At 38.5% G+C, this 72,089-nt stretch overlaps 1 protein-coding gene across 4 annotated transcripts; it reads left to right on the forward strand.

Annotated features, from left to right (window-relative positions):
- Positions 1-32,420: 32,420 nt before the first annotated feature.
- On the forward strand, positions 32,421-34,885 carry LOC136209570 (uncharacterized). Of its 4 annotated transcripts, XM_066001068.1 has the most exons (3): positions 32,441-32,553; positions 33,285-33,334; positions 33,433-34,885. In XM_066001068.1, exon 3 carries the CDS (start codon positions 33,443-33,445, stop codon positions 34,607-34,609), a length of 1,167 nt encoding a protein of 388 aa, XP_065857140.1. In that variant the 5' UTR covers positions 32,441-32,553; positions 33,285-33,334; positions 33,433-33,442; the 3' UTR covers positions 34,610-34,885. The 4 variants fall into 4 exon arrangements, with proteins under 4 accessions (XP_065857139.1, XP_065857141.1, XP_065857140.1 ...); XM_066001067.1 differs by lacking the exon at positions 33,285-33,334 and having other exon boundaries at positions 32,421-32,553; XM_066001069.1 differs by lacking the exon at positions 33,285-33,334 and having other exon boundaries at positions 32,435-32,553; positions 33,436-34,885.
- The last annotated feature ends 37,204 nt before the right edge of the window (positions 34,886-72,089 follow it).

Consider the following 72,089-nt stretch of genomic DNA (forward strand, 5'->3'; position numbering starts at 1 on the left):
TCTGAATCTTGGGTACTTGATACCGGATGTGGATCTCATATTTGTACAAATATGCAGGAGCTAAAACAGACTAAGGAACTAAAGAAAGGAAGCATAAACTTGCGAGTGGGAAATGGAGCAAGAGTTGCCGCCCTCGCAATTGGAGATTATGTTTTGAATTTGCCCTCTGGGCTTGTAATAGAATTAAGGAATTGTTTATACGTTCCGCAAATGTCTCGTAACATTATTTCTATTAGCCGTCTTGTTGACGACGGTTTTCATATTTCAATAAAAGATAAGAGTTGCAATTTTTATAAAGATTCGATCTTTTATTTTTCAGGAATATCACAAAATGGGATTTATGTGTTAGATGACAAAATTCCTGTTTTTGCAATTGATACCAAAAGACATAAGCTAGATAATTCAACTTACTTGTGGCATTGTCGTTTAGGCCATATAAACAAGAGACGCATGCTAAAGCTACATTCAGATGGGCTTATAGATCCAATCGATCCCGAATCATTGGAAACATGTGAAACATGTTTAAAAGGTAAAATGACAAAGACACCCTTTAGCAATAAAGGTGAGCGTGTATCAGACACTCTAGGACTCATTCATCCAGATGTATACGGTCCTATGTCAGTTCAAGCAATAGGAGGATTCAGATTCTTCATAAGCTTCATAGATGACCATACCCAATATGGTTACATCTACTTGATGAAGCACAAATCAGAAGCTTTTGAGAAATTCAAATGCTTTAAGAATGAAGTAGAAAATCAATTAGGAAAGAAAATAAAGACGCTTCGATCTGATCGAGGTGGCGAATATCTTTCAGATGATTTTCTGAATTATCTAACTGAATGTGGGATATGCTCACAATGGACACCTCCCTATACACCATAACACAATGGTGTATCTGAGAGGAGAAACCGTACCCTACTAGATATGGTACGATTCATGATGAGCATGGCCTTGCTTCCAAAGACGTTCTGGGGCTATGCCTTAGAAACTGCCCTCTTCACCCTAAATCGAGTACCAACTAAATCCGCTAGTTCCACACCATATGAATTGTTCATTGGTAGGAAACCCGTGTTTTCATTTATGAGAGTATGGGGTTGTTCAGCATTTGTCAAACGCATTGCGTCCGACAAACTAGATTCTAAATCTGATAAATGTTTCTTCATTGGATACCCTAAGGAAACTGTGGGATATTACTTCTATCATCCAGATGATCAGAAAGTGATAGTATCCAAACACGCAACCTTCTTAGAGAAAGAGTTTCTCGAAGAAACACAAAAGGGAAGCGTGATTGAACTTGACGAAGTTCAAGAAGAAGAAACACCAACTGAAACAACAGAGGCGATTGAGGTACCCAAAGTAGTCCCATTAGATGAGACTCCAGTGCCACCTATTCGTAGATCATGAAGAGTTCGTGAACTCCCAGTTAGATATGGTTTTCTAGTGGGAGATGATAATGAGGTTCCCGTGTTAGACGACGAACCCGAAAACTACAAAGAGGCTCTTACTAGTCCAGATTCTAAAGCATGGCTTGAGGCCATGGATTCTGAAATGGATTCCATGTATACTAACCAAGTGTGGACTTTGGTTGATCCACCCGAAGGGATAATACCCATTGGGTGCAGGTGGATCTTCAAAAAGAAGACAGACATGGATGGAAAGGTTAGCACCTACAAAGCTAGGTTAGTAGCGAAAGGATATCGTCAGAAGCAAGGAATTGATTATGACGAAACTTTCTCTCCTGTGGCTATGTCCAAATCAATCAGAATCATGCTTGCAATTGCCGCTCACTGCGATTATGAGATTTGGCAAATGGATGTGAAAACAGCTTTTCTAAACGGAAACCTGCTTGAGGATGTATATATGATGCAGCCTGAAGGTTTCATATCGAATGATGCAAATAAAGTTTGCAAACTTCAGAGATCCATTTATGGACTCAAGCAAGCATCGAGAAGCTGGAATAAGCGTTTTGACGAAACCATAAAACAATTTGGTTTCAAACAAAATTGCGAAGAAGCTTGCATTTACAAGAAAGCAAGTGGGAGCTCTATAGCATTTCTCATACTATATGTGGACGATATATTATTAATGAGAAATGACATTGCTCTACTACAGTCGGTAAAGGTATGGTTATCTGGTAACTTCTCAATGAAAGACCTTGGTGAAGCAGCTTAGATACTTGGTATAAAGATCTACAGAGATATATCGAGAAGACTGCTTGGTCTTTCACAGGCTACATACATTGAAAAGGTGCTAAATCGGTTTAGCATGCTTGAATCGAAACGAGGTAACTTGCCCATGCTATATGGAGTAAAGTTAAACAATCATCAATGTCCTAAAACCGATGATGACAAAAGATGCATGGTTGTAGTCCCGTACGCCAGCGCAATCGGTTCGATTATGTATGCTATGCTATGCACTAGACCTGACGTAGCGTTCACGTTATCTGTAACGAGTCGTTACCAAGGAAATCTGGGAGACGAGTATTGGATTGCCGTCAAGAACATTCTTAAGTACTTGAGAAGAACTAAAGATATGTTCCTAGTGTACGGAGGAGGTGATCTGAAAATAGAAGGATTTTCAGACGCAAGTCATCTCACAGATGAGAATGATTTTAAATCCCAATCAGGATACCTGTTTATCTTGAATGGGGGCGCAGTCAGTTGGAAGAGTTCCAAGCAGGGAAGCGTAGCTTTCTCTACGACTGAGTCAAAGTATATCGCAGCTGCGGAAGCAGTAAAGGAAGCGGTTTGGATAAGAAAGTTCATTACAGAACTTGGTGTGGTGCCTGACATTGTAAATCTCATCACACTGTATTGTGATAACAATGGAGCCATTGCGCAAGCAAAGGAACCACGGTCTCATAATGCGTCCAAGCATTACCTTAAGCGATACCACATCATAAGAGAGATTGTGGCTAGAGGAGATGTGAGAATAGAAAGAGTACCTACAGAGGACAACGTTGCAGATCCGTTGACAAAGCCCTTAACCTAGAGAGTACATGATCGTCATCTAACTTCTACTGGGATAAGTTTTAGAAACAATTGGCTTTAGTCCAAGTGGGAGCATGTTGGGGTTTAGTGTCCTATAGACAATTGTTCTAGGATACGAACTTAATATAAATGAATTGTTCTTTATATCATTTGTTTTAATGAGATATATGTTTTATAACTATATAAAGGCAAACCCTTTTAAGCACTAAATAAAGTCTTTTTTTTTAATAAAAGAATCAATTGAATTAATGAGCCAAGTCGGCTAAAAGAACATCAAATAGAAAAGGAGGTGGACATGCCCACGAACAGACTCAGACACAACCGCCCGTGCTAGGCTATGGGCTGCTATGTTTGCTGAACGTTTGACAAAAGAGACTGATACTGAATCTAACTCTTGTAGTAAATCAAAACAAATTGAAAGAATGTCTGAAAGATAAGAATTATGTGCCGGTTGACTCTGTAGTGCTTGAACAATAGAGAGACAATCCGTTCGAATGTCAATGTTTCTGATGTTTTGAGCCTTAATCTATGATAGAACTTCCTTCAGGGCTATGGCTTCCGCCACAATCGGTTCGTAAAGTCCTTCCAATGCTCCATAAAATGCGTATTTACAGTTTCCAGTTGAATCACGGACAATAAAGCCCATAGAGCTGTATCCCGCCTCCTCAAAAGTCCCTGCGTCTACATTGCAGGCCTGTACACCCTCGGTTGGACGAATCTAATGTCCTGGTGCTGTTGCTGTAAATTCTGCACTTCCTTCGCCAGCTTCCATTCCCTTACTTCATTTCGTATCTGTATTACTACACTCCTGGCGTTGCTTCTATTCTGATTCCATACTACCGCATTTCTATGTTTCCATATCACCCAAACACTCACTGCAATTTCTTGAATTTCCTCACTGCTATTGTTCGACAGAAAAGCTTTGAACCAGCTCAAGAAATCATCAATTTGTGTCATTCTTCCGTCTCCATAGAGCTGTGACCACACTTGTCTCGCGAACTCGCATTCCACAAAAAGGTGTTGCTCCGTTTCATCCTCCGAATCGCAAATTGGGCATATATTCGGTAAGCTACTGTTCTCGTTGCTAAATTGTGCATCGTTGGTAAAACTTGAGAAAACAGCCTCCAAATACAATTCTTTATTTTAGGAGCTACATCCATCGACCAAAGGTGGATCCAGACGCCTTCTTTCGCCTGACTCTCATTTCCGATTCCATTGATACTTACCCTATATCTGCTTCGCACCGAGTAAACTCCTCGCGTTTCAGGGCCCCATAGCCATCCATCATCTTGAGTTTGTCGACTTCGTGGAATTGCTAAGATTAACCTTTGATCACGATGATTGAACGTTCGTTGAATCAAATTCTTGTTCCACTTACCGTCGCTTCCAATTAAGTCCTTCACCGTGCCTGTGGGGAGACTAAAATCAATGGGGCTGGTTGGCTTTGGATTAGATTGATCCGGTAGCCATGAACTATCCCATATAGGAATTGTCGCACCATCTCCCACCTTATTTCTCAGCCCCTTTAACAACAAATCCCTGCCTGCAAGCAAGCTTCTCCATACATATGACGGGTTATGACCCAGAACCGCATCCTGAAAGGGGAGGTGTGGAAAGTACCTAGCCTTTAATATTTTAGCCATTAGAGATTCTGGCTCTTGTACAATCCTCCAACCCTGCTTAGCCAATAGAGCTAGATTGAAGTCTTTAATGTTTCTGAATCCCATACCTCCCTGACATTTTGGTCTACATAATCTCTTCCATTGTTGCCAATGAATTCCATAATTGGATCCACCAGTTGTTCGCCACCAAAAACGATTTAACATTCTATTAACATCTTCATAGAACTGCTCCGTCATTTGAAATACGCTCATGATAAAGGTTGGGATAGACTGTAGCACCGCTTTGATTAAGATCTCCTTACCTGCCCGTGATAGAAATCTTTCTTTCCAATTATTAATTCGGTTCCATATCCTTTCCTTTATGTGTCCAAAGGCATGTGTTTTGCTTCTTCCAACCGAAATTGGTGCCCCTAGGTACATTCCCAGTTCTGATACCTCTTCAACTCCCAGCCTTGATACAATTGCTTGCTTAGTACCCGCCTCTACCCCTTTACTGAACACCATAGAGGACTTCTGATAATTAATTTGCTGTCCTGATGCAATCTCGTAGTTCTTTAGGCATTGTAGGATTGTGTCAGCTTCCTGTGTTTTGGCTTTGAAAAATAGGAAGCTGTCGTCAGCGAAGAACAAGTGAGAGACCCGAGGCACTGATCTAGCTACAGAACATCCATGAAGCAAACCCGCGTTCTCTTTAGCTTGGAGAAGGGCCGAGAGTCCTTCCGCACATATCAAAAAAAGAAAGGGAGAGAGCGGATCTCCCTGTCTTAGACCTCTGTTCGGATTAATAGTGTTGCTAGTTCGTCCACCATGTAGAATTCTATATGATACTGAACTGACATACATCATCATCCAAGCAATCCATTTATCCTGAAAACCCAATTTCCTAAGCATACTTCTCAGAAAGTCCCACTCAACTCGATCATACGCTTTGCTCATATCTAGCTTCAGAGTCGCCATACTCGACCCTTTGGCTATTTTCAGTTTGTGGAGACATTCAAAGGTAACAATGATATTGTCAGAGATTGCTCTTCCCGCTAAAAAAGCGCTCTAGTTAGCTGATATTACTTTCGGTAGAATCTTCTTGAACCGATTGGCTAGCATCTTTGAGAGTATTTTGAACAGGACGTTGCAGAGGGCAATCGGACGAAGGTCAGTAACCTTAGTCGCCTCCTTCTTCTTTGGGATAAGGACTATGAAAGTTTCATTTAAACTAGCCGGTACACTTGATGAATTTAGACATGATAAGCAAGTAGATACTACGTCATTACCGATGATGTTCCAAAATCTCTGAAAAAACGCCGGATTCATCCCGTCAGGCCCAGGGCTCTTATCCGGATGCATAGAAAAACAAGCAATTCGCACTTCTTCTGCCGTGAAGTTCCGTGTTAAGAACTCATTATCGTTGGCTGATATTCTAGGACTGATTGTGTCAAGAATCCTGGCTGCTGAACTTCCATTACTTGAAAAAATGTTCCTGAAATAACTTTCTAGCAGCTCCTCTAAACCTCCTCCCTATTTGCATTTCACTCCGTTCCCATCCTCGAGTTCAGTGATCATATTATTTCATTTTCTGGCCGACGCGTACTCATGGAAGTACCGTGTGTTACAATCTCCTTCTCGTAACCAAAAGATTTTGGCTATTTGCTTGCAAAAATCTTCTTGTTGAGCCAGCACTTTATTGAAATCTGTTGTAACTTGTCTGAACATTGCAACTCCTGCATGATCCGTGCGATGTCTTAGTTCGCCCATGAGCTTTCTTAGATCACCAATCTGTTTGCTGAAATTCCCTTGACAAGTTTTACTCCAAAGCTGCAGCGCTGTTGCACACTTGGTGATCTTCTCTTCAACTGACGCCCCTACTTTCCGATTCCACGCCCTGTTGATAACTTCGCTGCACTGTTCATCGCGGAGCCATATATTTTCAAATCTGAATCTTCGCGGATAGACCGTTCTGATCCAAATCTTGATTTCGAGACAAATTGCTGAGTGGTTGGAGCAAGAGGTGTTGATATTGGAAAGTTTGGTGTTAGGGAATTCCTGTTTACAATTTGCATTGATTAAACCCCTATCAAGCCTTTCTCTGATCCATCTCTGAGTTCCTCGTCCCATCTCCCAAGTGAAGGGATAGTCTGACATGTTTATACTTGTTAACCCACATTCCTCTAAAGTCGCGCGAAAGCCTTCTAGTAGACTTTCAGGGTGCCTGTTTCCTCCAACCTTCTCTGTTTGACTTAGTAGATCATTAAAATCCCCGATAAAACACCAAGGGATGTTGGTATTGCGTGCTAGTCCTTTCAGTATGTTCCAGGATTATTGTCTTCTGTTTCTCTCTGGACAGCCGTAAAATCCGATGAGTCTCCATTTAACCACATTACTTACTGCTACCGTAGCATCAATATAATTATCTATTGAACCGTTGACCATAACCTTACTGTCTTTCTTCCACATCAATGCTAGACCTCCTCCTTGCCCTCTACTATCGACTGCATACCATTCTTCGAACCCCAACTGATTGCTTACATTCCTTATTCGCTCTTTAGCCACCTTTGTTTCCATAAGGAAAAGAAACAACGGTTTGTGGACACGTACCAAGTCCCATAGGACGTTAACTGTCCGTGAATTGCCCAGTCCAGGACAGTTCCAGCTGATGACACTCATGACCCCTGACGGGCTTGATTCTCAGGTCCCGTCTCCATAACTCCCCCTTCTATATAACCACCCATATTCAAGAGTGGTTTCGATGCTCCTTCTGCTGAACCATGAGTTTTACGACCGCTGCCATAGCCTCCCTCCGACCCTCCTGAGTCTGCGTCAAAGTCACTGTAAACGTCTTCAAATTCTTCCAACGGTTTCCGTATCCATGTCCGATTATACCGCAGTAAAAACAGACTTGGGGCAGCCTTTCATACATGTACGTCACCCAGAACTTTGGTCCTCCCCTTCGCTGTAAGAACTGGCCTAATTTTAGGCTTCTGCGCACATCCATAGAGGCTTTGATCTGGAGAAAGCTTCGTCTTAGGCCAGTAAAGTTCTTGTGATCTGTTTCGATGAAGCTTCCAAGGTCGTTCCCCAGGGCTTTGCACGATGCTTCAGTTTGGAAATCGATAGGAAGATCGTAAACTTGTACCCATATGATTAGGTTGTGTAGTTCTACTTGAGATGTCTGTTCAGAAGTTTTCAGCTCTTTGACCACCATAACGTTTTGATTAAACGTCCATGGACTGTCATTCAGGACTCTAGCCATGTCGAGTTCATGGTAAAATTGAAATAGGTACCTTCACCCAATCTCTGTTTCTATAACCGTAACTCCTTTTACAGGGCGCCATATTGCTGCTAACGTTGTCTGCATGGAATCGAAGTGTATTGTTCGTGCTGCGAGGAATTGCCCGATTATAAAGAACGATTGGTGCGTGTTACCTGGAGAGAGATGATCTTCTTCAATGGTTATTCCGCCTTTGTCGTTGTCTGTGATGTTCATATTCGCATAACCTGTAGTTATGTTCATGATGCTGGTTTTCGATGATCAGGGATTGTGATTTGGTCTTGATTGTTTGCGGAAGGTTGATCTGGGTTGAATGGGCGAGCTAGGGTTTTGGGTTATCGATGGAGTGATGAACAAGGAAGTAAGGGATTTAGGGTTTAAAACTTCTCATACGAGAAGACCGAAAAAACTCCAGAGGGAGAGACTTTAATAAAAGAAGATTCGCACTAAATAAAGTCTAATAAAAGGAAATCCGTAAGTTTGTTTAAAGTGATTATAAAGTGTTCATACAAGCATGAAGTGAGACAAAACTTTATAATAAACTAATAAACTTAAAACCACCCCAAGTCAAGTGATATGTTTAGGATTGATATATCACTATTGAGACTTGCTTGTAACAATGTCTTCTGTCCGACAGAAAGCTGATCTCACAAGCTTCATATATACAGATATCTGGACAGTTACATGGATCCGATGAAAAGTAGTTCATTAGGATTGGGGATCCGATTTGAGATCACAGGATGGATAGATTCATCCTTGTCACATGTTCATCTCATTGGTATTAATAGGTATAACTAATCCTCAGACTCAAAGGAACATTAATTGGTATTCTGGATTACGGAATGTGACGCTTTGACTCTGGTGTAACACGATCCTTAACAGAGATGACTCTAGGGTGTGAACAGTAGACGTTGGGTATCACAGGAAGTGATTGCAGGATCGTTATATATTGGATTGAGCATTTATCACTCCCGATAAATGGGAGATACTCCATGGATCGCTTGTGGAAGACTCGACTCTAAATCCTTGCAAGGTGATAGCTTAAGAGTAGAAATACAGATTTCACTTAACCTATCTATTTGAGTTGACTCAGCCTGTACAAGTAAAACAAACGTCTCGCTATATGTGACTTGACATCATCCATAGTCATAAGATTCAGTTCAAGGATGTAGTTGATAAAGGATCGAATTATACTGTAACTAATACGGAAAGGTTAACGACAGAATCAACCTGTCTTCTTATGGCTCTGGGGGAATGATTACAGACTTGCTAATAATATACTATGTACATCATTCCGTTACGCAAAGATTAAATATAATTCTTTGAAAATTAATTTAATAACGTTGCATACGGCTAGAAGCAATAAGAACCTAATGGATCACACATAAGACTTGGAACCTAAAAGAGAGATAGATGTTAATTAATTGATGGAAGCCCAATTGAGCCCAAGAAGGCCCATGGACCAAGGGGGGGTCGAAATTCATGTAAGGAAATACATGAATAATTAATTTGATTTTGTTAATTATGAATTAAATTATTAGGATTATGAATTAAATTAATTAAGAGATAAATAAGTTAGGAGTTTTAATTAGATTATTATACTCCTATTATTATCCAATAAAGTTATTATTATTATCCTTAATATATTAGATATATAGTGAGATAATAATTAGGAATTCTATTCCGAATTGAATTCCTATTCAGTAACCTAATTCTATCTAACTAGGGATTAGATACAAGAGATTATAAATACCCCTCCCCCTTGAGATTTTCGAAATCTACATGCTAATCCCCTACTGAGATTTTCGAAATCCACCCTAGCACAAGAGAGAGAAAAATTCGACACCCCTAGTTCGAGGACGAGATTTCTCTACGGATTCCTTTGATCAATTGATTTCATCTATTTCTCTTATCATTGATCTTGTGTTGATTAGTTAGAGGCAATCTATTTTGGTTGCTATTCAACGGTTGATTCTAAATTAATCTTCCCGTGTTTTATTTCGTGTTTGGGAACTCGGAGAAGAGTTGTGGGCACTTCATTAACAACGATAGATTGATCATCAAGAGGTAATTCTTCTTATCCCTCTTTATATAAAATAACGATTAACGGATCCTATGGTTAAATGGAAATAGGTTAAAATTTTTATATTTCCGCTGCTATACCTTAGCCTAATTTCCAACACTACCTGGAGGAGGTCAGACCTCCCGACCACTGAAACTACCCCTACTATGAATGGTCTCAGTTTTCCGGTTGTTAGAACGCCTATTATGGATGGTTTCAGCTCCCTGCTTTTAACAAGATAAGATTCGGATAATTAATTAACTCATTGAATTTGTATTTAATTACAAAGCTAGTTATATTAATATATGATAGGCGATAAATTTCTCTTAGTTTGTTTAATACAACTTCAATTTACTTTTGTAGTTCAAATAAAGCTTAATTTTGGATAGTTTTATACGGGTACGTTAAAATTGGTTTTGGACCACTCAGATTATAACATGTACATATACGCAAAAAAAAAAATGAGCAGTTCGATTTAGCAAAAATAACTTACGCACGCACGTGTAAAATTGGTCCCAACGGACCAATCATGTATTCCTCACTGATTATATTTGAGTTGATTCGTTAGTTCAAATTTAATTGTATTTGAGCTAATTTGTTTAATATTGTCAATTTCAAAACTGATTTGTTACTTAAATTTCGATTTTGGGCAAAATTAATCATGTATGCCAGCTTCAGGAACCATTTTAACCTTATGGCGTAGTACATTATTTGCTCCATTAACTTGTCTAAAAAGCTTGATTGAACTATTGAATTTTCAAAGTGTCCCAATAGCTCCCTCAATTTGCATAAAATGTTCAGTTAGCCATTTGAACTTGCGTAAAATGTAATCAATTTATCACTTGGTTGCAAAAAAATGTAAGTTAAATGCGGAAAATATATTTCACGTATCTTATAATATTATTACATAATTCAAAAATAGATTAAAAATGAAGTTATTACTTACTCAATTATAAATTTGACTTCACTAATATTAGAACTGCATACCTCGATCTTGATCGTTTTACTTTCTTTTCAGACGCATGCAATATATCTTCCGAATTTAACTTACTTTTTTTTACAATCGGATAATCAATTGATTACATTTTATATACATTTAAAAGACTAATTGAATATTGACAATCGAATATTTTAAAAATTTAGATGGAAAATTAAAATTTTTGGACAAATTCAAGCCGCGAATGACGTTAAGCCTTAAAAATAGGGTGTTGCTATTTACCGTCTCCATTTGGATAATTTTGCCCTTTTGATATTTATTTTTTTGAATTTTTGAAAAAAAACCCAAATTTTAGTGTAGGAGGGTTCAACATCCGCTCAGCCAATGGTTTGGGCGGGTGCTATATCTGCCCAAGCCATTGGCTGGGCGGATGTTGGATCCACCTAGCCACTGGCTGTGCGGGTGTTGGATCTGCCCAGCCACTGGCTGGGCGGGTCCAGCACCCTCCTACAATAAAATTTGTGCTTGGCACAATGTAGGTTTTCTAGTGACGGAAAATATTAAATCCTTCAATTTTTTACGACGAAAAATACAAAATTCTGCAATTTTTTGTGACGAAAAATGTTAATCGTCATAAAAAAATATTTATTATGTTCATGATTTTTTTCATAAAAAAATATAAATTTTAATTTCCGACTCGTAATCATCCATTTTCGGGATTCAGATTGTCACATTTTAATTATTTTCATAATTTCAATTATTATTGTTCGAGTTTGTGATTTTGGAGAAAGAATTTTTAGTTTTTTTATCAAAATTATGATAATGGTAAAAAAAAGTCAAAATGAAAACGGTAACTAGTAATTTGGGAGAGATAAATAAAACCTTAGGAGACCATGGAAGAGTGTTGGACCTATAATGCATTTACTAGTTTTTGGCCCGTGCGATGCACGGATTCATCTTAATATATAAATATTAATAAAAATACAATCTAATAATTACAATTAATGACATAAATGTGTTATATAAATTAAATATTATTATTTGATTTTCACATTTACTTTAAATAATATTTTTATAGATAAATATAATAATAAAATAAGAACTAATATATTATAAATTATATTATATTTTTTATCAGTAAAAAAGGAGGAAGTGATATCTCAGTTCCATCGTTACTGTTTTATATTATATATAGATTATATATAGATATGTAGAGAATTAGAGAGATTTTAGGGATTAATTTAAATTCTGTAGTACTCTTAGATATATGGGATAAAATAATCTTTTTATAGATAAATATACATAATAAAATTAAAATCAATATATTAAATTTTTTATCACTAAAAAAGGAGGAAGTGACACCTCAGTTCCATCGTTACTGTTTTATATTATATATAGATTGGACTTTTCTCACAATTAATATAAAGAAACATATGAATTAAATAAGACAAAATAAGATATAGGTTAGAAATATGGGAATGCTACGGGATAATCAAAGGATTCGTTCGGTCTAATTTAGTCCTCAAAGTTGGATAGTTTAATCAATTTAGTATAATAAAATCAAGTTTGGGTACTAATTTGATCATTTAACTTAGCATTTATAGTCAAATTAGCTCAAAACGACACATGTCTATATATGATTAGTAGTTATTTAGCACTGGTAACTTTTTCATCCCGGCATGTTTTTGGAGTATACCTAGCTCTGAGACGTTATATATAGACAATACGCTTAATTGTAAGATAATAATATATTTATTTCACTTATGTGAACTAACTTGATAGAGTATTGTTGATTAATGATCTGCTCATGTTTGACGGGTTAAGGATTTGGACAAGTGAAACTATGTGACAAGAAGATATTAATCTATATATTCCTAGTTTATTGCTATCGTGGGAAGGATAACGAACTAAAGACTAGTATGTATTTTGGTTGTGATGGTGTTTCACCGGTTACAATGGTTGGATGTCAGACATAGGGAATAAGGACTTATGAAATAAGGGTGTGAAGTGCAATGATTGTTACTCTCTTGCGGGAGAGCAGATATCGCCGACCACTTGATTAGTAAATCTGAGAAGCGTGTGGCCACACCCGAATAAAGTAATTAGACATTGCTTATTCAAAATTATCAGTTCACTAAAAGATCAAGAATTGTCTGAAAATCAGATAAGGGTGACATTACCATGCCTCGCGCTAAACTTAATATCGAATAGCAAAGGATCACTTGAGGATACCATTAGGTTCTCAGATTTCATATATGAAAATTATATCTAAGTTGGGTAGCCATAATGGTTTGCTAGAGTCAATTTATAACTTGTGAGACACACTTCTATTTCGGGATAGGATCGCATGCAAAAGAGACTTATTGGAGTAAAGTTTCTTATGAAAATTTAAGATACATGTAATAGTTATATATATTTAAGCATAGATGAATCAATGTACGTGGACCCGAGTGAACAGAATAACTTAATGGAAATGAAATCATGTTCATCCCAAACTCAATTGATAAATAAACATGGCAAATTTGTCTGATTAGGAATTACATTTTAATATCTAACATATGGATTCCATTCAGATAAATTTTGGATATATATAAAGGATGGTTCGGGTGAGAACACCCCCCCTTATATGAGAACATAAATTTATATGAGAACACTCATTAATGGCATAACTGTAAATATATCTAATGTCATTTTATATAAATAGGTTCTAATTTACATACATACGTGCTCATTCATATTCTTCTAGACTTTCTGTTTTCTCAGACTTTTGCTTTTCCACGAGACTTTTGCTCTTCCACCGTTGTTCATCTTCGTTGTTGTGATGTTGTTGTGCCTTGAGTTATTGTTTGCATCTGATACTTGCGGTAAGTTACATGCCATCTCTATTTTGCTACATTTCTTTGGTTCGTAACTTTTGCTTTTATCTTCCCTGACTTCTTTTTTCTCTTTTATTTTGACGAATTGTTTCTCTTCCACCAGTTAGCAGCGCTGGTCTTCTATTAGCTGTTGTTTTTTAAGGTCGCCGGTATTTCCTTCGTCTCCGATCAATCTCATATTTCCGATCATTTATTTCTCATGACTATCTTGCTGCATTTCTTTAATTTTTATATATGTTGGTGAACTGTAGTGATTTTTTTAGAAACATGCTTTAACAACATAAGATATTAGGTCTAGAAGTTTAGAACATAATGGCATCCATTTTAGAGCATGATACATTAGGTTGGGAACATACGTGGTCGGGAGAGACCCTTGTTGTCTCTCTTGATGTTGGCGATTTAATTGGGCCACTTGGTGCCCCAAATCCCTGCAAAACGCCTCATTATCAGCAAGACAGGAGATATTTCTTTAAGAAAATTGATTACCGCAGGGTCTTGTGCGTTGCTAGGAGGTTAAGAGTTTTGGCCCCCTTGGGCATTTGGGGATTGACCCAACTTGTGCTCCTTGTATTCACTGTTAAATCCGGATGGGGGCTTCAACACGTGTTGGTTGTTGCCATATGACAAATTCGGGTGTTGGTGTTGAGGCCTTCATCTGTTGTTATTATTATTACGGTGGTGATAAGCATTTGAATTATGGTAGGATTTATAGTTAGAATTATACATTGGCTGCCCTCCCACATAACTTACACTTTCGGCATCGCCGGCAAAAGGACTTCCGGCTTGGCAATCTTGACCGTGATGGTTGCCACTACAATGAGAGCACATCAGGACCTGTGCTGAATTTTTGAGGCTCATTTACGCCATCAAGGCGTCTAAATTTTTGTTCATCTCAGCCATGGAAAATTTAGGAGCCTCGTCCTCCACGGTAAAGGTTTGATAGCGCGAGGGTCCGGTAAATCGATCCTCTTACCATTGGACGCTTTTTCTAGCTAACTCGTTGATAAGCTCATAAGTCTCGCTTGCTGACTTCCTAAACAAATCCCCTCCTCCGGCAGAATCCACAGTTGCACGATTAGTAGGAGTTAGACTATGATAGAATGTACTTACAAGATCGTGTTTGGGGATGTCATGGTGGGGGAAATTTCAGAGCAACTTTCGGAACCTAGCCTAAGCTGAGTGAAGGGCCTCATATTCGAGTTGCCGAAAAGATGTGATGTCATTTCTCAACTTAACCGTCTTGGATGGAGGGAAGTAATAGGAAAGGAATTCCTTCTCGAGCTTGTCCCATGATGTGATTGATTCCGCTTCCAATGATCGCAACCACTCCAAAGTTTAGCCTGTCAAAGAAAAAGGAAAAAGCTTTAGACACACGGCCTCAACCAGAACACCATTTTTCCGAAAAGTATCGGCACACATAAGAAATTTATCAAGATGTTTGTTAGGATTCTCATGAATTTCTCCTCCGAATTGTCCGAGTTGCTGGATCAATTGGATCATGCTTGTCTTGATCTTATATATGTTGACCGAAATGGTGGGGGCGACAATTCCATTACGATTTTGTGGTCTATGTGGAGCTAGAATCTCCATCATCATCCTTGTGTCGTTGCCTCCTCCATTTCGGATGTTGTTCACGGGTTTGTTAGGTTGCCTTTGGTTGTTCTCGGGTTGGTTGGTTTCGTTGTTGACATTGGCCATCTTTTCTCTCCGGATCCTACAAAGAGTACGTTCAATTTCAAGATCAATAGGAATAAGAGTACCACTCCAAGATCGGGTGAGCATAAACTAAAGAAAATATAAATGAATAAGAAGATATGAACAAAAAGAATGTTGTTAGTAAAAGAGTATATATAAACAATTTATACAAAAAGAATGCTCAGACTAACAATAAAACGTTTTGGTCTAATATTGCAAGAAAATATAAATCCCCAGCAACGGCGCCAAAAACTTGATGAGCGCCTCTAGTAGAGCGGTAAATATATTGTGTGTGTGTGTGTGTGTGTTATGGTTAAGATCTTTCTACGTGTTTTAATTCTATTAGACGCTACGTAGGGGCAAGTGTATCCCGTCGTATCAAGTAATAAATCTGGTTAAGACCGGGTATCGAATCCACGAGATTTATACCTACAACTATTAAACTACTCGGTTCTACATGTTATCTAAGCGGTGAATACTTTAGACTTGAGTTGGGTGACAACTATAAACTACTCCTAAACTATGGTGAAATAGACTTGTGTAGTTCAAACTCTAATAAAGTGTTACATGTAGTGATAAGTTATAACATATGGCAAACAATTCGGAACATATACGATTAATAATTTACTCTTGCAAATATGATTATCTATAGACCGAACAACTCCGTGAGGTTCTTAGATCGTGATTTCCCCTTAAGGCGACTCTAATTCTTAGGATTAGAAACTAGGGCCTGTAAGTTCTGTGGCTCGTCAATTCCTACGGTTTCCAGATTGTCAACTCTGGTAAGGCAACACCTATGTGAATCCTAATGGATTTCCAAGCTCGTAAGCGACCTACACAATAATCAATTATAAATATCAAAACAAGTAATAAAGAATAACACGTATAGTGAAACAGAAATTGTAAATCATATATTATAAATGTGGAATGCGTAAATATGAAATACAACCAAGTCTAGTACATAGAAAGAGTACAAGCTAATTAACAAGTAAAAAGAGAAGAAGAATCGGCCTTTAGAACTAGCTAACCGGACTCAAAGTCGTCTCTTAGGACTTGGAGGTGGAACTCTCGAGCTTGGTGGATGAGGATGGAACGGAACTTCGACGGCGTGATGGAAGGAATACACAAGCTCTCAAGGTGGTAGAGTTTTATTACACAAAATTTGAATGCCTAAATTAATGCTAAACACTCCTATTTATACACATCAAGCTCGGGAGCACAATCGTAATTACTTAAGTCTTTGGAACAATTCACACTTCTTCCGTTGATTTTTCAGGCCACGCTTCGCGTAAGACTTTTCCCACTTTGTTGCAGATTTCACATTTTCGTAGACTGGACCCGAAGGTGTTGACCCAGCCACGCTCCGTGTGGACTAGGGCAAGCTCTGTGTGATTGAGGTCCTAGAACTCATCATTGAATTATCACTCTTGCACGCTCCATGTACTCTAGGCTACGCTCCGCGTGTTTGCTGCTCTGAAGTTTGTCAACTGATTCACACCATTCCACGCTCCACGTAGACTGAAGTACACTTCGCGTGGACTGCATTGACCTGAGGCACAAGATAAGGTTGACTGTCGTAATTTAGTGGGCACTGTGTGGTGACGTGGCATGCTCCGCGTAGTTCAAAGCATGCTCCGCATGGATCATACTAAATTTGGTTATTTCTTCATTTGTTCCTTATTTCTGGTGTGTTTATCTCGAACCTGCAAAATACGACTACGAACACCGAGATTACTTGCTGCTTTTATTTTTCTAAAATTGATACAAAAGTAACGAAAATTATTAAAAGTACGATTTTTATTATTATTTCGCTATTTATTCAAAACACACTTATTTTTGTAATTAAACTTAATTATTAGCTCAAATTAAACCGTAAATCGTGCTAAAAAGATAGGGACAAAACGTCCCTATTAGTCCACTACCCCACTCACTATTCTAGTTTCAATAAGCAACACTCATGCCATCCCTGTTAACCAAATGAACAATTCTCCTCTCATTCAAGATGCTCGAAAAATGTCGTTAGAGACCTTTGGCGATCAAATTCTGGATCTTGTGGCAAACAATTATGGTGTGGGTACTGCGAACCGTTTGAGGCCATTGCTGGAAAACCCAGTTGTTGGCGGACCAATGATAGGAATTATACCGCCCCTTCGACGACCCCCGAGGGCTAGAGCAAACAACCAAAGCAATTGGGACAACACCATCATAAGATCGACATTCGGGCCCCAATCATCATTCCTTGTGCAGCCAGGAAACACAGTTGATGCAACAATCAAACACACGACGTCTGGGCTCAATCCACCGTTGAATAGGCGATTGTTTGAAGATACGCCAGAAGGAAGTAGAAGGAATGAGCAACTGCCTCCCACAAATGTACGACAAGTTCCAGGAGGCATAGTAGGAGTAAAAGGACAAGGACAACCTCATATCGCAGTGGCTAGAGAGGTACAACCACCTGGTGCAGCGGTTGTACAGGAACGCTAATGTGACGGAGTTGCGGATCACAGACATCGAAGGCGTTCTAGTTCCAGGCATAGATGTTCACATTCTCGAGATAGGCGTTTGCCTCCTCATCCTCGAAGGCGTAAAAGGACTGGTGGACGATCTCCTTATGACCCGTCGTCTAGTTCATCTGGATCCAGACGTAGCAGATCAATGAGTAGAGACCAACCAATGGCGGATCGTGATTATATTAATGTTGAAATTAACATACGTTTGCACTATTTTAGACGTTAGGAGTAAAATTACTTATAGATATTAACATTAGGGTATTTTTGTACCTTATCTCTAAATATTTATTCAAAGAAAAACCAAAACTTTAATTATTGATTTTAAAACAAAAAATTGTCCAACCTTCTTTGGTTTCTTCTCATCTCTTTCCCCTTTTTTCTCAAAGCCTCATCATTTAGCAAATACACAATACCTTTTTTATTTTGTGAATCTACTTTGAAGAGGAAGATGGAAGTTTGTCTTCCTTCTTCTTCCTCCTCCCACCGGGTTAGATTTTCTGTTTTTTTATTGTTTTATGTTTTTTCTGTCTATGTGTATATACTTCATCTAATCTCCTTATTCATTTGAATTGTATCTGTTCTCTATTATTCTTTCGTTATACCTTTTTCGAATTTAGCACGAGCGAAAACGGTTTATCTTGTTCGTAGATCAATGGATCTACGTGGTTGCAACAAAAGAAAGGATTCATATCCGAATGTTCAGATCGGCTTAAATGATGATGATTAGATTGCAGATGCTTTTCTACGGATTTGGATTTATGAGAAATATATATTTTCTTGTTCTTTTGTATTTTTAATATCCTTTATGGTTATTTTTGCTCTTTATAATCGTTTTTATGTCTTTATGGACCTTATAAGGTTTTATTCCTTATGTTGTTGTACTTGTTTATTCATCTATTAAAGATTTAAGCGTTTTTATAAAAAAAAGTTTATTGATTTTAGATTTTTTTTTAGCTTCTGTTGTTTAAAATTTATAATAAAATGAATATATTAATATAGATGTGTAACAAGAAAGGAAATTAAAATAATACTCCGTCAAAGCAAAAACAAAATGGAAAGAAATTAATAAAAGAATTAAAAATTGAGGGTTTGAGGATTGGCTTATTGGAGTTGGAGAATAAATTGCCAAATTGTTATTTTAATATATACATAATTATCAAAATATAAATAAAAGAACACTTTTTAATTTTTTGAATTTAAAAATATTTTACCGAATTTAAAAATGTTAATTTCCAGTTCTATTATTAAGGGCCCGTTTGTTTTACCTACTGTTTGCTGTTTGCTGTTGGAAAAGGCCGCTTTTCCAAAAAGCAGAGATTCTCTGCTTTTGCAAAAGGCTGTTTTTCAGGTGTAAAAGGCAAACAGGAGGTCACTAACCAAACACTTAATGCTGCTTTTCAACTGTAAAAGGCAAACAGGAAAAGTCTAATCAAACACCTAAAACTCTGCCTTGTAAAATGAAAAGGCAAATAGGAGGTGAAAAGTAGGTAAACCAACACCCCCTAAGTTACAAGAAAATATGAAATCTTTTTTTAGAAACATCAAATATACAAATAGTGTAAAATAAATAACAAAATATCTGTGTTTTAGAACGATACCTGAAATTAATCAAACTTGTGAATATTAGGGGTAAAATTGTTCTTGACTGCTAAACATTAAAGGTAAAATTGCACCATTTTAAATGTTAGGGATAAAATTATACATAAATATATTTAGGGTATTTTTTCATCTTATCCTTAAATAATTATTAAAAAAAAACTAAAACTTTAATTGTTGATTTTAAATTTTTAGCTTTCTAAAAAATGGGTTTAAGATTTATAATAAAAAGAAAATACTACTGTAAATGTGTAACAAGAAATGAAATTAAATTAATATTCGTCAAAAGAAAAAAGAAAAAGAAATTAATAAAAAAATTAAATTAATATTCATCAACATAAAAAAAGGAAACAAAATTAAAATTGAGCTTTTGGGATTAGCTTCTTGGTTCGAATAAAAAAAACTAATACTCTCTAATTTTGTTATTATGTTGCAGCAAATATGAAATCCTTTTAGAAACAACAAATATGTCATTGGTGCAAAATAAATAACAAAATATCTATGTTTTGTAACGATGTCTGAAATTGATTAAATTTACCAACGTTATAGATAAAATTACTTTTGGTTTTCAATGTTATAAGTAAAATTGCACCATGTTTTTTTGCATGAAAGATTAGGATGCGATTAAGTGGCATGACATCCCAACTAGGTTGGCACCTCTAACACACCAAATCAACCCGAAATATTATTAATAAAAAAAAGAAAAATTACAAAGAGAAGAGAAGAGAAAGAAAATAAAAAAGGTTCAAAACAGAAAATTAAGAAAAACGAACATGTGCAATATTACATAAGTCGTCAAAATAGACGATTGACAAAAATAAGGAGCCGAATGCCACCATGTAAGAGCAGGAGCTGTTTTGCCAAAACGGGCAAGTTGGTCCGCCGCCTGATTGCCCTCTCGATAGATATGAATGATTCGTCAATTCATATTCGAAAATCTAGACAAACACTGAAGCAAGTTTTGTCTAATTTTCCAGGGAGCCATGATAGACTTTCTGTTTAGCATATCAACCGTATATGTAGAATCTGATTCAATCCAAAGACTGTGCCGCCCCATAAAATTGCACCATGTTAAACGATAGAGTAAATTTGGGGCTAATTACAAATCTAGCCCAATTAAGAGGGGCCTTTTATATATCTAACCCACTTTGCTTCCATCTTACCAAATTAGACACTTTCAACCATTTTGGACAAAATTACCCTTAGTTCTATTCAATCATCGATCTACTTCTGATTCTTCCACTACACCATAGAATGTATATTGCAACGATGCTAATTCGTTATGTTTGGCACTGAAAACTGTTGCGTTTTGGCCAAAAATGGCCTAAGGCAACGATTTTGGTCAATTTATTTTCGTCGGTTAATTCACGGTTGCTTTTTCTCTCAAGGGCAACGAAAATATTCTCTAATGCAACAATGAAAATATCGTTGCTTATAGTTTTGAGCAAGTGCAACAGTTAAAGGATACAACTAGAGGCAACGAAACATGAACCTTAATGCAACGGTTTTACAACACTATTTCGGGTCCAAAGGCAACGCTATTTTATAGGGGAGGCAACGACTTTTTAACCATTGACAACTCCTAATGTTATACAAATGCAATGACTTTTTTTGTCAAAGGCAACAATTATCTTTCTTTATCAATGGTTTTTGGTTAGATAAAGCAACACAAGTTTATAGCAAAGGCAATGAATTTAATTTATAGCAACGATGTTTCTCATACACATGCAACATTTTGTAACACTAATGCAACGATTTTTTGTTTAGAGTGCAACGAGGTTTAGAGTAGAAGGCAACAATGTTTGTAACATAAAGGCAACGATGATATTTATAATCCAAAAGGCACCGTCTGTTTAAATAAACATCCACAAGCAACAAAATCCATAAGTACCTAAATATCAACATCCAACAGTACCTAAATAATAAAATCCCAAATCCTAAAGTATCATCACACGCATAAATAAATCAATCGTCACGTTCATTTGAATGAACTGTAGAAAGAACACCATCCAAATTTAGATTGAGTGCTGGGTTCATAAGGCTCAACTTCTGTACAAAAATTTCAAGATGAGCTGATAGTTCATTCTTCACTTCCTCTCTAATCTCATTCTTCACTTCGTCTCTGATTTCCTTTCGGATTTCCATTTTGAATTGCTTTTTTGCATCTTCGGACATGGGGTTCTTACTCATAGTAGTTGAAGATTCAACTCTCCTATAACCTTTTGTTTTCTTCATGAGGCCTATCCTACCATGAGATGACGAGCCTCCAAGTATTTCATCAATCTGCTCAATGTTTTCCCCGGTAGATGACAACTCTTCAATCCTTGACTGTAAAATAAAAACATAAAAACAAACAGAAGACAACCAACAAATATCATGGATATAAGAAAACAAAAAAAAATATGATTTAAAGAAGCATTTGAGTTCTTATAACCGAGTAAAATCCAATCAAAGCACATCTAACCAATTAAAATTGAACACATACCTATTCTTATGATTAGCATGATTCTCTAAACAATATTCACCTAACTGGCATATAAACAGAAAACCTTACTTAAAATGGGAAGTCCATGATACCTCTAATCTGCCCAATAAGAGTATACATTCAATAAAAATAACCCTATCAATCTAGGATAACTTTAAAATTATGGTTGTGTTACCAGCCATTAATTTGGATCTAGCTGTAGGACCCTACATCTTCAAATCAGCTAGTGACCCAAACTTTGGCATTTTTCTTTCTTGTTTACCTTTCTTGTGGAATAGAAATTTAGTGCTCATTTTTAATTAACCCTACAGTCTCAAGAATAGAGTTTGATTAGAAATGTCTCCCTCTCTTTGTTGCTTGCAAAAAAATAAAGGCTTTATTTTTACTCAAGCTAAAGAAATGAGTGATCTTAAAGAAATGCACGAAAAGTCCACCTTGAGGTATTACTAAGAGGGAAACTAACGACCTCAAAGAAAGCAGACCATTGACTGAATGGATGTAAATGAATATAAGATCCCAACACACATCAGAAATATGAAGATGCAAAAATAATGGCTACCCAGAATATGAAAATTCAACTATATAGGCAAATTGCAAAAGGATCACATGAAATAATAAAGTTGTGACGAAATGCGATAAATTTCGTCACAAATGCGACAACAATGGAGGAAAATTGAGAAAAATTGTGGAAAATAGAGGAAATTGAAACGATACCATTACAGATGAAGAAAGAGGCAAGACCAACGAGAAAAGCAAGTGTATAAGCTAAAAACATACCATTTCTACGGGAAATTGAATATAATACATCAATAATCTCAAAAATCGCTAATGATTGGTATCAGAAATTGAAGAAGATGAACCGAAGAAGAAGAAGAAGAACCAGAACCAGAAGAAGAAGAAAAAGAAGAAGAAGAAGCGGAAGCAGAAGAAGAAGAAGAAGAATCAGAAGTAGATCGATGATTGAATAGAACTAAGGGTAATTTTGTCCAAAATGGTTGAAAGTGTCTAATTTGGTAAGATGGAAACAAAGTGAGTTAGATATGTAAAAGATCCCTCTTAATTAGACTAGATTTGTAATTAGCCCGTAAATTTGCTCTTAACTGTAAATTGTAAATGTTGGAGTTATTTTTATATATTATTCCATAATTATTCAAATAAAAGCTAAAACTTTAATTATTGATCTTAGGATTTTAGCTCTCTTTAAGATTTATAATAAAATAAAAATATTAATATAAATGTATAATAAGAAAGGAAATTAAATTAATACTCGTAAAAAGAAAAAAGGAAAGAAAATTAATAAATGAATTAAAATTCAGCGTTTGGGTATTAGCGCTTTCTGGAATTAAACAACCATAACCAATAAAAAATGGCTTAAAGCACATTTTGGCCCCTGACCTATCCAAAATTTGTGCATTTGGCCCCTCACCTGTTATTTGGTCATATTTGACCCTAACCTATCAAATTAGATAAAATCCAACCATATTGAATGAAAAATTAACTCTGTTGAAAAATTAATGGCAGTAACCAATACAAAAATGACACATGACATATAAATAAAATTAATTTTCACTCTATCGGAACACTAGAAAAAGTTTTTAGGATTTTTTTACTATGTAAAATAGTTACGGTTGCCATCTCCAGTTAAAAATTAATTTTATTTATGTGTCATGTATCGTTTTTGTATTGGTGACTGCTGTTGATTTTCCAACAAAGTTAATTTCCCATTCAATATGGGTTGAATTTTATCTAATTTGATAGGTCATGGGCCAAATATGACCAAATAATAGGCCAGGGACCAAATATGACCAAATAATAGGTCAGGGGCCAAATGCATAAATTTTGGATAGATCAGGGGCCAAAAAGTGTTTTAAGCCATAAAAAATTATCGAATTGACATTTTAATATATAAATAATTATCAAAATATAAATAAAATAAAGGTATAAGGTACCAAAATAGGCCTAAGGTTTTTGGGGAAGTACCAATTTAGGCTCAACGTTCAAAATAGCACCAATATAAGCTTGACGTTTACAACATAATATCAATTTAGGCTTAACGTTTACAATATAACATCAATTTAGACCTCACGTACAAAATAGCACCAATATAGGCTTAACGTTTACAAAATAATACGAATTTAAGCTTAACGTTTACAAAATATATCCAATTTAAACTAAACGTCACAATTAAATTAACCATATTATATTATTTTCCTATTAACTTTATATGTTATCTTTTTATTTAGTTTTATTTTCGTATTTATTATAATACAATTAATTAGTTTTCTTGCCCATTAAAACCTTATATTTGTTTTTCATCAACCATTCCATTACTCATAAATTTCATGGCTCATGTAATATATGCAAACAGTCTTGATCACATGCACCTTAATGAGCATGTAGAATTTGCTCATTCACCGTTAGATCTAGGCTTATTAAAATCCTAAGGTGGAGATTCAAAGCATCCCGAGGCTTAGATTTAATAAGCCTATATCTAACGGTGAATGAGCAAATTCACTTGCTCATTAAGGTGCATGTGAAAATTCCTGTATATGCAAATTAAAAGTAATTGAATATCCATATATTGTGGATATTCAATTACTTTTAATTTGCATATATTACATGAATATAATTTAGTAGTCATGAAATCATTTATGAAAAACAAATATAAGATTTTAATGGGTAAGAATACTAATTAAAATAAATAGGAATATAGAACTAAATAAAAAGATAACATATAAAGTTAATAGGGAAATAATATAATATGATTAATTTAATTATGACGTTTAGCTTAAATTATATATATTTTGTAAAACGTTAAGCTTAAATTCGTATTATTTTGTAAACGTTAAGCCTATATTGGTGCTATTTTGTACGTGAGGCTTAAATTGATGCTATATTGTAAACGTTAAGCCTAAATTGATATTATGTTGTAAACGTTAAACATATATTGGTGATATTTTGAACGTTGAGCCTAAATTGGTACTTTTCCAAAAATCTTAGACCTATTTTGGTATCTTATCCCTAAAATAAACTTCGAATTTAAAAATATTAATTTGCAATTTTATTATTAAATTACAAAAAAAATATCTACTGATGTGAAGGAGACAACAACAAAAGCACTAGTGTTCGTTGATCACCGGGGAGCAACATAGAAACCGGTTCGATAGGAAGCTTTTGAAAACACAGTCATATCCGTGGACTAGTGAGCCGAGATTAGAGCTATGTAAACCATCTTCACGTCACGAGCTGACGACAATCACAAATATGCGATTTGTACAAAATCAATAAAAAAAATATCTGTGTTTATTTTATAACGATGTTTGAAATTGGTCATACTTACTAACCTTAGCGGGATGTTTGTTAGAAGGGATATAGGAGGTGAGATAGGGATAAAAAATACGAAATAAGTTATCCCGTGTTTGTTTAGGAGATAGAAGAGTGAGACAGATGAAGGATAAACCTCTTATCCCTCAAATCCTATATCCAAGAGGGTGGGTGGTATAAGGAGGTGGGTTAAGCTCCTGCGATTTTAATAGGATGAAAAAGTCAATATTATCTTTCAAATTAATGTTATGTAGTTTAAATAAGGTTAAAATAGTAAAATGTATTATTTTATCCTTATCCCTATCCCACATACCAAACATTGAGTAATAATTCTCGACTATCATATTTTTATCCTTAGCCCAACCATTTATCTTTATCCCTATCCCGATCCCAATAGAATATCAAACGTCCCGTAGGTGTAAAATTACTTTTTTTTTGGTAGGAAAGGAAAGAAAAACAAACAAAGCCGCTTAACCCGGGATCAACCTGGGAAAGCTGACCCCACCAAATCATCCAAGATCAGGGACGAAATGAACAACGGAGGAGAAGAAAAGGTTGAGAGACCCAACATCCTTATATGACCTTTAACCGCGAGACGGTCCGCTACCCGATTATGCTCCCTATAAATATGGCCGAAGCTAAGAAAATCAAAGGAAGAGCCAATCCTTCTAATACATTTGATTAAATTTTAGCTATTCAAGCAAATAGCATTATTCTCCGATATCATTTTGACCGCTTCAAGGTTATTAGACTCCACCAAAAGCTTCTTCACCCCCAGATTTTTAGCTAGCCTAAGACCAGAAAAATCCCCCCAAAGCTCTGCAGAAAAGGACGATCCCATGCCCAAATTCTGAGAGAAATCAGAAACCCAACCACCACCATCATCTCTCAGAACCCCTCCCGCGGCAATTCTCCCATCCTTTAGACAAGAACCATCAGTGTTTAGCTTAACCACACCTTCACTCGGCCTACACCGGCCTAAGAGATGGACCTCTTTCCTCTGAACAGCCCTAGCCAAGGGATCCTCAACAAAGCTATCAACCAAGGTGCAAATCTTTTTGGAAAAGAAATAAAAAACATTAGGCAAAACAACCGTTTCTCCTCCAAAAATCTCCTCATTTCTCCATTTCCAAATCTGATGGCAAACCACCACAAATAAGAGAACACCATGCTTCAAATCAGCCAAAAGTTTCCCATTAATCCCATCCACAAGCCAATCAAGCTCAGAGTGGGCTAAAAATGTAGACAACACCTTTATAGGGAGAACTTTCCTCCAAACCTCTTTACTTTTGGCACAATCTCTGAGAGCATGGCACAAAGTTTCTTCATGACCTCTGCATCTGCCACAAGCTCCAGACTCCACCAAATGCCTCCTTTTCCTATCAGAATTAGTAAGCAACCTATTTTTAACCCCTAGCCACATGAAGCTTCTAATATGGTAAGGCACTTTTAAGGCCCAAATCGTCTTCCACACCTCTGGGTGCGAAGTATCCAACTCCTGATAGAACACCTGAAAAGCTGATTTACAAGAAAAGGCCCCGTTGTTCGTCAAAGACCAACAGTAACTATCCCTGTCTTCCTCCTTACTACTAATCTGAACTCCTCTAATTCTCAGGAGCGATTCCAGACTGATGTAAGAATCAAACTTAGACCAAATCCACTCACCCTCAGAATCCACTACATCTGCAATCCTCCAGTTCTAAATTTCTAAAGGCAGTAAAGACTCACAAACCTCCAATAAAGGCTTTTTACCAATCCAAATATCATTCCAGAAGCTGATGGATCTACCATTCCCCAAATTCGACCCAATCCCTGAGCAAAATTCAGCAAAAACCGCACTAAGGCCTTTCTAAAGAAAGGAACAATTAACCACTCTATTCTTAGGACCCCAAAAACCTTATCTTTTCTATATTTACCGCATAATAATTGAACCCAAAGAGCTGAAGGAAGTTGCCACATTCGCCACAGAAGTTTCATTAATAAAACTTTATTATTATCTCTGGCTTTTCTAATGCCGAGACCTCCTATATCCTTAGGTTGACAAACCTCATTCCAAGGAACTAGGTGAATCTTCCTCCCCTCCTCAGCTTCTCCCCACAGGAACCGACGATTAATTTTATCAAGATCATTGAGAACAGGCTCAGGAAGATGACAAGCCTGCATAATGTGATTAGGAGTCGCACAATTGACAGACTGAACCAAAGTAAGGCGGCCTGAAAGAGAGAGAGAGAGTCTTAGCTTTTCAAATGGCACACTTCTTATTGGTTTTATCCAAAGTATCCTTAAAAGATGCTTTCGAAACTCTTTCACTATGGAGGGGAATTCCCAGATACTTCCCCAGAGAATTAGTCAGAGGAATTCCAGACAAATCACTCAACCTTTTGTAGGCTCTCTGGTTCATATTCTTAGAACACATCATCTCGGACTTCTGGATATTAAGCTTTTGACCAGAGGCAGTACAGAAACAATCAAGAATGTCCATAATCACACTTAACTGCTCCTCATTACCTTCTAGAAAGATCAAAACATCATCTACAAAGAACAAGTGAGTAACTTGGGGACATAATTTATTGATGGCCACCGGGTGGAATTTCCCATTGCCAACAATATCATGGATAAGGTGAGTCAATCTTTCCATTGCAATAACAAATAAGAAAGGGCTCATTGGGTCCCCTTAACGGATACCCCGGTAAGGAGAAAATTCCTCCGACATATCCCCATTGATCAAAACTTGAAAAACAGGAGAAGAGATACAAACCTTAATTAAACTCCTCCAATTGTCCGGGATCCTTGCTCTCTTCAGACTCTCAAGAAGGAAACTCCAGTTTATGTGATCATAAGCTTTCTCCAGATCCAACTTAAGATCCACAATACATCTCTTCCCCTTTTTGATTTTCATAGAGTGGACCATCTCTTGGGCAATGACCATATTATCCATCATTTGTCTACCAGGAACAAAGCTTCCCTGATTCTGGCTAATGATATCAGGAAGAATACAACGGAGTCTATTGGCCACAATTTTAGTAATAGCTTTATAGAGAACATTACAAAGACTAATAGGCCTCATTTGTAAGAAAGAAGAAGGCTTCTCAACTTTAGGAATCAGAACTAGAAGAGTTCTGTTCACAAGCCCAATATCCTGAGAGCCATTCAAAACACCTTTAATAAAGCTATAAATGCCTTCCTTCACAACCTTCCAGTGTTTATGATAAAAAACAGCAGGCAGACCATCAACCCCAGGAGCTTTAGTAGCCCCAATACTAAAAATAGCTTGATCAATTTCTTTATGGGAAATAGGGTGGAAGGCTTCCAGAATTCTATCCTCTCCCACCATGGGAAAGCTAGCAACAGTCTGAGCCTTATCCAGATCAACATGGTCCTCTTTAAAAAGGTCTTTATAGAAGTTAAGGGCCAAGTGACGAATATCTTCATCCTCATAGACCCAATCTCCATTAGAGTCTTTAATAGCATCAATCCTATTGTTCTGTCTTCTAATAACAGTAGAGAGATGAAAATACCTGGTATTCCGATCCCCATCTTTGATCCAGGCTTTCCTAGATTTCTGAAACCAACGTAGCTCTTCCTGTCTAAGCACAGCTTCCAACTCCTTCTGAAGGGTTCTGAGGAGACCATCCAAACTGTGATCGAAACTAACCTCCAACCTACGATGAATGCCCTAAATTCTACTCAATAATTTATTCTTTCTCCTGATAATATGACCAAAGACGTTTTTATTCCACCCCAAAACATTCTTTCTGAAGCCCTCAGCAGCTTGTAAGACATTAGAGTGAGGCTTTCAATTGTCTTGAACGAAGTCTTTAAACTCAGGATGAGATTCCCAAGCCACCTGATACCTAAAAGGTCTCTCCCCCCTAGGCCGATTGCCTCTCACCAGCCTGACTAAGATAGGACAGTGATCCGAATGCCGGAAGGGAAGATTTAACACAGACACTTCAGGAAATCTAGTTTGAGTTGAAACATTAGCATAAACTTTGTCCAAACGAATAAAGGTACTGTTGCACTTCCAAGTGAACTTATGACCAGCGGCACCCAGATCAAAAAAGCCCACATAAATCCATACTATGCTTATGATTGAGGCAACGATTAACATAGTGATGCGCACCCCCTCTCTGATCACTCATAAGGGCAATATCATTACAATCACCAGCCACAAACCAAGATTCAGTAATACTAACACTCATAGAGTAAAGAACCTCCCAAAGCCGTTTCCGATTAGCCAGGACAGGATCAACATACACCAAGGTAATAAAGAAAGGTTTATTACCAGAAAAGCTCACTTTACTATGAATAAATTGTTTATCCATACTAATAATATCGAAATGAACTCGATCTGGCTTCCAGAAAAGCCAAATCCCACCAGCCCGGCCAGTAGCCTCCGATCTAACACAATTCCAGTTCCTAAACTTTTTAACCACCTCATCTGCTTTAACTCCACTAATCTTAGTTTCCATTAAAATAAAACAAGAAGGATTAAACTGTTTAATTAAATCTTTAACATAGATACGGGTAGCCTTGCTAGCCGCTCCTCTAACATTCCAAACCAACAAATCCATAGAAGGGAGGACAAACTGACCCCACCCACAACCCTAAACCAGGTATTTATTAGGGGCTCCTGAGAGCCTCGCCGAGGTACCAACAGGTCCCCTCTTATCCGACAAAACCATAAAATTATAGACAATTTTTTGCTTACCCATAGGCTTTTTCATACTAATTTTGTTAACACCCATAGCCTTCCCAATACTAGGTTCACCACATTAATTAGGAATACTAACCTTATTTAACTTCACCTTCCCTTGAGAAGCCTGAGCTTGGGATCCAAACTGGGCTTCACCTTTGGAAACAAAAAGGGGATTAATAGTCATTCACATTATTTGATGGATCAGCAGATTCTAAGCTTGGCATGCTTTGCTTAATGTGTTCGTCAGCCTGGTCAGATTCTTGGACCTCCTCAATAGTCAGAGCCCCAAATTTGGACCCTGAAGTGATGCCCGAAGCAACCCTAGAATCCACCCTAATTTTTGGGCTAGGCTTCTCCTTGACAACAGGATTAGCAATGGGATGGGTCAGAGTAGACTCGATATTAATGTCAGGGGGACGATTCTGTACAACAGATGGACGTGTCCTTCGTCTAGCCGATCTCTTAGCAACCATCTAGGGGCCAAAATTCCCCCCATCTCCTTGGATCCCTTCAGCTATTCCATTAACACCCTCAATTACCTCCTCTAACACCTTCTCCCTCTTGGGGGCAACCCTCATAAGTATGACCATACATACCACATTCAAAACAAATATTATGTAAACCTTCATACTCAATAAAGTAAACCTTATTATGAACACAGAATTTTGACAGAAGAGGTTTGGCAAGATCAATATCAATACATACTCTTGCAAACTTACCTCTAATAGCTCCAATGGTAGTTTTATCCACATGGTGAACCTTCCAACAAAACCGCCTATCTTATTAAGAAAACTTTCACTATAATATTCGATAGGTAGGCCCGGGAACCTAACCCATGTCAAAATCCTGTTTACCGAGCAATCATGAGGATTAAAATTAGGAACCCAAGGCCTTAAGGCCAGAACATGATTAGAAATAATGTACGGACCCCCATTAATCACAGTGTTATAATCCTCAACCCGAGTAAATTTAATGACATAGTAGTCATTTTCTAAATCAGTAATACTGAATTTCCCTTTCTTTGCCCACTGAGCTTGGATCCTCTGAGCGAAATAGTTAAAACTAATTCTTTTCCCAAGCACCGTTACTATTAATTAAATCCTCCACTTATCCCTAAGTGCCCGCTTGTCAGCTGAGGAAAGCCGGATCACAGGACAAAGCAGATCATCTTGATCACCATCCTCTTCGTCTGACTCAGAATAAACTTCTTCCGACTCCCCCTCCATCAAAACTTCATCCATACAAGGCTCCTCCTCAACCACACCCATCACCGTATCTTTCCATGAAGTTTTCCCTATTCCAAGATTAGAATTTAATTTATTTGCCAACTCTCCAATAGGATTGAGAGATCCATTCACACCAACCCGAGTTTTGGAGGAAACCGCGTTCCCCTGAGCCTGACCACCACTAACATCTTCTAACCTACCCGAATCCCCTTCACCCGCCTGGATCTGACCCACGGCTGCCTTTCCCACCGCGGCAGCCTCAGCCCGTGCCAAATCAACCCTACCCGCAAAATCACCGCCCTCTTGGATCTCACCGGCGCCCAAACCCATCCCCACACCCTCATAAGCCTCTGTCGCGCCTCCCGCCTGCGGCGGCCCTTTGCCTCGTTCATCACTCGACAGCCCCGCCCCCATCGAACGCCCCTCTTCCCCTTGCTACACCGGTCGGTGGCCCAGCGCCCCCCTACCCGCCAGCGCTCCACCACGCCCCACGACCTCCGATCTCCCACCTCCCCTATCGCCTTCCCCCTCCGAGCCGCACACCCCTTCCACGCCGAAACCCCCTTCCTGCTCCGCCCTAGCCGCCGCATCCCCATCACCACAAACCGCCGCCCCCTTTCCCTAGATCTATCTCTCACCCTCTTCACCATGAAACCCTAGCAGAGAGAATTTCTTTGGACTTATTACTATAAATAAAAAAAATCTAAGATTGTTTTTCTTTTTATTCTATTTTTCTTTTGAGATAAAAGCAAATATGGGTATAACGATTCAAGCGAGGTGTATAGTTATGGGTGTTTGTTTCAACTTTTTGAAGCATCGTTTTGGTGTAAAATTACTTTTAGCTTTTAAAATTAAGGATAAAATCATATTATTTTACATATTAAAAATAAAATTACTCATATAAACGTTAGGTATTTTTTACCTTATCCAAAAAAAAAAAAATACTTTTGTTCCATATAACAAGAAAGGAAATTAAATTAATACTAAAATAAAAAGGAAAGAAAATTAATAAAATAATTAAGTTGAGGGTTTGGAGATTAGCTTCTTGGAGTTGAAAAAACAGAACCAATCAGAAAATGCCAAATTGACAATTTATATAATTAAATTATTAAAATATAAATTAAAAAACAGCTCCTGATTTACCTCTCTACCTGGATGTTCTTCCCTCACTTCTTCATTTCTCTCTCCATTTCTGCAACCTCCGAGATACAGCAAACCCTAATTTCAAATCGCCGAATCTTTCTTCTCATCATCACATGAAGTGATCAGGTACTTACAATTCAATTCAATTCAATTTCTATCTTCCCGTATCTATGCACTTTCCCCCTAGTTATTTTCAATCTGCTCAAATTTGGTTTCAACTCTGCTAGATTTGCATAATTCAATTGAATCCAGCTTCAAACATTGTAGATTGATGTTTAATTTTATCTTATTCCATGTCTCCGATCGTGATTCTTATGGAATTCCAGGAATTTTGATTAGCTTACATGATCTTTTAACTGGTGAACGGGTTTGTGCATGTTGTCTGTTTAGGAGTTCTATCCTTGGTTTTGATTTTGTTTTTGTGTTTTGCCTGCAAATTCAATTGAATTTTAATGTTAGAAGCTGTTTGTTTCCCGAGAAATTACCAGAATTTTGACCTTTGCGTTGTGTTTTTGATAGTTTTGTTTCGTTTGATGAACTCTAGCAATCATGTTGGTGGCTGATTGTTTGTACCAATTCAGTTTAAGTAAAAACGTTTCCTAGGGTTTAGGAAGATTCATTTTCTTGCTACAATCTGATTTGGACCAGAACAGACAGTTCTTATATTTGAATTATGATCTGATCTTAATGAAATTGCCGAATTGATATTTTTCCTTATACTTCTAGATAAGCTAGGTTAATTATGTGCAATTTTCGATCTGGATTAGGGTTTGATGGTTGGTTTGACACTGAATTTCTTTTTGTTGATTTATATCTCAAAGAAATTGCTGAATTGATCTTTTTCCTTATATTTCTAGATAAGTTAGGTCGATTATGCTCAATTTTCGATCTGGATTAGGGTTTGATGGTAGGTTTGACACTGAATTTCTTTTTGTTGATTTAGATTAATACAATTGAAGTCATTTTGACAATTTGAAGTAACTTTTTGTAAATAATTGAATTTAGAAGAGGAGGAATGGAGGCTAATTTATGTGACATCGGCCATTTGGATGCCGATGTACTTTTGCCGCCTCGGAAGCGCCTTCTTGCTGGATTTAAGAAACAGAATTCTGATGGCGACACAACTTTAACACCTCCTGGGATTCCTTCCTCTTCATCCTCAGCATCTCCGTCTTGTCCGTCTTGGTCACCGTCTTCTCCAGCTCCCCATTCTCCTTCTTCAAGTGAATATCAAGCCCGTCTCAACAATCTGTTGAGTTCTCATCTTAACAATAACCATAATCTTTCGCCTGAGCAGATTGTGCAGGCCTCAAAATCAGCAGCTGATGCTGCTCTAAAGGCTGCAGAAGCAGCAAGAGCTGCTGCCCAAGAAAAGGCTATTTTAGCAGCAAAAGCTGTGACAGCTGCTAAAACCGCTTTATCCTTAGTCGCCTCTTTTCCCGAAGAAGCAGCAGCTAGCAAGGAGAGGAATTTAAGGAAGAATAAACTAAAGAAACATGTTCAGTTGCAGCTTTTGTACAAGAAGCACCAACCCATCGAGAATTTTAGAGATGATGACGAAGAGTTAGCTCGGAAGTTGCATCGTGTTATAAACAGTTCCCCTAGAATTTCAAAGAATTCGTCAAGTCCCGATTGCAAGGGTCACAAAAATAAGAAGCTTAAAAGCTCATCAACTTCTGAAAGAACCCGGACTTCCAACGGAAGTATAGCAGTTGGAGGTGAACCATCTTCCATGTGCAATGATGAGCATACACCAGCAGCAGAATTGGATTCTGAAGGCTCCATTGGGGAGGTATGCACAAGCAGGGCAGATGAGAAGATATCCAAACATGAAAAATTATCCCGATTAGAGGTTAATAACGGAGAAGCAGAATCAAGTCACACCAAGGAGAAAATCTCGATAGATGCAGGTTCGCCGAGTAAAAGAAAGGGAAGACTGAAACTAAAGAAGTTGCCTTTAAGCATATGTAGCTCTAGAGATCAAGCAAACCCAAAAGATGATACTATACCCAGAAACACTCCATTGACAGATAAGAACACGGGCAATCATCCGATCGGTCTGTTTTCGAAGGAGCCTTCTGCTGATAATGTGATACCAATTGACGTTTCATCGGTGAGAAAATGCCAAGAGTTGAAGTCAGCAGCAGCATGTGTGAAACAGAATAAGGTTATTCAGTCATGAGAATCATCATCAAATCCAGATTGGACTTTCATACAAGTTCATAGCTGAGGTAGGTTTCGTGTTGCTTAATTTCGTTTTTTTTTTAATTTTATATATAGAAACGGCTTTATTTAATTTGTTCATCTTTTGTTTTGTGATGAAGTTGAACTGTTTAAAAAATGTATATTTAAAAAAGTTCAATTGCTTGTTGGCAAATTAGTGATTCAAAAGTCATTCAATTTTCTCTCCAGAAAAGGAGATGATTTTCCTAAAGAAATACATCAAAACTTTAGCTTACTTTCTCTACATTAAATTAAAATCAGTCATTATTTATTATTATTATTATTAGTGGATTCGACTTTGCAAACGGAATGACGAGATGGGGATTCCCCGATTAGAATCCCCATGGGGTGGGGATGTGGATTGTCTTGTCCCCTGCTAGCGGGATAGATATCCCCGTTTTCTGGGGATCTCCGTACCCGTCCCGATATGCCTCACCTACAGATTTTCCAATTAATTCGCATTTATTTTTTGTTGTTTTAGTTATTTATTTTTTTGTCATTCTTCTTAAAGTTATTAGATTAGGATAATTTTATTCTTTCTTTTCACTATTCAATTCAATCTTTTTTTTTTTTATCGTTATATTATGCCAAATGCTAAGAAAATGGATAAAAAATTCGAATAAATTATATATATATAACAAAATGGAACGGGGACTCCGTGGGGACAAGGATAGGGACAAAATTTCCCTATTTAGGATTTGGGGATGGGAAATTCCTGATAGGTCAGGGAGCAGGGATGGACAATATAATCCCCACCCCATCCTATCCGTTTACATCCCTAACTCAATTCGAGGTTGATCATTCACAATTAGAGTATATTGCATATGTTAATACTCTATTTTCCTGATAAATTTACCAAGGTTTTCTTGTAATAAAGGTTCACCTTTTATTAATTTATTTTGATTTTAGTTTCAATGGTTAATTGGAAAAAGAGAAATTTATACCGTTGACACTATATGAAGTTAGGTTTTTTTTTAAAAGAAAATTCACTGTAATTTATGTGTTTAACAGAGGATAGGAATGCATCAGTTGTCTCTGAACTTGTTCAGAAAATTCGATTGACCCTCTAAACTTATATGGTATTTCATTAGTTTTTTAAATTTTCTTAAAATGTCATGATTAAATCTCTAAATCTATAAAAACGTCATAAGAATGTACAAAATTAAAAGTTAATTCGTTTTAAAGACTCAAAATCACGAATTAGGAATTTATTTTTTGAGTTTTAAATTTTTATGGATTTAGACAAATTGAAATATATATTACTTGTCACTGTAAGCAAGTTCAAAGTGTTACAAATCACTTTAAACAATCTAAGTGATCAATTTATTATTTTAAGCAAATTGAAAGGCTAATAAAACACTATGTAAATTCAGGAGGCTAATTAAGCACTTTAGATAAGTTCAAGAACAACTAAATGTAAGCCAAAAAAAAAATATCATTGTAAAAAATTTATACTTATTTTTTGAAGTCCGAATACTTAACTTTCATTTAATGTTAGACGTTAATTGGGTGGATAATTAGATTTGTATTTTTGTGTTTGCTGATAATTTTTTTATTATGAATGCAATTAAAATATGTATTATACCATGTAAAACTAATAATATAAAAATTTTGATATAAAAAATCATGTATATATGTAACATGTAAAGAGTTTTTTAAGGTAAAATTAGAGGTTTGAGCCACTTTAGAGATTTTGACTAGTTAAATATCTAACAATGGTGTTTGGTGAATGGAGGTTTGAAAGAACTTATTGAGTTCAAAAAACTAATTTTGAAAAAGCTCTGAGCTTTTTGAATTAACTTATTGCCCCGTCTTTTTTAAAGGACATTTTTACCCCTATTTACTACCCTCTAATCCCAAATAAAGACTTTACCATATCCTTGTTTGTCATTTTACACAAACAACTATTAACAATTAGTTAACTTTTACCAAACAAGTTTATATAATCAACTAGTCAAATCAGCTAACCAAATAGGTAATCAGCTAATAGCTAATGTAATCAGCTATCAGCTAACAGCTATTTGCCAAACAGGATCATATCCTTGAAAACATGGGAATAACAACATTTAAATAATAATATCATTTATCAACATTCATTTCGTTCCACTTATAGTTTGTAAGAAATTGTTGGAGGCTTTTAATAATAATCATGTTATATTTGTTAGTCGTTTTGCGAACAGAATTGCTCATAGTATTGCCAGAGTAGCTTGTTCTTTGTCCGAATATAAGGAATGGTATTAAAGCCTTCGTATTTTATTGTTCTTGTTTTGTATGCGAAATAATAATATCATTGAAACAACTCAAACAAGTAAAATATAATGTACATAAGTAATATAGTTCACTGAAAACTATGAAATAAAATAATGTTCTTAAAATGTTAAACAGTAACATGAAAACAAATAGATAACACAATTAATAAAAAATATTTAAAAATAATAAACACAATTTACCCAAATATTCAAAAGAAAATTATAATAAAGTAAAAAAAAAACGTTTTTTTTGTTTTGACTGCCGCTCATACAACATTTAGGCGGACTCTTGGTACCCCTAGGTGGTAAAAAAAATGGCAAGTGGACCAAAAAAGGACCAAGTAGCCTAGGCGAAAAAAATTAAAACAAATTCTTGATTTTGAGAGGCTCCCTTGTTTTTAACACTGGAGATTTACATTTATTTGCACGTTGGCATGTCTCAGAACTGTCCCTAGACATGGACAGGAAAGGCACTTGCCCAGAACTCGAGGGATGGAGAGACTCAGAAATATTTTTTCAAAAACAAAAAATAATAATATAAAAACTAAATCTTTAGAAATGCAACAGTTACGAAAATAATTGTTGCATATTTTATCTCACGTTTTTAAAGAAAGCAAACAATGTTTTTTAAACAACCGTTTTGAAATGTACCCTATTATGATATCTAACCGATAAGGAATCTATGGACGTTATATGCAATTGGTGAGAAACTGAAACACAGTTGTGCTCGTTTGACTCTTGTGGATCCTTTGTATTTCTGCTTCGTATAATCCCATATATCCTTAATCGTTTCTTTAATGATAATGGTCTCTATAATGGTCCGATTAATAGCTTAGAACAAGTAATTCCTAGCTTTCAAATCTTTCAGGTTTTAGTCTGCAATGGACTTTCATTTAGTCTTATAAGTTTCTTCAAACAAAGAAAATTTCCCATAAGCATGAACCAATTATCATAATAGACAGTGATGAATATAGGATTATTCGGTTGGGGGATCGATTTTACATGTGCGTTCGTAAAAAAAATCTTTTGCTAAATCAAACTTGCTCGATTTTCTTTTGTATATACACGTCTTATAATTTGAATAGTCAAGAACCAATTTTTAAGTATTAATATACAATTTCTCAAAATTTAGCTAGATTTTGTTTAAGAGTCCTAACATGTAAAAAATTGGATTTAGGAAGGGCCAAATAGGTAAAAAAAAAATAAAAATTTTGATTTGAGAGGGTCTATCAAGCCAAAAAAATTAATAATTTGGATTTGCAGAGGGCCTAACATGTCAAAAAAAATTAGAAATTTGGATTTAGGGAGGCCTAACAGGCTTAAAAAATTTAGAAATTTAGATTTAAAGAGACCTAACAGGCTCAAAAAAAATTAAAAATTTGGATTTAAAGAGTACCTAATAGGCCCAAAATATTGAAATATTGAATTTTGGGCAAATCTAACATATAATGGGCCATTTTGGGGGGTTATTTCAACACCCCGATATTTTTTTTGAGACAAGGGACCGAAATTATCCGGAGTCAAGGTGGTTCCGGTGGCCGAAGGGACCCGTACCCCTCTAAGCCCCTGTCTGTTCTTCTGGTAATGGACATCAATCTTACAAGTTTGAACGAAGTTTTCAAAAACAATAAGCCTTACATTTAGATAGAGATTTTATATGATTGAGACTTTGCATTTTCCTCCGACCATCCAAAACATAACTATTTATAAATTTTTTTTATCAATATTAAGTCTAATACATTAATATTGTTATACTAAGAAAAATACATTAGTATTGTTCAAACCTTGCACTAATATTGATCAAATCAATAATGTTAGTGCAAATTATGGTTGTAATACGAATTATGGTCGTAGAAGATTGGAATTCAACTATTTTTATCTTTAAAATTTGAATTACTTTGATTTGACATCTTTTTTTTATAATTACATTTTAATAAAGTTTAATTTTTAATTTTCAAATTTTACGTAAATTTTATGTTGTATGCTACTCAACTTGCGTAACTATTTTTAAAATTTTAGATTAAACTAAATTAATTAAAACTTATAAAATTATAAATATTAATTTATTTTTTTATTTTAACTAGTTAGTATGTGTTAAAACCGAAAACCGGACCGAACCGACCGAAATAATCGGTTTGGTTCGGTTCGATTTACTAATATTATTCGGTTCGGTTCGGTTCTTATTATAGACGTTATTCGATTTTCGGTTATTTCGGTTTGGTTCGGTTTTTAGACCAAACCGACCGATGAACACCCCTAGTTCGGTCAACCTGGTTCAATCGAATCTGGTAGATAGGTCAATTTGTAGATGTATAAAAGAAAGTATACTTGAGACTCATTTGAAACTCAGTGACTCGGACGGTTAAAACTATTGAATCGAAAATCCGGTCTCAAGTTTTCGAGTTTCAACGGATATAAATTATAGAGTTTATTTATTATTTATTTGAAAAATAAAATAAATAATTAATGTTAATTGATGATACATAATTAGTAATTAATTTATTTTGAATGAGTGTTTGACTAAGTCGTTGTGATGTATATGGAATTCATTAAATTTAGGTTTAATATATTATTTGACTTCTGAACTGGTCTAAAAAGCTTGATTGGCCTCTAAACTTTCAAAATATTTCGATAGCCCCTAAACTTATATAAAATATTCAGTTAGCCTCTTGAACTTGTGTAAAATATAATTAATTGATCATTCGGTTGTAAAAAAGTAAGTTAAATGCGGAATATGTATTCCACTTGTCTTAGAATGTTATTACATAATTCAAGAATAGAACAAAAATGAAGTTATTACTTGCTCAACTATAAACCTTGTATTCTCTAATATTACAACCTCAATACTCCGATCTTGATTGTTTTAATTTTTTTTGTAAGATGCGTGCAATACATTTTCCGTATTTAACTTATTTTTTTTTTGCAACCGAGTGACCAATTGATTACATTTTATGTAAATTCAGGGAGCTAACCGAATATTTTATGTAAGTTCAAGGAGCTATCAGGACATTTTAAAAATTTAGAGGACCAATCAAACTTTTTGAATAAATTTAGAGGGGCAAATGATGTATTAACCCTTAAATTCATAAATACTCACAGTTTTGAAACCTTCAGATAATTAAATATTACTTAATTATTAATTAATGGAGTCAATGGTTTATTGGTAAATTAATCATTGTGATATAAAGAAATTCATTAAAATATAAATTTATTATGCTCAGAATTTCGGATTTAAATATTGGTGCTTAATATATTTTTAGAGGAACAAAGTTAAATTTGATCCTAACATTTCTTGTGAAATCGCATATTTGTTCTTATTATACAAAATGATTTAAGGCCTAATAAATTATCGCTACTAGAATTTGTTCAAAATAGTAGATTGACTTTTTGAACTTTGTAAGTATCTCATCAACTCCTTAAACTTTTTTATTTCATATTACCAGCTTTCTAAACTTGTCCATAAAAATAGATTAGCTTTCTGAACTTTGTAAGTGTCTCACCAACTCTCTAAACTTGTTTATTCTGTAACAACTAAATACAAAAACTTGTTAAATCTAAATTCTAAAAATATATTTTCATCTATTCGAGAGGTAATTTTTTCGGTTCTCCTACCTTTCGACATATTATAAGAGTTAGTTGCAGGTTTGAGAGATTGAATGAGTAAGGATCGAGAGTTAGTATTATGATTTTTGTATTTAGTTGTTACAGAATAAACAAGTTTGAGGAATTGGTGAGATACTTGCAAAGTTCAGGGAGCTAATCTACTTTTATGGACAAGTTTAGGGAGCTGATGATATGAAATAAGCAAGTTTATGGAGCTGGTGAGACACTTGCAAAGTTCAGAGAGCCAATCTACTATTTTGGACAAGTTCAGGGAGCTGGTGATGTATTAGGCCATGATTTAAATTTAACCCTAACGTTTTTAAGAAAAATCAACTTTAGTCATACGTTATGGAAATTTTGAAAAAGTTGGTTTAACTATCACATTAGAACTTTCAAACATCAATCATGTCTAAGATATTTAATGTGTTACAATACAATTACAAAAAAAATGTTAAAAGGCTAGTAACAACTAAGGGTCTGCTTGGATTGAGGTTAGTGGAGGTTAATTAAACGGATATTATTTGTGTAACCTTGCTTGGGAAGGAGTTTAAATGAAGGTTATTTTTCTAACCTTGCTTAACCTTGCTTGGGAAGGAGTTTAAGTTTAAATGAGAGTTAAATGAGGGTTAAATGGAGGTTCAAAAACCTCCAATTTCAGTCCCACCAAATTGGTGGGATCTGGAGGTTCTCTAATCTCCCCTCCCTTCCCTTCCCCTCCCTTTAATTAACCTCCCCTCCCTTCCCTTCCCCTCCCTTCCCCTCCCTTTAATGAACCTTAGGAAACTTTCATCCAAGCAGACCCTAAAGGGGTGTTTGATAGCCCATTTTCATGTTTCTGTTTGTTTTTTCACTTTAAAAATGAGAGTTTTAGGTGTTTGGTTAGTAACTCATGTTTGTCTTTTATCCCTGAAAAGTAGCTATTTATAAAAACAGAGAATCCTTGCTTTTTTGGAAAAACAGTTTTTTTTTCAATAGCAAACATCAGGTAAAACAAATGGGGCCTTAATCTACCACATATAAGTTAATCACAATTTTTTTTCTAAGCGCGTAAAATGTTAATGTGTTATTAACGTAGTTCCAAAATAACCAACAAAAAATGTATGAAGCTGCTTCACTTTATCGACAAACTTGTTTGGAAGGTCTAATGTAAGAGTTAAATAATAGTGATCCAAATGTTTGATAATATTAGAATTAAATTTAAATCATTTCATACATTATACGTTATGATTAAATCTGCACTTTTTAAAAAACGTCTGAAACAATATAGTTTACCTCTAAAAGCCATTATCCTTATTGAAGTCCAACCAAACCAAAATTAGTTCTCAAATTCACTCCGACCTACCTAATAGCAAATACAACCCAATTATATATTAAAATTAGATTCTTCATATATTTTGGATATATAGAGTTTCTTGAGAATTAGTTATCAAACCCGGATCGGGCTGACTAGTTCAACCGGCTAAATCGAGAACTATCCAAGTCTCTGGCTTAGGTCACACTGATCTTCTCAATTCTCAACAAACCGGACTGAACCAGACTCAATAGTCCAATAAAAAGCAAAGTGTGAAATATGTCATGTTGAAAATACAATGGAGATCGATAGAAAATATATATTGTTTAATGAATTTCCCTCAATTAGGTTTGAACATAAAGCTTTGTATATGCAGGGGAATACATGAGTTGGAGTTTAACTAAATTAACAACACGTAATATAGATAAATATAAACACTAACTATTAAATAACTTTAAATAAGCCTAATATTATCTGTTAGTATTTCAGGATAGCTAAAGAGATAATTAACAATAATTATCTCCAACACCCTCCCTCAAGCCGATAGCGAGAGCGAATCAAAAGGCGAGAGCAAAGCAAAACGAACTGAGCTCTTGCAAGCGACTTGATTAAGGTATCCGTAACTTGATTAGTCGGAATGAAGCGGATGTTGTGGTCAAGTCATGGACGGGCTGAAAGCTCTTATCAGTGAATTGAAGAAGAAGACATGTTTTTCTAACTCTAGTGTTGTCGATGATGATTTACTTGAAGAGGTAAGCATAAGACGTATTTTGAAGTGGATTGATCGGAACTTGGAGGGATAAAGAAAATGCTAATATAAATAAATAAAAAACAATGGATAGATAGCAGAATTGGGAAAAGAAAAAGGAAGAAATAAGATTGATAAGAAGAAATTAGAGAATTTGAATTATAAATAATTAAAAGAAAAGAGAAATTATAATTGTAAAGAAAAAGAAAAGATATATATTGTAAAACGGTTGGAATGAGCAAACAAAATCGGTGAATATCAGAAGAAAAAGAAAAACAAGTGATAATAGAAAGTGAGGAAGCAGAAGTTAACAAGGGCAATGTAAAAAAAAAATTAAGACGAGGAAATAGAAACGTAAACTCAAAATCCGAATATGAAAATTGAAGATTTATAAGAAACAAAAAAAGAGAGGAAAAAGTAGATAGGTTTAGAGGCTCAAATTTACATCTCGTGGGAGGATTTTACACATGAAGTAAGAGTTGAAACTGACTACAAATTAGAAATCTGAGGCTCCCAGTTAAAATCAAAGGGCAAGGCTTGGAAAAATTCAAACTTGTTGAAACACCTTTCCACATAATTTTGATTTGACAAAATTGTTTAAGTATAATTAAAAACATATTCTAAACACACTAAGTTTAAATGCTTTGATTTATACTACTAATGTGTTTGTTCAATGTTGAGTTAAATTGTTTATAAGATACAAAGTTTAAAAGGCCCAAAGCCCAAGTCAAACAGATTAAGGCAACTCGGCCCGCGTATGTCAAAACGTTGTCGTTATGGACAAAACGCAACTCAGCGGAAGAAGGATCTAGAAGACCTTCAGGGAACAACTTCGGGACGAAGCTGCTGAGTTGATTCGACAAACCGTACAAGACATCAGCTGGCTAAGAACAACTTCCAGACAAAGTATTTCCACTTTGGGTAAAGTTCAGAAGACACAGTATGCTGTCTGTTTGACATTACCATAAATGGAGAGACACTCTGTCGAGCTGACCAAAAGCTGACCGAGGACAGAAGATACTCAAATTTGATTGGCCGAGAGCTCTGAGCAAGTCAGGATGACAACGACAGGAAGTTGTTTCCCTCCAACGGTTATTTCGAAATTCGAAATGACCGACACCTCAGACGTCTCTATAAATAGTGCCATCAGTTGCTTCATTCAATACAGAACTTGATCAAGCCATTACGCTGACCAAATTTCTACGCAAAGTTCTGCAAGTAAAAAGCAAAGCAATCTTACACTAGATTTCATATCTTTTGTGTAAAAGTCTAGAGTGATTATTCAATCATCTAAGGTGTCTTAGCAATCATTGTTTAGGACAAACACTTATCATTTCTAGAGATTAGAAAGGAGAGGCTGAGTACTCGGTTATAGTACTCAGCAAGAGATTAGGATTGAGTAGAGGTATAGAGGAAGGTACTCTTGTTATACTCAGTTGCTAAGATTGTAAAAGGTTTGATGCTCTACCGTTAAAGAGCTCAGTAGAGAATTCAAAATCTCGGAACGTGTTCCGGGGACAGGACGTAGGCTTGGAGGCCGAACCTGGATAAATCTGCTGAGTAACATATTTCTAACCTTAAACTCCTTTATATATTTATTGCTTGCTTAAACAAAAACTGACCAAGTAAAAAGGTCAAGCTGAGTTGTGCGCATTGAATATCTGAGCTCAGGAATAGACTCCAAGTGCTATCTCCTGACTCAAGTAAAGAAACTGACCTAGTCACTAGTTGACTAAGCCAGTATCTTGCTATTCACTCAGCGCCGCTGTCCAAACCTTTTTCTCACGAAAAAGAAGTCAGCCCTAGCTTAAAATTTTTAAATAGTTCCTAACCCCCCCTTGGAACTATACTTGTAACGTTATAAGGGACCAACAAGTGGTATCAGAGCTTAAAAGCTCACTGTAAAAGGTTTAACCACCTTGAGCTGATCCCCACTATGGGCAAAAACAGCACTCGGTTTCTCCCAGGAAACCAAAGAACTCAGATCTTACCTGAGGGGCTGTCCATTACTCGGCCTCCCCTATTCTTCGGGTCTAACTATAACTTCTGGAAGAATAGGATGACAAATTTCATTCAGGCTACAAACATGAGTGCCTGGCTATCCATAGTCCAAGGCCCATTTGTACCTGTCGAAGTTGTGGCTGGCCAAACAGTTGTTAAAGCTGAGGCCAAATGGACAGAGGATGATCTCAAGAAGCTACAAAATCATGCTTCGGCTATAAATATGCTTCACTGTGCGCTCAATGCTGCAGAATATAATAAAATCTCAGGTTGTGAGTCGGCGCAAGAGATCTGGAAGAAGCTGGAGGTCACCTACGAGGGAACCAATAAAGTAAAGGAGTCCAAGGTGAACCAGCAGATGAGACTGTACGAGCTGTTCGAAATGAACAATGATGAGGGTATATCTGACATGAATGCAAGGTTTACCAACATCATCAATGAGCTCAAGAGACTTGGGAAGATCTTCACTGAGGAAGAACAAGTAAAAAAGATACTCAGGAGTCTTCCTAAAGACTGGCAAGCAAAGAAGACCGCTGTTGAGGAAGCTCAGGACTTAACCACCTACAAATATGATGAACTCATCGGCTCGTTGCTGACCCATGAGATATCAATGAAAAACTTCGAGGTGAAGGAAAAGTCTGAAGACAAGAAGCAGAAATCTCTTGTCATGAAAGCTGACTCCACTGATGGGAGCTCAACAGATGATGAAGAGATGGCTATGTTCACAAGGAAGATGAAAAGGCTGTTCAGGAAAAATGACAAATATTCTAAGAAGCCTTACAGAAAGTTTGATAAGAATAAAGCTGAGTCCAGCGACAGCAAATACAAGAAAGACAACTCAAAGCCCATTACATGCTTTGAATGTCATCAAACTGGCCATATAAAGTCAAGCTGCCCCACGCTGAGGAAAGATAAGAAGAACGGCAAAAAGGCAATGGTGGCTACATGGAATGACAGTGATGAGTCTTCATCAACAGAAGCTGAGGCCACCGAGTCAGCGAAGATATGCTTCATGGCTGACGAACTTGCTGAGCCGTGCGTCTCTGAGCATGCTGACCCCTCCGTTGCATCTGACGAGGAGGAGCAATCAAATGAGGTAATATCACTTTCCCAGCTCAGAAACGAAATGGGTAATGCCCTGAGTGATCTCTATACACTTGTCAAAAAGTGTAATAAGAAAATTAGAGCACTCAGCAGGCGCTGTGACGAGGTTGAAGAGGTCAAGCTAAGTGACCTCAAATACCTTCTTCAGGACAACTCAACTTTGCATGATAACATGAAAATCATACATGAGTCTGTCTCTGAAGTCCAATCAGATTCAAAGAAACTGAGAAAGGATGTCACAAATATCCAGAACCAACTAAAGGTTCAAAACAAAAGGAATATTCCTTTGAATGCTCAGTACCGAAGTACTGGTCAGCAGAGATGGAATCCCCAGCAGAATGTCCAGTGTGACTTCTGTGGGAAGAAAGGACACACCACTAAGATGTGCTAGCACGCTCAGCACTGGGGTGCTGACCAGTCAGTGAAAAATCCTAAACGAAAGGTCAGCTGTGATTTTTGTGGAAAGAATGGCCATACTGTCCATGTATGCCGCCATAAAATAAAATATGATGCTTTACCTGTTGAACCTAACAAGCAAGGACCCAAAAAGAATTGGGTACCTAAAAGTAACTAGTTACAATGCAGGTAAGCCTGAGGTGTGCTGAGAAGTCAAAGATGTGGTATATTGACAGCGCATGCTCGAGGCACATGACTGGTGATGAAACTCAGTTCATCACATTTGAGCGTAAACGAGGAGGAAGCGTAAGTTTTGGAGACAATAAAAAGGGTAAGATAGTAGGGTCAGGAACCATCGGAGGTAATCCTACTATTGAGTCAGTCTCCCTAGTCAGCGGACTCAAATATAACTTACTCAGCGTAGCTCAGCTATGTGATAATGGGAGAAAAGTTATATTTGATGCTACTGGATGTAAAATATACAAGGGAAAAACAAATGAGTTAATTTTAACTGCCCCTCGGATTGATAATGTCTTTATGCTAGACTTAGAGAAAAAGTTTTCAAAAACTGTATGCTTAGTTTCAAAGGAAGAAAATTCCTGGCTATGGCACATGAGACTTGGTCATGTAAGCATGGACCTCCTGGCCAAATTAGCAAGAAAGCAATTGGTTGAGGGACTAGATAGGGGTCAAAAACCCTATCTTTGGGTACGGTTTTAGGACGGATTTTAGCGTTATTTAGTTAATAAGCGAGCAATTCTCGCATTTAAATGCTTTTGTGTGAGTTAGTTAGAAATTGGAAACGTTTTATTTACTTTTCGTTGTTTAGGCTCGTTTTATGATCAATTTAGGCAAATACGGCCAAAATGGCATGCATATTATAATTCCGTTATCTTTTGAAACTAATTGATCCGTCAAAAGTCGCACCAAACGAAGCGTTTGCTCAAATAAGCGATTGGCGGGTCAATTTAGCCCTTGGACTAATGTTGTTTGGAGTTTATGTGCGTGTGCAGGTTAAAACATGATCAATTTCAGGCAAAAATCGAGTCTCGGGGACCCCCGGAAGTCGCTCGGCGAATAGAGCATCGGCACGCAGCCCGGGCGCTGCTCGGCGAGCAGCCCAGGCACTGCCCAGGCACCGCCCAGGCACTGTGCCTGCTCGCCGAGCAGGCCACCAGAGGCCTGCTCGGGCGAGTAGGATGCCTGCTCGCCGACCAGGCCGCCAGAGGCCTGCTCGCCGAGCAGGGCGCTGCTCGTCGCGAGTAGCCCTGCTCGCCGAGCAGCTCGCCCTGCTCGGCGAGCAGACCTGCGGGAATTGGTCAAAAAGACCAATTCTGCCCCCACGAAGCCACGATGGACCCCACGACTTCCTACACCAATAAGGACACAAAAATAGGTCAAAAAGAGGGCCGAGCCACGCCTATAAATAGAGTTTTTCCAATGTAAATTAGATATCTTTTATCTTTGTAATTTTCTTAGTTTTCCTCTTGAGAAATCCTCTCCACCTCCTCCATATCCTTCAAACCTCCATTGAAGACACCTCCGAAGCTCCGTTCACCGAGGATTGCTCAAGCTCCATCCTTAAGTCCTAGAAAGACGCCTGCATTGGTAGACAGGTTCCCTGAAAGAGATTTTTCTTCTTTTACATTCTGTCTAACCTCTGATACATGTTATGAATTCTAGGCTTATTGTAACTTCGTGACAATATTCTCCATCTTTGATATATTCAATTGTTTTAATGCTTTAATCTTTGTCTTACGCTTTGTCTGATTGGTTTAACTCATTCGATAATCCCAAAATCAAGTTGGCACATATTGCGAGCTGAATCTGACCTAGTCAGTGCCTATAGGATTGACGACCCTATAGAAGATTAAGCCCAAATTGCTGAGCCTTAGAGCTAGTTTCGACCTTACAAGGGAATCACGAACTAGGAACTTTAGGAGGATAGGTCGGGTTAATCGCCTCGGACACAAGTGACTTAGGTTTTAATTCAATTGCTTAAACATTCTATTTTCATTATCATCGTATCCCTTCATGTTCCTTCGGATAATTGCATTGGTAAAAGATCACTTAGGAGTAGTTTAAATTAATTAGGGGTAGAGTAACTTAATTAGGCGTAGAATAACTTAGTTAGAATCAGATAACTTAGCTAGGAATAGTATAATTCAACCTAGGAGTAGATTAACTTAGAAAAACCAACTCAAAACCCCCTAAGCCTAGATAACATCTGAAACCAAGTAACTCGATACTTGCAGAAATAAATCCTGTGGACGATAACCTGGACTTAACCAGAAATTTATTACTTGATAACGACGGGGTACACTTATCCCTTAGTGAGTTCTCATCTCTAACTTAGGTGAGGGCGCATCAAGTTTTTGGCGCCGTTGCCGGGGATTTATTTCTTTTGCAATATCGAACCAAAGGTCGATTTGTTAGTTTAGGCATTCCTTGTTATTATCCTTTGTTTATAATCGTTTATACTTGTTTATATATAATCCTTTATACTTTTCTTTTTGTGAATATTTGTTTTTAATTTTTATTGTTATTTCTAATGATTCTTCTTTTTTGAGAAAATGGCTAGAAACAATGGAAATAAGGAGTCTATTACGCATTTGCTTAACTTTCTATCTACTCACGAAGATCAAACTGACGATTTGTATGCCTCAATTAAAAATTTATGCATACAAAAAGGGATCCTAGTTGATTCAACCGCGGACGAATCAATTAAAGAACCCAATTTGGTAGGTCAGGTTGATAAGGTAATATCTTTTTCCATTAACAATGAAGAACTGATCCCTAATTATGAGAAACCAAAAGTTTCAATATTAATTGAGGAATCAGTTGAAATTGAGCCTCTAGAGAAGAATCCAAAAATAGAAGAGTTCGGTTTTGCTCCATGTCCAGAAGATTTCATTCTCTTCGATCTACCTAGAGAATAAAAAAGGGAGCAAACTAAACTTTTTCATAATTTATTTAAATTTGATCCTTTGTTTTTATTAAAATTCCTTGAAACTGATAATCCGTTTTGCAGGTACGGATTATTTATTCAGGAATTTGAATTCCTAACGCGAATGTCAGCATACACCTAAGCGTGAATTCTATGTCGAGCTCACCGACTATAACGTAGCGCTTCTTGGGAGGCAACCCAAGTTTTAATAAAACTTTTCAGGTTTATTTTATTTAGATTATACATTGATCTTTTAGTTTAGTCTTTTTAGTTTTCTTTTACGTTTTTTTAAAAAAAATGTTCGTTTAAAAAAAATAAAAAAATAAATATTTTTTTTAGTTGTTTAGCTTTATTTTATTTTATTTTATTTTATTTTTATTTTTATTTTAAAGTTTTCAGGTTTAAAATAAATTTAAAAAAAAAAAAGTATTTTTTTTGGCCCAGGAGGCCCAGCTCGCCGAGCTGGGCACTGCCGCCCAGCTCGACGAGCAAGGCCCTGCTCGTCGCGAGCTGGGCGCTGGCGCCCAGCCCGCCGCTGGGCACTGCGCCCAGCCCGCCGCTGGGCACTGCGCCCAGCCCGCCGCTGGGCACTGCTGCTCGGCCGCGATAAGCAAACTGTTCGAGATTTCTTCTCCATCCTAACTTTTTGCACTTGTACTTTATGGTTTGTGATGCAATGTTGGAACTTATCGCATATTTTTAGTGTGAGGAGGAGGGGTAGACAAACTTACAAAAAATTGTATAATTTTTAAATTTTTGTTGCGTCGTGGCTAGTTTAGTTTAGCGTTTTCGGGTTTTATTTATGTTCTCGCATGTTTAGGATCTAAAACCGTGAACCTCCTTCGAATCTAAACTTCGTTAGTTGCCCTTGAGGGCTGAGAACCGAATCTAAGATTGCATGACAACTAGTTTAGGTGTAGGACACAATCCTTGTATCTGTAAGAGCATGAGCTAAAGTTTGCATTTAGACCCTACTTTTGAAGAAATGCTAAAATCATTACTTAGGTAGATAACTTAAGAATTGAAGGCATGTGATGTTGAACTTGAGTTTGGGGAAAACTAGTAAACACAAAATTGAAACCCAAAGAATTGTGAGTTGAATTTGAGCCTAAGAGCGAACATCAAAAAGCTCTTTTTCTTGACATTTTTGTGTGAATGCTTTAACTTGTGGAAAGATTACAGATTTTGCAGCTAATACTGTGTTGAACCTACATGCAATGATTTGAAATGATAAACGATGAATCAGCCTCATTAGAATTAACCCTTTTTCTTTACCTTATTTTCTCTTTTTCATCCACTCTAGGAAGCCCCTTTGAGCCTATATTTTTGTAGTTGATAGATTTTTCTTTCGTTCTAACCTATTTTTGCAAACCACAACTTGGTTTGCTACTTAACCCAAGTTTTTGCAAAGCTCAAATTGAGCCTTTGCTTTCTCCTAGCGCTTTTTCTTTGTTTATGGCATTATAGTAGCAAGCCAAAAGGCTAAGAAGTGAATGAGCATCACTATCCCAAAAAAAAAAAAGAAGAGAAAAACAGAAAAAGAAAAGGAAAGAAAAGAGACGAACAAAAAGGGGAGAACTTCATTCCCCAGTTCTTAAAATAAAAAACGTCTCAAGAAAACATCCCAAAAAGAGAATAGTGAATAAATAAAAAGCTCAGTCACTTCATACTCGCTAAAGCCATTTTAACTTTGTTTTTCTAGCGCTAGAACTATTAACCCTTGTTGTACCTTTAACCCTCTAACCACATTACAACCCCAATTAGAGGTTGTTTTTGATATCATCGGAGTCATATAGCATAGTAGAGGAACTCGGATGAACGTGCAAAATCAACGTAATCCTAAGCAAGAACATAAGCCGAGAGTAAACACTTTAGCCACCAAAATTGTGTGAATGAGTGAACTACCTATGGTGAGGTGTTCTACTTAGCGATCCCCTCAAGCTCGTTTAATTGAACATATGTCCTTTTGCTTAAAACTATGACCTATGATAATTGAAATGCGGCTTTTGGATATCGTGTCTCTACTTTGTATTTCCGAATGCATGTAATTACAGATGCCCGAAATTGTGTCAGGCACCTAGTCAAAACCGGGAGGTTTTCTAGCTTGCGTGATTACGGGTTTAGTTTTTAATTTACTTGGGGACAAGTAAAGTTTTAAGTGCGAGGAGGTTTGATAGGGGTCAAAAACCCCTATCTTTGGGTACGGTTTTAGGACGTGTTTTAGCGTTATTTAGTTAATAAGCGAGCAATTCTCGCATTTAAATGCTTTTGTGTGAGTTAGTTAGAAATTGGAAACGTTTTATTTACTTTTCATTGTTTAGGCTCGTTTTATGATCAATTTAGGCAAATACGGCCAAAATGGCATGCATATTATAATTCTGTTATCTTTTGAAGCTAATTGATCCGTCAAAAGTCGCACCAAACGAAGCGTTTGCTCAAATAAGCGATTGGCGGGTCAATTTAGCCCTTGGACTAATGTTGTTTGGAGTTTATGTGCGTGTGCAGGTTAAAACATGATCAATTTCAGGCAAAAATCGAGTCTCGGGGACCCCCGGCAGTCGCTCGGCGAATAGATCATCGACGCGCAGCCCGGGCGCTGCTCGGCGAGCAGCCCAGGCACTGCCCAGGCACTGCCCAGGCACCGCCCAGGCACTGCCCAGGCACTGTGCCTGCTCGCCGAGCAGGCCACCAGAGGCCTGCTCGGGCGAGCAGGATGCCTGCTCGCCGAGCAGGCCGCCAGAGGCCTGCTCGCCGAGCAGCTCGCCCTGCTCGGCGAGCAGACCTGCGGGAATTGGTCAAAAAGACCAATTCCGCCCCACGAAGCCACGATGGACCCCACGACTTCCTACACCAATAAGGACACGAAAATAGGTCAAAAAGAGGGCCGAGCCACGCCTATAAATAGAGTTTTTCCAATGTAAATTAGATATCTTTTATCTTTGTAATTTTCTTAGTTTTCCTCTTGAGAAATCCTCTCCACCTCCTCCATATCCTTCAAACCTCCATTGAAGACACCTCCGAAGCTCCGTTCACCGAGGATTGCTCAAGCTCCATCCTTAAGTCCTAGAAAGATGCCTGCATTGGTAGACAGGTTCCTTGAAAGGGATTTTTCTTCTTTTACATTCTGTCTAACCTCTGATACATGTTATGAATTCTAGGCTTATTATAACTTCGTGACAATATTCTCCATCTTTGATATATATTATAGTTCTTGTTCATTCAATTGTTTTAATGCTTTAATCTTTGTCTTACGCTTTTTCTGATTGGTTTAACTCATTCGATAATCCCAAAATCAAGTTGGCACATATTGCGAGCTGAATCTGACCTAGTCAGTGCCTATAGGATTGACGACCCTATAGAAGATTAAGCCCAAATTGCTGAGCCTTAGAGCTAGTTTCGACCTTACAAGGGAATCACGGACTAGGAACTTTAGGAGGATAGGTCGGGTTAATCGCCTCGGACACAAGTGACTTAGGTTTTAATTCAATTGCTTAAACATTCTATTTTCATTATCATCGTATCCCTTCATGTTCCTTCGGATAATTGCATTGGTAAAAGATCACTTAGGAGTAGTTTAACTTAATTAGGGGTAGAGTAACTTAATTAGGCGTAGAATAACTTAGTTAGAATCAGATAACTTAGCTAGGAATAGTATAATTCAACCTAGGAGTAGATTAACTTAGAAAAACCAACTCAAAACCCCCTAAGCCTAGATAACATCTGAAACCAAGTAACTCGATACTTGCAGAAATAAATCCTGTGGACGATAACCTGGACTTAACCAGAAATTTATTACTTGATAACGACGGGGTACACTTATCCCTTAGTGAGTTCTCATCTCTAACTTAGGTGAGGGCGCATCAGGGACTGCATGAACTTAGATTTGAAAAAGATCAATTATGCCACGCTTGCCAAGCTGGAAAACAAACCAAACAATCTTTTCATAGCAAAAACATTGTCTCAACTAAGCGTCCGTTAGAATTACTACACTTGGATCTCTTCGGTCTAGTCCAGCCGCTGAGTCTGGGTGGAAGAAGATTTTCCTTGGTCATTGTAGATGACTTCTCTCGGTACACTTGGGTCATCTTGCTGAGTAGCAAGGATGAAACCTTTGAGACATTTTCAAACTTGGTTAGAAAACTTGAAAATGACAAAGACCTAAAATTGGCTCACATCCGAAGTGATAATGGTGGAGAATTCAAAAACCAACAGTTTGTTGAATTCTGTGAAGCCAGCGGCATTGACCATAATTTTTCTGCTCCTAGGACGCCTCAACAAAATGGGGTTGTTGAAAGGAAGAATAGAACATTGGTTGAAATAGCCAGAACAATGCTGAGTGAGCATAGGCTTCCAAAGTATTTTTGGGGAGAAGCTGTTAACACAGCGTGTGTAGACACCGAGTCGGAGGACCTGTGACGAAAACCTGAAAACAAGACGGTTAAAGCGATTGATTCCGGAAGTTTCGAAAAAATAAAATAAATAGTTACAGTGGGTCGCTGCTGTGATGTGCGTAGTGCGAGTGCTTAGCGGCGGCCGACGCGTGTTCGACGACAGTCGGACACCCGCTCCATGACGCAAAGCGCGCGCTCGACGCTCGGCGGTCACAACGCGTGGACGCCCGACGGCGCAGAACGCGAGCCCGACGGTCACGACGCGTGAGCGCCCGACGGCGCGGAACGCGAGCTCGACGGCCGCGGGGGCATGCACGCCTGACGGTGCGAGACGCGCCCCAGCGGCCGTTGGGCGAGCGCCCAACCACGTCGGGCGGACGCCCAATGCTGTTGGGCGACCGCCCAACAATCGTTGGGCGATCGCCCAACAATTGTTGGACGGCCGCCCAACAATGTTGGGCGGTAGCCCAACGCGAGGTTGGGCGGCCGCCCAACAATGTTGGGCGGTAGCCCAACGCAAGGTTGGGCGGCCGCGCAACCCTTTGGGCGACGTCCGATTTTACTCGGGCGTCGCCCATTGGTCCGGGGACCCGTTTGCCTATAAAAGGCACGGATCCCCATGCATTTGAGTGGGGAGGAGAATTTTGGAGCCTTTCTCACTCTAAACATTTTTAGAGAGAGAAAGTGATTTTTTTTGAGAAAAATATTTTTTTTCTCAAAAATTCCGAATTTCCCAAAGTTAAATTTTTACTAAAAAACACAAAAAACCGGAAAATCACGACTCGTGGAATCAATCGGCTTCGACTGTCAGATACCGAACTTGAGGTATTATCCGAGGACTAGACTCGATTTATTTTATTTAATTTATTTCTTTTCCTTTATTTATTTTTATGTTATAATTTTATTTATTTTGTCATTTATTTATTTATCACGTTTTATTTAATTTTTCGTATTTATTTAATTCCCGTCTCGTGTTGAATAAAATTCGGTTTTGCTTTAAAATAAAAAACCTCGTTTTGATATCCCAATACGAACCGTGATCCGATAAAAAGGTAGTTCGGGTGTTAGAAACGTTGTAATTATAAGTTTTAATTTAAAAGAATTTCCGAATAACGTTTTAAAATAAAAACGTCGTTTTAGGAATTTCCGTTATTGACTATGATCCATTTTTGGTAGTTCGGAAATCCAAAACGATTGAATTAGATCTAATTTAAAGTTTTTGAATAAATCTGGAAACCATTGGAGTGCTGCTGTAATTTTCCGTTTCTGTCACTAATTGCTGTTTACCGACGGATTTTCCGTCGGTAAATCTGCTGGAATGTAAAAAATGATGTTTTGGTCCCTGTTTCTTAACTTTTAAGCTTTTGGTCCTTTGTATATATATGTATATTTATGTAATATATATTTTCAAACTATTTTTAGACATTTGGTATATATAATTATTTGGGATGTTTATATATCATTTTTTTATTAAATATAAGTATATATATATATATCTTTTCTTTTCTTTTTTCTTTATTTAAATGGTAATGAATTTCATTTTAAAAGAATATTTACTTGGGTGTTTTGGGAGTGATTAATTATTGGATGAATAAATATTATTTTGACATTTAAAATTACATTAGTTATGTATATATATAGTTTTGGGATATTTGGGTTATATTAGTTATTATTAAATAAAACTATTTTGGGAATAAATGTTATTTTCTTATCTAGGAGTTTTATTTACTATTTTCACATGTTTAAAGTATAAATGTATTATATTTAGTATTTTCATATATGTATTATATAATCTCTTTTCATTAACTTTTATTTCATATTTCTCTTTTGGATTAAAATGTATATATATATGCTTATATTATTTTCTTTATTCTTTTGGGCCATTTAGGGGTCCATGTTTCAAATGGGCTTTATTTGGGAGTAAATTTTGGTTTAAATATGTTCATTATTGTAATTATGACAAGTAGAGAATCCATTAAGGAAAAAGGGGAAAATTAAATCACAAAAAGAGTTTTTAATTTAATCATTTAAACTAATGGTTTTTCAGAGGTTCCTAATGTAAATAAATAGTGTTTTCTTGACATTTCAAATCGTTTCTCAAAACATCACGCTTTAAAACCTTAGTCCGTTCCAACGACGGATTAAGCGAGCCTTGTAATTAAAATCGTTTTCATTGTAAATAATGAAGTTTTGAATCGTTTTCTTAAATGATTTGTACAAAATAAAATTGACTTGTATGTTTAATCATGTTTTCTTATTAAAGGTTTTTTTATCTCAATGTTTTCAAACACTCGAGTCGTTCCAACGGCGATTCGGGTGAACTTCATCAAACGGGGTTTTAAAACGCACCTAAATCGTTCCAATGGCGATTAAGGTGCGAACCATGTAAATAAACTCGTTTTGGGGAAATAAGTTAGTGTAGAATTAACTCATAACACGACATATAAATCACATTGTAAATAAACCACTTCTTCCTTTCTCCCCTCTCTTTTATATTGAACTGATGTAAATGGGTGATTCTTTACTGATGTAGCTTTTCAATAATATATGCTCAAAACGGTTTCTAAAAAGAGAAAGAAAAGGGTTTCAAATGAATTTTAAACTTAAAGAAGTATACGATTAGTCCGTTATCGCCTAACATGCTGAGTAGGAGGCTGGTGGTTCATAACCGGGCGATGTCGGGGTGCCTAGTAGCCTTTCTCCGGAAAGGAGCTAGCCTTCTCGGCTCGTACCTAAGTTTCCCGAACCCACACCGGTCTCCCGCAAGGGATCGGTGTTCATTTTCCCATTCGTGGGTGGCGACTCTTCCATATCTCCGAGCTCCGGTCCTGCCGAGCAGCTTGATTCCACGATTGGTTGCTTTCGGTGCCAATCACCGCTTACGTCGCCATGAGGTGTCCACCCCCCGATCCGCCCGGGAGATTAGGCCGCGGCACCTCGTCTAACAAGTGGCGACTCTGCTGGGGAAGCGAGAAATTTGATTCCGGAAGGCGTGTATTAAGCCCTTAACGGGGACGGATCATTTTACTTCTTTTCGTATGCATTCATGTGCATTATTGCAAACCCTTTGGGTAATTTCCGCGAAACCTCTAGCGAGAGTCCATTCGTCGTTCGAAAGAGGCTAGTGTAAGTTCCCCCTTACAGTAAGGCGCCAAAGGGTCCCCATCCATTCGTTAGGGGCGAATTTGTGCGGTCCTGTGAGGTCCCGCGGTCAGCCGTGTCAGCATATAGTAGCCTTAGAAGTTTCCATAGGATTATCCGTTACTATTTTTGATGTGATAAATGAATCAATTCGTGTTTTCAAACCGCCACGATACGTGTCGAATCCTAAAGTAGGTAAAGAAAATGAGACGATGTGTTAATATATACTCGTGAATCGACATACTAATTACCCTAAAACATCGAAACAATTTGAACTAAAGACGACTTAGTCATCTCATATGAATGAACATGTGCGACCCGCCTTGTCCCTTTCGGTGTCCCGACGAAGGCACATGTTCAGGAAATGTGTTATGACGTAAGCACGTATTAGTATGAATCGGTTCGGTGTTAAGGATAGTTACATCTCGATACAAAAGACTATATTAACAGTAGCCGTTATTCACATTCTTTAAATAAGTTAGGATAAAACGAGATCATGACGAAACGAAAACGAAGAACATTTCTGTTTCGAACGACCCTGTCGTAACGTGAAAAGTTTCGCACAAGTAGCCCGTCCCTTCCGAATAAAAGACGAGCTTTTACGTTATGCCCCGTGTCGTTTTTAAGAGAAATGGACGTGTCCGCGGAAGTGACTAAGAAAAGAAAAGCGAAAAATGAATTAAATGACCAAAATCATTCCGAATTTACGCTATATGTCAATCCCGAGCGTAGTTAAAGAAAATAAACCAATGCCGTTGAATACGTGCCTCGAACGAGTGTATACCCCGTTTAAAATCTCGAAGCCGAATCAAGCCAACCCATATAATTGCGCCATATGGACGAGACTGCGGGTTTTGACAAACGACTCGCTCATTTCGACCGTTACCAAAACTGCAAGAAATATGGCCCGATATACGTGTTTGCTTAAGTCGTGCCTAAAGGAAAGAGAACGGTGATGTCCTCGCTTTGAATAAGCATGCGATTCAACGAAACGTTCATTTTCTATAACCACACTAAGAGGATATATCCCGTAGATTGGGAAGAACAACGAACTGTTGCTAGCCGAAAGGTTACCGTGCGCTCAAATAAGACTCGCCGTCTTTTCGTGTAGCAAAATGAGCAAACGAATCCTCGACGCTAAGAACAAACACATTACGTGATGAGTCCGTTCCCTAAAATAAAATCCAAAAGTGATTCCATCACTAAATAAACGCATGGTTACGTCTCTCGATAGATCCAAAAAGATCCTGTTGTAATCCAAAAATCGAGACACGAATCCACGTGAATAAAAAGGGAATGAGTCATTTGCAATAACAAACGATTGGAATAGAAGAATAACTCGAACCACGTCTAAGAACTGAGATGCGCTCAAAGGGAGTCAAAACCCGAATTAATGCGTCTCGCGAAAGGACAAAAGACGAGTTATTCTAAAAGGACAATCCAACTTGGTCGATTTCTTAGTCACTGAACGTGGATACGTAAAAAACGAACTGTGTTGTATGGTGAATGATTTATTTTTCCGCAATAATCGACGGCATCACGCGTCCCTTGGACCGCAATATGAGCCCCAAACCAAAATCCTAGGAAAGAGACCTAGACCAACGAGTGTGTGGAGGAATAAGGGTGGAAGAGAGATGTTGTGATACGTGTAATTAGACTAACGTTTGTTCTTCTTATCTTATAATCGTAAATAAATAAACGCACACACCACGAATCATGCATATAAAATCATGCATACATACTAATGGATACCGTTCGCGCAGACGTCATCATTAAGCGGTTGTGGTTTCGCGAGAGTAATCGGCTTGTCAGACAGTTTGATCAGCTACGAGTAGACAGTTCCGAATCAGTAGTTGTGGCTTCTGAATCATCTTCATCCGGGTATACTCAGTCTTCCGTCAATATGTCTGCGACCGACGAGAAAGTGGCTGAATTGGAAAATTCTGTGAACAATATCAATGATCAGCTGGCCGCAATCTTGGCCCAGCTAGCTGAGTTAGCACTGAAGGACAACAAGAGTGGTAGTAAGCGTGCTGAGAATGAGGTGAACGATGGCCCTCGCTTTGGGAATGAGGAGGATTATCAGGATTATATCCGAAAACAGCTGGAAAAAGAGAAAGCTAAGGAGGAGGAATGGAAGCAACACATCACGCAGGAGGTGCAGGACTTGCGCGGAGGAAGTTCCGGAAGTCAGGACTTTTATAACTTGAAGAGTTGTTTATCGGCAACAGCTTTGCCTTTAAAATTTCGTCTCCCCGACATGAAAAAGTTCGATGGAACTGGAGATCCCACCGCTCATATGAATCAGTATGTTGCTGTGATGAAGCACACGATCCTGACTGAGGATCAGGTCTTAGGGTTGTTTAACACCTACCTAGAGGGGGCTGCCCTCACATGGTTTCATGCGTTACCAATGGTGACAAAGAGGGATTGGAAGGAGTTAGCGAAGTCATTCATCGCTCAATATAGCTTCAATACCATGCTGGAGGTCACTTTGAAAGAGCTAGAGAGCACTAAGCAACAGGCTGGGGAATCTTTTTCCGATTTCGTGAAAAGATGGAGGGCTAAGGCCGCAGTGATGAAACAAAAGCCACTCGAGCAGGATCAGATTCGAATGGTGGTTGGCAACACGTTGCCGTATATCAAAAATGAGTTGCGGTATATGCCATTTACGGATTTCAATCAGATGTATAGTTGTGCCTTGACTGTTGAAGGGGATGGAGAGCCGAAGAAAGCTTATACCAAGTGGACGAAGTCTGGATATAGTGTCGGAGGGCCTAGCGCGAGTATGGAATCCGCAGCAGTGAAAGTGGTTGATCTTAATGCTATTGAAAAGAGGCGGTTCGCCAAGTTCGATCAGACCTACACGAAAGTTTTCGAGCGTCTGGAGAAAAAGGGATTGTTGAAAGCCCTTACCCCGTATAACAAAGCTCAATCTACTCCGCAGATACAGGCTAGAGGGTATTGTGAGTTCCACAGCAGTTATGGGCATACAATTGAGAATTGTGAGAGGCTGAAACACGAAATCTAGGATTTAATCGAGGAGAAAAAGATAGCTGATCCTTCGTCAGCGAACCCTTCCACTAGGCGCAATCCATTGCCTAATCATAGGGTAAACATGATCGAAATTGGTCTGACAAAACGTGTAGTGATGGAATCCTTCGAAGAGAACGTAGAGGAGTTGCTGGATTTCGACGAAAGGAACAATGTAGGAAATGGTCTATATGTGTCCTTCCTTGGCGAGGAACAAGAGGATGAACCGATGGGAGAGGGATTGGATGGTGGAGCACCGTATGGTGAAGATAGTGCCGAAGAGACCGGAGAAGGGTCGTCTCGAACTATTGTGCCTAATTTGGGTCTGTTTAGTGGAGGGGGAAATCCCGAGGTGCACTTGCGTGAATATATGCGCGATATGTTTGTTGAATCCTTCGGGGTGGATGAGATTGCTCAGTGGTTCCACCATTCGCTGATAGGCGAGCCTTTGGGGTGGTTTTACTCATTACCCGACCCTTGCAAGCATGATTGGGATCGGTTGTCAGATTTGTTTCTAGAAAAGTACCAAAGAGCTGAAGATAGAACTGCGGAGCGCTTTGCGATGCAGATCGGACCTATCAAGCGTCCGTTGCCGAGGGTCAGTAAGTATAATGGCAACAAAGATCCGATGGAACACCTTCACTTCTACTTATCGGCCATGTCGCCCTTGGGTTTTAAAGAAGAAGAGATCACTAGCTTGTTTTGTAATTCGTTGATGGGTGAACCATTGATGTGGTATATGTCACTTCTGATGTATGTTAAGACCGATTGGGCGGCAATGATGAAGAGGTTTATCAAAGAGTATACGGTATGGATGTTGGCGGATCAAACCCCAGACTCCCCCTCTTATGAAACGCCCGAGGCAGTGTTGGCAATGCCTAGGTATGGTGGATACCAGGATCCTGTTGAGCATGCGAGGTTATTCCGCAATCATATGTATGACGCCGGATTCCCGCAATGTGAATTACATGAACATTTCCCTGAAACTTTAATGGGAGAAGCCTTGTTATGGCACCAGGGCCTATCAGAAGAAGAAATGGGTCATTGGATACCTCTTAGGAATGCTTTTATGGCGAGATATGAGATGTATGTTCCATGGACGGGATCGTTGGAAGATTTAGAAAGGATCAGGCAATTCCCCGAGGAACCATTTATGGATTATGCTAGAAGATGGAGGTTCAAGTATGCCTCGTGTCGGGTCACCTTGAGTGATCAGGAGCAACTCATGTGCATCCGGAAGGGTGCTATTCCACTCGTGGCTAGAAGAATGAATGGAGTGTTCCTCAAGGACTATGAAGAACTGATAGGCTGGGCTCGGTATGGATCGTCGGACCCTTCCTACATAAATCCGAATGTCCCTCACATAATGGATCTGATGGTCGTGGACATTTGGGGAAGTTCCTCCGACGAGGAAGGTATCAATCAGAGGGTTCCGATCAACATCTGGGATGAGTCTGATGATGAGTCGGAAGTGGCTGTTAGCGCCGAAGGAAAGATTCTGCCGGGGTTCGAAATCTTCAATGATGTGGCCGACTGGGGCGAAGGAAAGGCGAGCTGCTTTGTCGAGGAGATTATGATGCTAGAATTGAATGCCGAGGAGCAAGTCATCACTATTGAAGCAACTGCAGGAGCAGGAGATGAGCCTAGTACCTCCAAAATTCATGAGAAGTCCGAAGACCCTGATGATGAAAATTGTATTATTGCTTTGTTTGAATCAGAGGATGTAATCACCCATGCTATCAATGAAAAGAATTCTGATTTTGCTTACTTGCTTGATGTTGATCATGATCATTCCATGCATTCTCATTCATATAACATGCCTACATTTGAAATCAATGCAATAGAAATGTCAACTTTCAATCTTGGTACGGATGAAAATCCTAAACTTATACAAATTGCTCAAGAATTAACTATTGAAGAGAGAAAAGAATTTGAGAGAATAATTAAAAAATACGAAATTGTATTCACTTGGACATACGAAGACATGCCTGGAATTGATCAATCTATCGTAACTCACCGCATTCCAACTTATCCCGAAGCAAAGCCCGTAAAGCAGAAGCTCCGACGTATGAGACTCGAATGGGCAGATAAGATCAGGGAGGAGGTGAAGAAGCAGTTAGAAGCTGGATTCATCGAAGTAATCGACTATCCCCCTTGGGTCGCAAATGTGGTGCCCATCGCAAAGAAAGACGGCAAAGTAAGAATGTGCGTTGATTACAGAGATCTTAACAAGGCATGCCCCAAGGATGAGTTCGCATTGCCTCATATTGACGTATTGATCGACAGTGCAGTGTCAAGCGTCTTACACACGAATGTGGATGGTTTCATGGGCTACATGCAAGTTCAGATGGTCGAAAAGCACAAAGCAAAAACCTCGTTCACAACCGAGTGGGGGACATACTGTTACAGAGTAATGCCGTTTGGTTTGAAAAATGCCGGGGCAACTTATCAGCGAATGGCCACAGCACTGTTCCATGATATGATACACAAGGAGGTAGTACATGGACGATATGATGGTCAAATCAGAGACAAGAGAAGGGCATTTTGCCGCGCTCGAGAAGTTTTTGGCCCGAATTGCAGAATTCAAGCTAATGTTAAACCCGAAGAAGTGATTTTTCGGCGTTTCGTCGGGGAAAATCTTAGGCTATGTAATCAGAAATAAGGGAATCGAGGTGGATCCTGATAAAGTGAAGGCTATACAGGAGATGCCGGCGCCGAGAAATGAGAAGGAAGTGAGAGGGTTTCTGGGGCAGGTTCAGTATATCAGTCGGTTCATAGCGAGACTCACCGCAATCTGCAAGCCAATCTTTAAGTTATTAAGGAAAGACCAACCCACTATTTGGAATGATAAGTGTCAGCAAGCTTTGGAGAGTGTCCGAAACTATTTGTCCAATCCGCCAGTGCTGAGATCGCCTAAACTGGGAAAGCCGCTTCTCCTCTATATAGCAATTGAGGAGCGATCTATTGGGGCAATGTTGGCTCAAGAGGGAGACACCGGTGTGGAGCACGCGGTGTATTATTTGAGTAAGAAATTCCTGGAGTACGAGCTCAAGTACAACATGATCGAAAAGACATACGTGGCAGTAGTATGGTTGACAAAGAAACTGTGGCACTATTTCCAATCGTATAAAGTGATCATTATTTCTCAGATGGACCCCGTGAAGTATCTGTACCGAACTCCGTCTTTGACAGGGAAACTAGCCCGATGGTTACTACTTTTATCCGAGTTTGACATTGAATATGTAACGAAGAAGGTTATCAAAGGGAGGGCCGTGGCAGAGTTTCTGGCCAACCAACCTCTGAATGCAGAAGAGGAAGAGATAAATTATGATTTCCCCGATGAGCACTTAAACGCAATTGAAGTTATACCATGGAAAATGTTCTTCGACGGAGCAGTTAATTCGAATGGAGCCGGAATAGGAGTACTACTTACCTCACCGGAAGGAGAAAGGATCCCGATGGCCAAGAAGTTATCCTTCCCTCTCACCAATAATATGGCCGAGTATGAAGAGTGCATTTATGGTTTAGAGTCATTAGCGGCACTGGGAGCGTCATATGTCGAAATTTGGGGTGACTCAAAGTTGATCATCGAACAAGCACAAGGAAACTGGGAGGTAAGAGAAGAAACACTGCGTCCGTACCTCGATCAGCTAGAAGGGTTGGCATAAAGATTCAAAGAATGCCGTTTCTATCATATTCCTCGAGCACAGAACCAGGCGGCGGATGCCTTGGCCACTTTGGTGTCAGTTTGGGACAACCCCCGGAACCTTGCCTCGAAACCGTTGGTATTGAGGAGATCTCACAAACCATGCTACGAGGACATAATGCTGTTAGAGGCAGATGAAAAACCGTGGTATTTCGATATCGTGAACTTCATGAAAAATGGAACATATCCGGGAGAGTCAGAACCTAGGGATCAAGCTGTGATTAGAAGGCTAGCTCGTCAGTTCGTCATCCATAACGACTTGCTTTACAAAAGGCACATTGATGGGTTACAACTAAGATGCTTGGATGCGGGAGAAGCCCGCGAGGCAATGGAATCAGTACATTCAGGAATTTGTGGAGCCCATATGGGAGGAGCAGTACTAGCTAAGAAAATTATTAGGTAAGGCTTCTATTGGCTCACCATGGAAAGAGATTGTAATGAGTATGCGAAGAAATGTCACGATTGTCAAATCCACGGTGATTGCAATCATCTTCCGGCCATGGAATTACATGTGTTAGCACCTATTTGGCCATTCGCTGCCTGGGGCATCGACATCATCGGCGAAGTAAGGCCTAACGCTTCAAATGGACATAAGTTTATTGCTGTCGCCATCGATTATTTCACCAAGTGGGTAGAAGCAGAGTCGTTTAGCAAACTGGGATCCAAGCAGATGAGAAAGTTCATTGAAAAACACTTGATCACCAGGTTTGGAGTGCCTCATCACATGATTACGGATAACGGGGTCCAGTTTCAGGGGGAAGTAAGGAATCTTTTCCGAGAATATGGCATTGAACATCACAGGTCTTCTCCGTACCGTCCACAGGCTAATGGAGCAGTAGAAGCAGCTAATAAGAACCTTAAGAGGATTCTCGTAAAAACGGTGGAATCACATCGGAACTGGCATGAGCACCTCCCACTCGCGTTGTGGGCTTATCGCACGACAATTAGAACCTCAACTGGGGCAATGCCATTCTCTTTGGTGTATGGAACAGAAGCAGTCTTGCCGATTGAGATCGAAAAGCGATCATTGAGAATCGCAGTGGAGGCAGAAATTCCCGAGGCGGAATGGGTGAAGAGGCGATGTGAGCAGTTCGCTTTAGTTGACGAGAAAAGGATGGAAGCCCTTTACCATGTACAGTTATATCAAAGAAGGATGACTCGAGCTTTCAATAAAAAGGTCAAGACCAGTCCTGTCAAAGAAGGAGATTTGGTGCTGAAACAGATTCGTGTGACGCACACCGACCCTAGGGGCAAGTTTAAACCTAACTGGGAAGGGCCATTCGTCGTGAAGAAGATACTAAGCAAAGGAGCGGTGAAGTTAACTACCATGGACGGCATGGAATTCTCCGAACCTACCAACCTGGATAGGCTTAAGAAATACTTTTCGTAAAAAAAAAAAGAGAAAAAAAAAAAATTCCCGATAGGTTGAAAACCCGCAAAGGGCGACCTATGCAACAATAAGGGAAATCCTAATGGGTGAAAACCCGAGAGGGCACTCATTTAAAAATTCTGGGATAGTAAAAGGAGAGGAGAAAAATTGTCGGGATCCGAAAACCGAAAGGCGGGTCCTGGTAACAATAGTTATGACTTGAGCAATTACAAAAACAATGTATAAGAGACTAAGTATTTCTGTTGTTTGTAAATAAATAAAGGCATGAATATATTTGACGAGAATGATTGGAATCATCATAATCTACTGAATGCATGGTAATATGAATCACGAGTTATACATTTCCTATCCTACTTTTCACAAAAAGCCTACCTACTATCCACCCCACTCCCTATACATCAGCTATACAGCGGGGAAACCCCAATAAAAGCTACAAAGCAATAATGAAAGCTACAAAGCAATACATAACAAGCCTAATACGGAGGGAAGTCCCAATAGTCCTCAAAATCTCTCAAGTGTGATGCCCGCTCCGCAGATAGTGCCTCCTCGGCAGTTCGCGCTCGCTCATCAGCAACTCGTGCTCTCTCATCGGCGACCCGTGCTCTCTCCTCGGCAGCGAGGCGTCCGATCGACTCATCGCACGCCCTATCCTCGACAGCGAGGCGACCCTTAGTCTCCCGTCGCATCATCCCTGACCAGTGATCATTTCTCTCCTGATACACCTGACCGACCCGGGCGTCGGCCTCCCACACCAACTCGCTCTGTCTCCGCTCGTGGGCATGCAGATCGCTCTAAAGCAAAAAAAAAAAAGGAAAAACAGATAAAAATAAGAAGCAGTGTAGGCACGAACATAAATCATACATACATGCATACATTCCACTACACTAAAGTAAAATAATAATACATACCAGGTGATCGGTGCAGCGCAAGCTTAGGCGATCTCGGAGATAACCAGACAGCCCCACGTAATCCGTGCAGGTCTCCCTCGTAGTCAGAGAAGCATCTGAGGGATCAAAGGGGAACCTCGAGGTGAAGATAGGGGGAGCTGTCTCAAATCCCGCATAAGCTGCCCCGGACCTGTCATAACAAATCGTGGCAAAATCTCGCCCGTAGTCTGGTAGGGGCACACCTAGGGATGAGCTCTCTGGTCGGGCAGCGCTGGAGGACTCGTCGACATAGTAAGGCTGCTCGCACACGGGTGTCTGAGCTCGAATGCCGTCGAAGAAATCAGATAAATGTGCACTCCTCCAGGATCCCTCCTGCAAAAAAACACACACGATAAAAACCTCTAAACATCTCATGAATGAAATGGTAAAATGAGAATGGGGCGGAACCACTTACCGGGACCTCCTCCTGACCAAAGACTACCGTGATAGCCTCCCTCGAAAATACATCTGCCACCGGATCCACCTCCATCGCTGCCGCCGGGGCATCCCTCACGCTCAGCAGAGTAGACAAGTAAAGCTCACGGCCCCCGGCGTGAACCCACACCGCTCTACCAACGAACCGACGAGACCAGTCCCGATGAACGACCGATAAGGGCATGGTCCGCACCGCAAACATAGATACGGGGATTTCACCCGGTGTCCAATGTGCGTCACTAACTCCGGTGATGCCTCGGTCCCCCAAATACCACGCCCGCACGCAGGGGCCGGTGAGCACACACTGCTGCTCCTGGATCATAGATATATACGTATAATCGGGACCGAAGTCGAGGTCGTCCCACCTGAACTTAATCTAAAAAAATGCACAAAGAGAAAGTCAGAAAGACTCAAACAAAAATCTAGCACGACTAGGCAATAATCTACCTGTCTGAGGGTCAGCGAGTCTATCCAATCTAGAAGTCGCGGCACCGTCCGTGTCCTCTCGGCACCCAAGTCGAAATATCTCCACCGGGTCATGAGAGGCGGCCTCGGTACTCTCGGTCGAGGTCGAGACCGGCTGGGAAGGATGTGCCTCTCATACGCCCACACCTGCGGTAAAAACAAGGACTAGGAGGGTGAAAGACGCAAAGAAGATAAAACGGGCAAGTCAAAAAGGCGTCGCGTACCAGCAAAGCGAAGGTGTAACCACCGAAATCCTTGCGCTTCTGGCAAGTCAGATCCAAAAACTTTGAAAGGCTAAGCCTGCCCCCGCCCAATCATAGGAAGCCGCCGCATCCAGATCGCTGAGTGCCTGAATGAGACCCGCGTGTACCTTCTCGCCCTTCGTGCGGAAAATCGTCTCACTCAGAGTATATACCAAGAAACTATGAACCGCCAAGTCGGTATCGTCAGTCTCGCAAAAATCTCGCCGACTCAAAAGGCTCGCGGTGGAAATAAACTTCGCCGGAGTAGATTTTCCGCATGGGCGAACTCCCGGTCCAATCAAAGCAGCGAGCCTAGCGAGGTCGACCCGCGGTCGCATCATGTCGAAATGAAGAGGAACGGGAGTGCTGCTCCCTCGCAATCCTGTCAACAGTGAAAAATCTCTAGGCGAGATGGTCATCTCCCCAAAAGAAAGGTGGAAAGTGTGGGTCGAGTCAACCCACCGCTCACATAAGGCGCGTAGGCCAAAACGGTCACATACCCCGTTGGTACGGGGCAACGCTGCAATGAAAGGCTCAAAGCCCAACTCGCGCACGCGGGCTCTCGCCGCGGCGCCCAGCCTAGCATACCACGAGTGAATCTTGACGGTGGTCCCAGAAATCTCAATAAACTAGAAAGAACAAGACAAGAAAATTTAAATACAGTTCCTAAAGCATGCAATCAATGAGGACGCGTTAAGACTAGGCATTCTTTCATTATCTAACCTAGAGACATCTGGTCAATTAGGGCCAACTTTCTGTAAAAGTCTCTCCCTTAGGGTCACTCATGTAAGGTTTAGTTAATTCTTTAATCCACTCTCGTCCGCATTGACAAGGAGCATAGATTAAATTTTACTATCCACGTGCATTAGTTAAGTTTTTACTATTCACGTTTTCACTATTCACGTGCACTATTCAGTTAAGTTTTCACTATTCACGTGCACTATTCACGTTTTCACTATTCACGTGCATTAGTTAAGTTTTACTATTCACATGCATTAGTTAAGTTTTCACTATTCACGTGCATTAGTTAAAGTTTTTAATATTCACATACATTATTCACGTTTTTACTATTCACGTACACTATTCACGTTTTTACTATTCACGTGCACTATTCACGTTTTTACTATCCACGTTGTTTTTACTGTTAGCATGCATAAATTCGTAGTGTCGTTATTCACATGCATATAGCGCGCATTCTCACACAGAAATAAACAAGTGTTACTTGTAAGTGAAGAAATTCATGTTTTCTAGCTAAAGTCCTCTAAGGCAATCTAAAGGTTAGCATGCAAATCATGTTCGGATAGGAATGCTAAAGCCTAGAGTTTGAATCAAATAAAAGTGAGAAAATACTTACCTCGTTGCAGCGTGTCCGGCTCAGATGCGTTGTAGGGTCGTGGAAGGGATCCACTCTATCTAGGTTTACGTAAACCTCGTCCATGCCTCTAGTGCCATCCCATTCATCTAAATCCATCCCGAGAATAATCCAAAATCAAAGTCTAGAGAGAGAAAGAAGAGAGAGAAGGTGTGGGGTTGAAATGAAACCCCACCACCTTATATAGTAAGAGGGAATGACATTCCCGTAAATAGTGAAAAAGGTACGATTTGACATAAAGGTAAAAAGTAAATAATTAATTACCAGGTGCACAGACCTCTGATTTGCAGTCCGTTTCAGCCCGCATTTCTCCCAGACAGCAGCCAATATTGTCAAGATATGAACTCCAGGCAACAGCCAATTTTTACAGAACAGTGACACCAGTCAAAATACAGACGACAGTCAACAGAAAAATAATCGTTAGTCTATATCATTCCAGACCAAAACACGTTCCCATTAAACCTCCGAGACACTAGCTCCAGACAATGGTGTTTTAAAAGAATTCAGAATCATTAGAAAGAACTTTTCTGCCCTTTAGCCATCTTACCTACGGTTCACGACCGAGGTAGTTTTTTAGCCATCTTACCTACGGTTCGCGACCGAGGTAGCTCTTTAGCCATCTTACCTACGGTTCACGACCGAGGTAGTTTTTTAGCCATCTTACCTACGGTTCACGACCGAGGTAGCTTTTTAGCCATCTTACCTACGGTTCACGACCGAGGTAGCTTCTTAGCCATCTTACCTACGGTTCACGACCGAGGTAGCTTTTTAGCCATCTTACCTACGGTTCACGACCGAGGTAGCTTTTTAGCCATCTTACCTACGGTTCACGACCGAGGTAGCTTTTTAGCCATCTTACCTACGGTTCACGATCGAGGTAGCTTGTTAGTCATTCTTACCCATAGTCAACGTACGCTAGATTCTGAGAGAAAAACATCCACCGACGGCCGATTCAGAGGCGAGGCGGGAAAGAATCGACAAACAACACCGGAACGCGCAGCGTGAAGGTCAGGTATGCTCCCTCCTACTCTTTACGTGTCTTTTACTTTTATATGTTTTACATTGCATGTGTTGCGTTAGCAAAAAACGTTTTCAAAACACACACATCACTGTCAAAATAGAAAAGTAGGGGCAACTGTAGACACCGAGTCGGAGGACCTGTGACGAAAACCTGAAAACAAGACAGTTAAAGCGATTGATTCTGGAAGTTTCGAAAAAATAAAATAAATAGTTACAGTGGGTCGCTGCTGTGATGTGCGTAGTGCGAGTGCTTAGCGGCGGCCGACGCGTGTTCGACGACAGTCGGACACCCACTCGACGACGCAAAGCGCGCGCTCGACGCTCGGCGGTCACAATGCGTGGACGCCCGACGGAGCAGAACGCGAGCCCGACGGTCACGACGCGTGAGCGCCCGACGGCGCGGAACGCGAGCTCGACGGCCGCGGGGGCATGCAAGCCCGACGGTGCGAGACGCGCCCCAGCGGCCGTTGGGCGAGCGCCCAACCGCGTCGGGCGGACGCCCAACGACAGTTGGGCGCGCGCGCCCAACCTCGCGTTGGGCGCTCGCCCAACAATCGTTGGGCGATCGCCCAACAATCGTTGGGCGATCGCCCAACAATTGTTGGGCGGCCGCCCAACCTTTTGGGCGACGCCCGATTTTACTCGGGCGTCGCCCATTGGTCCGGGGACCCGTTTGCCTATAAAAGGCACGGATCCCCATGCATTTGAGAGGGGAGGAGAATTTTGGAGCCTTTCTCACTCTAAACATTTTTAGAGAGAGAAAGTGATTTTTTTTGAGAAAGATATTTTTTTTCTCAAAAATTCTGAATTTCCCAAAGTTAAATTTTTACTAAAAAACACAAAAAACCGGAAAATCACAACTCGTGGAATCAATCGGCTTCGACTGTCAGATACCGAACTTGAGGTATTATCCAAGGACTAGACTCGTTTTATTTTATTTAATTTATTTCTTTTCCTTTATTTATTTTTATGTTATAATTTTATTTATTTTGTCATTTATTTATTTATCACGTTTTATTTAATTTTTCGTATTTATTTAATTCCCGTCTCGTGTTGAATAAAATTCGGTTTTGCTTTAAAATAAAAAACCTCGTTTTGATATCCCAATACGAACCGTGATCCGATAAAAAGGTAGTTCGGGTGTTAGAAACGTTGTAATTATAAGTTTTAATTTAAAAGAATTTCCGAATAACGTTTTAAAATAAAAACGTCGTTTTAGGAATTTCCGTTATTGACTATGATCCATTTTTGGTAGTTCGGAAATCCAAAACGATTGAATTAGACCTAATTTAAAGTTTTTGAATAAATCTGGAAACCATTGGAGTGCTGCTGTAATTTTCCGTTTCTATCACTAATTGCTGTTTACCGATGGATTTTCCGTCGGTAAATCTGCTGGAATGTAAAAAATACTGTTTTGGTCCCTGTTTCTTAACTTTTAAGCTTTTGGTCCTTTGTATATATATGTATATTTATGTAATATATATTTTCAAACTATTTTTAGACATTTGGTATATATAATTATTTGGGATGTTTATATATCATTTTTTATTAAATATAAGTATATGTATATATATCTTTTCTTTTCTTTTTTCTTTATTTAAATGGTAATGAATTTCATTTTAAAAGAATATTTACTTGGGTGTTTTGGGAGTGATTAATTATTGGATGAATAAATATTATTTTGACATTTAAAATTACATTAGTTATGTATATATATAGTTTTGGGATATTTGGGTTATATTAGTTATTATTAAATAAAACTATTTTGGGAATAAATGTTATTTTCTTATCTAGGAGTTTTATTTACTATTTTCACATGTTTAAAGTATAAATGTATTATATTTAGTATTTTCATATATGTATTATATAATCTCTTTTCATTAACTTTTATTTCATATTTCTCTTTTGGATTAAAATGTATATATATATGCTTATATTATTTTCTTTATTCTTTTGGGCCATTTAGGGGTCCATGTTTCAAATGGGCTTTATTTGGGAGTAAATTTTGGTTTAAATATGTTCATTATTGTAATTATGACAAGTAGAGAATCCATTAAGGAAAAAGGGGAAAATTAAATCACAAAAAGAGTTTTTAATTTAATCATTTAAACTAATGGTTTTTTAGAGGTTCCTAATGTAAATAAATAGTGTTTTCTTGACATTTCAAATCGTTTCTCAAAACATCACGCTTTAAAACCTTAGTCCATTCCAACGACGGATTAAGCGAGCCTTGTAATTAAAATCGTTTTCATTGTAAATAATGAAGTTTTGAATCGTTTTCTTAAATGATTTGTACAAAATAAAATTGACTTGTATGTTTAATCACGTTTTCTTATTAAAGGTTTTTTTTTTATCTCAATGTTTTCAAACACTCGAGTCGTTCCAACGGCGATTCGGGTGAACTTCATCAAACGGGGTTTTAAAACGCACCTAAATCGTTCCAATGGCGATTAAGGTGCGAACCATGTAAATAAACTCGTTTTGGGGAAATAAGTTAGTGTAGAATTAACTCGTAACACGACATATAAATCACATTGTAAATAAACCACTTCTTCATTTCTCCCCTCTCTTTTATATTGAACTGATGTAAATGGGTGATTCTTTACTGATGTAGCTTTTCAATAATATATGCTCAAAACGGTTTCTAAAAAGAGAAAGAAAAGGGTTTCAAATGAATTTTAAACTTAAAGAAGTATACGATTAGTCCGTTATCGCCTAACATGCTGAGTAGGAGGCCGGTGGTTCATAACCGAGCGATGTCGGGGTGCCTAGTAGCCTTTCTCCGGAAAGGAGCTAGCCTTCTCGGCTCGTACCTAAGTTTCCCGAACCCACACCGGTCTCCCACTCCGGTCCTGCCGAGCAGCTTGATTCCATGATTGGTTGCTTTCAGTGCCAATCACCGCTTACGTCGCCATGAGGTGTCCACCTCCCGGTCCGCCCGGGAGATTAGGCCGCGACACCTCGTCTAACAGCGTGCTA

This window comes from Euphorbia lathyris, chromosome 10 (genome assembly GCF_963576675.1).
Source record: "Euphorbia lathyris chromosome 10, ddEupLath1.1, whole genome shotgun sequence".
Taxonomy (NCBI): domain Eukaryota; kingdom Viridiplantae; phylum Streptophyta; class Magnoliopsida; order Malpighiales; family Euphorbiaceae; genus Euphorbia; species Euphorbia lathyris.

Excerpts from the sequence above, each read along its gene's own strand:
- LOC136209570 (XM_066001067.1), top strand. The coding sequence starts at position 33,443 with ATGGAGGCTAATTTATGTGACATCGGCCATTTGGATGCCGATGTACTT.